General features: G+C 44.3%; 2 protein-coding genes and 2 long non-coding RNA genes across 9 annotated transcripts in view; 1 reads left to right on the top strand and 3 right to left on the bottom strand.

Annotated features, from left to right (window-relative positions):
* Positions 1-18,671: 18,671 nt before the first annotated feature.
* On the top strand, positions 18,672-19,833 carry LOC123154386 (uncharacterized). The gene is made up of 2 exons (XR_006476824.1): positions 18,672-18,965; positions 19,624-19,833. It is a non-coding gene; the product is annotated as an uncharacterized lncRNA (long non-coding RNA).
* LOC123154385 (putative receptor-like protein kinase At4g00960) lies at positions 19,018-33,546 on the bottom strand. Of its 3 annotated transcripts, XM_044573140.1 has the most exons (13): positions 33,321-33,546; positions 33,102-33,177; positions 32,935-33,027; positions 32,436-32,694; positions 32,105-32,333; positions 31,875-32,025; positions 31,442-31,732; positions 31,093-31,351; positions 30,740-30,971; positions 30,512-30,662; positions 30,225-30,410; positions 19,706-19,826; positions 19,018-19,617 (listed from the first exon to the last, which is right to left on the bottom strand). In XM_044573140.1, exons 3-13 carry the CDS (start codon positions 32,995-32,997, stop codon positions 19,583-19,585), a joined length of 1,977 nt encoding a protein of 658 aa, XP_044429075.1. In that variant the 5' UTR covers positions 32,998-33,027; positions 33,102-33,177; positions 33,321-33,546; the 3' UTR covers positions 19,018-19,582. The 3 variants fall into 3 exon arrangements, with proteins under 3 accessions (XP_044429075.1, XP_044429074.1, XP_044429073.1); XM_044573139.1 differs by lacking the exon at positions 30,740-30,971 and having other exon boundaries at positions 30,512-30,567; positions 32,851-33,027; XM_044573138.1 differs by lacking the exon at positions 30,740-30,971 and having other exon boundaries at positions 30,512-30,567.
* A 2,275-nt stretch (positions 33,547-35,821) lies between these two features.
* On the bottom strand, positions 35,822-46,210 carry LOC123150157 (non-receptor tyrosine-protein kinase TYK2). 4 transcript variants are annotated; one of them, XR_006474987.1, is made up of 16 exons: positions 46,039-46,210; positions 45,852-45,930; positions 45,446-45,756; positions 43,699-43,957; positions 43,370-43,598; positions 43,147-43,297; positions 42,753-43,043; positions 42,095-42,359; positions 41,490-41,721; positions 41,260-41,410; positions 40,956-41,141; positions 40,690-40,845; positions 40,501-40,563; positions 38,859-39,033; positions 36,199-36,347; positions 35,822-36,041 (listed from the first exon to the last, which is right to left on the bottom strand). XR_006474987.1 is itself a non-coding variant. In XM_044569969.1 (14 exons), exons 1-14 carry the CDS (start codon positions 46,042-46,044, stop codon positions 38,884-38,886), a joined length of 2,535 nt encoding a protein of 844 aa, XP_044425904.1. In that variant the 5' UTR covers positions 46,045-46,209; the 3' UTR covers positions 38,758-38,883. The 4 variants fall into 4 exon arrangements, 1 of the variants encoding a protein (XP_044425904.1); XR_006474985.1 differs by having other exon boundaries at positions 35,825-36,041; positions 40,690-40,851; positions 46,039-46,209; XR_006474986.1 differs by having other exon boundaries at positions 35,825-36,041; positions 36,199-36,342; positions 40,690-40,851; positions 46,039-46,209.
* Positions 46,211-68,550: 22,340 nt separating this feature from the next.
* The window catches only part of LOC123152369 (uncharacterized), a 5,592-nt gene continuing 2,053 nt past the window's right edge, over positions 68,551-72,089 (bottom strand). Inside the window, exons 3-4 of the long non-coding RNA XR_006476141.1 lie at positions 69,612-69,699; positions 68,551-68,643 (exon numbers count right to left, since the gene is read on the bottom strand). This is a non-coding gene — a long non-coding RNA (uncharacterized lncRNA). The remainder of the gene's footprint in view (positions 68,644-69,611; positions 69,700-72,089) is intronic.

The following is a 72,089-nucleotide window of genomic DNA, read 5'->3' as shown; positions in this document are numbered from 1 at the left end:
GATGACATTCCCCGAGCTTCGATCCAGCAAAGCGTCGGGGAAGAGTTCCGTCAGCACGACGGCGTGGTGACGATGATGATGTTCTACCAGCGCAGGGCTTCGCCTAAGCACTGCAACGATATGACCGAGGTGGAATATGGTGGAGGGATGCACCGCACACGGCTAAGGAACGATCACGAAGATCAACTTGTGTGTCTATGGGGTGCCCCCTGCCTCAGTATATAAAGGATGGAGGAGGAGGAGGCCAGCCAAGGCTTGGTGCGGCCAGGATGTGGAGTCCTACTAGGACTCCAAGTCCTAGTAGGAGTCCACCAAGATGGGGAGGAAGGGAGAAGGAAGTGGAGGAGAGGAAAGGCGGCCGACCCCCTTTTCCCTAGTCCAATTCGGACCAGAGGGGAGGGGGGGCGCAGCAGCCCCTTGACCCTTTCTCATCTTCCCACTAAAGCCCATCAAGGCCCATTGCTTCTCCCGTAACTACCCGGTACTCCGAAAAATACCCGAATCACTCGGAACCTTTCCGATGTCCGAATATAGTCGTCCAATATATCGATCTTTATGTCTCGACCATTTCGAGACTCCTCGTCATGTCCCCGATCTCATCCAGGACTCCAAACTCCTTCGGTACATCAAAACTCATAAACTCATAATATAACTGTCATCGAAACCTTAAGAGTGCGGACCCTACGGTTCGAGAACAATGTAGACATGACCGAGACACGTCTCCGGTCGATAACCAATAGCGGGACCTGGATGCCCATATTGGCTCCTACATATTCTACGAAGATCTTTATCGGTCAGACCGCATAACATCATACGTTGTTCCCTTTGTCATCGGTATGTTACTTGCCCGAGATTCGATCGTCGGTATCCAATACCTAGTTCAATCTCGTTACCGGCAAGTCTCTTTACTCGTTCCGTAATACATCATCTCACAACTAACATATTAGTTGTAATGCTTGCAAGGCTTATGTGATGTGCATTACCGAGAGGGCCCAGAGATACCTCTCCGACAATCGGAGTGACAAATCCTAATCTCGAAATACGCCAACCCAACATGTACCTTTGGAGACACTTGTAGAGCTCCTTTATAATCACCCAGTTACGTTGTGATGTTTGGTAGCACACAAAGTGTTCCTCCGGCAAACGGGAGTTGCATAATCTCATAGTCATAGTAACATGTATAAGTCATGAAGAAAGCAATAGCAACATACTAAACGATCGGATGCTAAGCTAATGGAATGGGTCATGTCAATCAGATCATTCAACTAATGATGTGACCTCGTTAATCAAATAACAACTCTTTTGTTTATGGTTAGGAAACATAACCATCTTCGATTAACGAGCTAGTCAAGTAGAGGCATACTAGTGACACTCTGTTTGTCTATGTATTCACACATGTATTATGTTTCCGGTTAATACAATTCTAGCATGAATTGTAAACATTTATCATGAAATAAGGAAATAAATAATAACTTTATTATTGCCTCTAGGGCATATTTCCTTCATTCTCCCACTTGCACTAGAGTCAATAATCCAGTTCACATTGCCATGTGATTTAACAGCAATAGTTCACATCACCATGTGATTATCAACCATAGTTCACATCGTCATGTGACCAACACTCAAAGGGTTTACTAGAGTCAGTAATCTAGTTCACATATCTATGTGATTAACACCCAAAGAGTACTAAGGTGTGATCATGTTTTGCTTGTGAGATAATTTTAGTCAACGGGTCTGTCACATACAGATCCGTAAGTATTTTGCGAATTCTATGTCTACAATGCTCTGCCCGGAGCTACTCTAGCTAATTGCTCCCACTTTCAATATGTATCTAGATCGAGACTTAGAGTCATCCAGATCTGAGGTTGACCTGGACTATCTGAGGTTGACCGCTGATGCCTGGATGATGTCATGCTGACATCACAGGCCACTGTTTTGGATAATTCGAATTTAGATAATTAAATTAATTCCAGAGTATTAGTAAAACTTCAAAAATTAATATAAAATAATCCGTAGCTCGGATGGAAAAACTTTGTACATGAAAGTTGCTCAGAACGACAAGACGAACCCGGACACGCAGCCCGTTCGTCCGCCACGCACCCCTAACATGTCAAACTCACAACTATCCCCCTCCAGCTCCTGTGTCCAAAAACGCGAAACACCGGGGATACTTTCTCGAATGTTATCCCCCTTCACCGGTATCACCTCATACCTCGTTAGGGCACCGCTAGCACCGATACTTATCATGTCATGCAACGCTATGCATCTGTTTGCTTAATATTTATTGTTTCATCCCCCTCTTCTCTCGCTAGACACCGAGACCGACGCCGCTGCTACCCAGTACGACTACGGAGTTGACGACCCCTCTCTCTTGCCAGAGCAACCAGGCAAGCCCCCCCCCCCTTGATCACCAGATATCGCCTACTCTACTCTCTATACTGCTTGCATTAGAGTAGTGTAGCATGTTATTGCTTTCCGTTAATCCTATCCTGATGCATAGCCTGTCATTGTTGCTACAACTGTTGATACCTTACCTGCAATCCTAAATGCTTAGTATAGGATGCTAGTTTATCATCAGTGGCCATACATTCTTGTCCGTCTGCCATGCTATACTATCGGGCCGTGATCACTCGGGAGTTGATCACGGGTATATACCTACACTTTATACATGATACATGTGATGACTAAAGTCGGGATGGCTCGAGGAGTACCCACGAGTGATTCACGGATTGGGGGCTGAAAGTACCTTTGTCCCGACGGCCCTCTGGGTGGATCTTTGTGGCGGAGCGACAGTGCAGGTTGAGACCACCTAGGAGAGAGGTGGGCCTGGCCCTAGTCGGCGTTCGCGGTTATTTCAAAACACGTTTAACGAGATCTTGGTATTTGATCTGAGTCTGGCTACTGGCCTATACGCACTAACCATCTACGCGGGGACAGTTATGGGCACTCGACGTCGTGGTATCAGCCGAAGCCTTCGTGACGTCAGCGACTGAGTGGCGCGCGCCGGATTGGACCGTAAGCCTGCTCTTGTATTAAGGGGGCTAGTTCTGCTTCCGGTCGCGTTCGCAACGTGCAGGTGTGCAAAGGGCGATGGGCCCAGACCCCTGCGCCATAGGATTTAGACCGGCGTGCTGACCTCTCTGTTGTGTCTAGGTAGGGCTGCGACGTGTTGATCTTCCGAGGCCGGGCATGACCAGAAAAGTGTGTCCGGCCAAATGGGATCGAGCGTGTTGGGTTATGTGGTGCACCCCTGCAGGGAAGTTAATCTATTCGAATAGCCGTGATCTTCGGTAACAGGACGACCTGGAGTTGTACCTTAACCTTATGACAACTAGAACCGGATACTTAATAAAACGCACCCTTCCAAGTGCCAGATACAACCGGTGGTCGCTCTCTCACAGGGCGATGAGGGGAGGATCATCGGTTAGGGTTATGCTATGCGATGCTACTTGGAGGACTTCAGTCTACTCTCTTCTACATGCTGCAAGACGGAGGCTGCCAGAAGCGTAGTCTTCGACATGATTAGCTATCCCCCTCTTATTCTGGCATTCTGCAGTTCAGTCCACCGATATGGCCTTTACACATATACCCATGCTTATGTAGTGTAGCTCCTTGCTTGCGAGTACTTTGGATGAGTACTCACGGTTTCTTCTCCTTCTTTTCCCTCTATCCCTTCTACCTGGTTGTTGCAACCAGATGTTGGAGCCCAGGATCCAGACGCCACCGTCGACGACGACTCCTACTACACCGGAGGTGCCTACTACTACGTGCTGCCCGCTGACGACGACCAGGAGTAGTTAGGAGGATCCCAGGCAGGAGGCCTGCGCCTCTTTCGATCTGTATCCCAGTTTGTGCTAGCCTTCTTAAGGCAAACTTGTTTAACTTATGTCTGTACTCAGATATTGTTGCTTCCGCTGACTCGTCTATGAGCAAGCTCTTGTATTTGAGCCCTCAAGGCCCCTGGCTTGTAATATGATGCTTGTATGACTTATTTTATTTGTAGAGTTGTGTTGTGATATCTTCCCGTGAGTCCCTGATCTTGATCGTACACATTTGCGTGTATGATTAGTGTACGATCAAATCGGGGGCGTCACAACGTTCCCCAACAGTGGCATCCGAGCCAGGTTTTATGCGTTGATGTTATATGCACGAGTAGAACACAAGTGAGTTGTGGGCGATATAAGTCATACTGCTTACCAGCATGTCATACTTTGATTCGGCGGTATTGTTGGATGAAGCGGCCCAGACCGACATTACGCGTACGCTTACGCGAGACTGGTTATACCGACGTGCTTTGCACACAAGTGGCTGGCGAGTGTCAGTTTCTCCAACTTTAGTTGAACCGAGTGTGGCTACGCCCGGTCCTTGCGAAGGTTAAAACAACACTAACTTGACAAACTATCGTTGTGGTTTTGATGCGTAGGTAAGAACGGTTCTTGCTCAGCCCGTAGCAACCACGTAAAACTTGCAACAACAAATTAGAGGACGTCTAACTTGTTTTTGCAGGGCATGTTGTTGTTGGGGAACGCAGTAATTTCAAAAAATTTCCTACGCACACGCAAGATCATGGTGATGCATAGCAATGAGAGGGGAGAGTGTTGTCTACGTACCCACGCAGACCGACTGCGGAAGCGTTGACACAACGTAGAGGACGTAGTCGTACGTCTTCCCGATCCGACCGATCCAAGCACCGTTACTCCGGCACCTCCGAGTTCTTAGCACACGTACAGCTCGATGACGCTCCCCGGGCTCCGATCCAGCAAAGCTTCGGGGATGAGTTCCGTCAACACAACGGCGTGGTGACGATGATGATGTTCTACCGACGCAGGGCTTCGCCTAAGCACTACAACGATATGATCGAGGTGGAATATGGTGGCAGGGGGCACCGCACACGGCTAAGGAACGATCACGTGGATCAACTTGTGTGTCCTCGGGTGCCCCCTGCCTCCGTATATAAAGGAGCCAGGGGGAGGGGTGCGGCCGGCCAAGGAGGGCGCGCCAAGGGAGTCCTACTCCCTCTGGGAGTAGGATTCCCCCCCCCCCCCAATCCTAGTTGGAATAGGATTCCTTGAGGGGGGAAAGAGAGAGAGGGGGCCGGCCACCTCTCCTTGTCCTAATAGGACTAGGGGAGGGGGGAGGCGCGCGGCCCACCTTGGGCTGCCCCTTTCTCCTTTCCACTAAAGCCCACTAAGGCCCATATAGCTCCCGGGGGGTTCCGGTAACCTCCCGGTACTCCGGTAAAATCCCGATTTCACCCGGAACACTTCCGATATCCAAACATAGGCTTCCAATATATCAATCTTTATGTCTCGACCATTTCGAGACTCCTCGTCATGTCCATGATCACATCCGGGACTCCGAACAATCTTCGGTACATCAAAATGCATAAACTCATAATAATTGTCATCGTAACGTTAAGCGTGCGGACCCTACGGTTCGAGTGTAGACATGACCGAGACACGTCTCCGGTCAATAACCAATAGCGGGACCTGGATGCCCATATTGGCTCCTACATATTCTACGAAGATCTTTATCGGTCAGACCGCATAACAACATACGTTGTTCCCTTTGTCATCGGTATGTTACTTGCCCGAGATTCGATCGTCGGTATCCAATACCTAGTTTAATCTCATTACCGGCAAGTCTCTTTACTCGTTCTGTAATACATCACCCGCAACTAACTCATCAGTTGCAATGCTTGCAAGGCTTATGTGATGTGCATTACCGAGAGGGCCCAGAGATACCTCTCCGACAATCGGAGTGACAAATCCTAATCTCGAAATACGCCAACCCAACATCTACCTTTGGAGACACCTGTAGAGCTCCTTTATAATCACCCAGTTATGTGACGTTTGGTAGCACACAAAGTGTTCCTCCGGTAAACGGGAGTTGCATAATCTCATAGTCATAGGAACATGTATAAGTCATGAAGAAAGCAATAGCAACATACTAAACGATCGGGTGCTAAGCTAATGGAATGGGTCATGTCAATCAGATCATTCAACTAATGATGTGACCTCGTTAATCAAATAACAACACTTTGTTCATGGTTAGGAAACATAACCATCTTTGATTAACGAGCTAGTCAAGTAGAGGCATACTAGTGACACTAAGTTTGTCTATGTATTCACACATGTATTATGTTTCCGGTTAATACAATTCTAGCATGAATAATAAACATTTATCATGATATAAGGAAATAAATAACAACTTTATTATTGCCTCTAGGGCATATTTCCTTCAGTCTCCCACTTGCACTAGAGTCAATAATCTAGATTACACAGTAATGATTCTAACACCCATGGAGTCTTGGTGCTGATCATGTTTTGCTCGTGGAAGAGGCTTAGTCAACGGGTCTGCAACATTCAGATCCGTATGTATCTTGCAAATCTCTATGTCTCCCACTTGGACTAGATCCCGGATGGAATTGAAGCGTCTCGTGATGTGCTTGGTCCTCTTGTGAAATCTGGATTCCTTTGCCAAGGAAATTGCACCAGTATTGTCACAAAAGATTTTCATTGGACCCGATGCACTAGGTATGACACCTAGATCGGATATGAACTCCTTCATCCAGACTCCTTCGTTCGCTGCTTCCGAAGCAGCTATGTACTCCGCTTCACATGTAGATCCCGCTACGACGCTTTGTTTAGAACTGCACCAACTGACAGCTCCACCGTTTAATGTAAACACGTATCCGGTTTGCGATTTAGAATCGTCCGGATCAGTGTTAAATCTTGCATCAATGTAACCTTTTACAGTGAGCTCTTTGTCACCTCCATATACGAGAAACATATCCTTAGTCCTTTTTAGGTATTTCAGGATGTTCTTGACCGCTGAACAGTGATCCACTCCTGGATTACTTTGGTACCTCCCTACTAAACTTATAGCAAGGCACACATCAGGTCTGGTACACAGCATTGCATACATGATAGAGCCTATGGCTGAAGCATAGGGAACATCTTTCATTTTCTCTCTATCTTCTGCAGTGGTCGGGCATTGAGTCTGACTCAACTTCACACCTTGTAACACAGGCAAGAACCCTTTCTTTGCTTGATCCATTTTGAACTTCTTCAAAATCTTGTCAAGGTATGTGCTTTGTGAAAGTCCAATTAAGCGTCTTGATCTATCTCTATAGATCTTTATGCCTAATATGTAAGCAGCTTCACCGAGGTCTTTCATTGAAAAACTCTTATTCAAGTATCCCTTTATGCTATCCAGAAATTCTATATCATTTCCAATCAGCAATATGTCATCCACATATAATATCAGAAATGCTACAGAGCTCCCACTCACTTTCTTGTAAATACAGGCTTCTCCGAAAGTCTGTATAAAACCAAATGCTTTGATCACACTATCAATGCATTTATTCCAACTCCGAGAGGCTTGCACCAGTCCATAAATGGATCGCTGGAGCTTGCACACTTTGTTAGCTCCCTTTGGATCGACAAAACCTTCCGGTTGCATCATATACAACTCTTCTTCCAGAAATCCATTCAGGAATGCAGTTTTGACATCCATCTGTCAAATTTCATAATCATAAAATGAGGCAATTGCTAACATGATTCGGACAGACTTAAGCATCGCTACGGGTGAGAAGGTTTCATCGTAGTCAACCCCTTGAACTTGTCGAAAACCTTTTGCGACAAGTCGAGCTTTGTAGACAGTAACATTACCATCAGCGTCAGTCTTCTTCTTGAAGATCCATTTATTCTCAATTGCTTGCCGATCATCGGGCAAGTCAACCAAAGTCCATACTTTGTTCTCATACATGGATCCCATCTCAGATTTCATGGCTTCAAGCCACTTTGCGGAATCTGGGCTCACCATCGCTTCTTCATAGTTCGTAGGTTCATCATGATCCAGCAGCATGATTTCCAGAACAGGATTACCGTACCACTCTGGTGCGGATCTTGCTCTGGTTGATCTACGAGGTTCAATAGTATCTTGTCCTGAAGTTTCATGATCATCATCATTAGCTTCCTCACTCATTGGTATAGGTGTCGCAGAAACAGTTTTCTGTGATGTACTACTTTCCAATAAGGGAGCAGGTACAGTTACGTCATCAAGTTCTACTTTCCTCCCACTCACTTCTTTCGAGAGAAACTCCTTCTCTAGAAATGATCCATTCTTAGCAACGAATGTCTTGCGTTCGGATCTGTGATAAAAGGTGTACCCAACAGTCTCCTTTGGGTATCCTATGAAGAGAAATTTCTCCGATTTGGGTTCGAGCTTATCAGGTTGAAGCTTTTTCACATAAGCATCGCAGCCCCAAACTTTAAGAAATGACAACTTTGGTTTCTTGCCAAACCATAGTTCATAAGGCGTCGTCTCAACGGATTTTGATGGTGCCCTATTTAACGTGAATGCGGCCGTCTCTAAAGCATAACCCCAAAACGATAGCGGTAAATCAGTAAGAGACATCATAGATCGCACCATATCTAGTAAAGTACGATTACGACGTTTGGACATACCATTACGCTGTGGTGTTCCGGGTGGCGTGAGTTGCGAAACTATTCCACAATTTTTCAAATGTACACCAAACTCGTAACTCAAATATTCTCCTCCATGATCAGATTGCAGAAACTTTATTTTATTGTTACGATGATTTTCAACTTTACTCTGAAATTCTTTGAACTTTTCAAATGTTTCAGACTTATGTTTCATTAAGTAGATATACCCATATCTGCTTAAGTCATCTGTGAAGGTGAGAAGATAATGATATCCGCCACGAGCCTCAATATTCATCGGACCACATACATCGGTATGTATGATTTCCAACAAATCTGTTGCTCTCTCCATAGTAGCGGAGAACGGCGTTTTAGTCATCTTGCCCATGAGGCACGGTTCGCAAGTACCAAGTGATTCATAATCAAGTGGTTCCGAAAGTCCATCAGTATGGAGTTTCTTCGTGCGCTTTATACCGATATGACCTAAACGGCAGTGCCACAAATAAGTTGCACTATCATTATCAACTCTGCATCTTTTGGCTTCAACATTATGAATATGTGTGTTACTACTATCGAGATTCATCAAAAATAGACCACTCTTCAAAGGTGCATGACCATAAAAGATATTACTCATATAAATAGAACAACCATTATTCTCTAATTTAAATGAATAACCGTCTCGCATCAAACAAGATCCAGATATAATGTTCATGCTTAACACTGGCACCAAATAACAATTATTTAGGTCTAATATTAATCCCGAAGGTAGATGTAGAGGTAGCGTGCCGACCGCGATCACATCGACTTTGGAACCGTTTCCCACGCGCATCGTCACCTCGTCCTTCGCCAATGTTCGCTTAATCCGTAGTCCCTGTTTCGAGTTGCAAATATTAGCAACAGAACCAGTATCAAATACCCAGGTGCTACCGCGAGCTCTAGTAAGTACACATCAATAACATGTATATCACATATACCTTTGTTCACCTTGCCATCCTTCATATCCGCCAAATACTTGGGGCAGTTCCGCTTCCAGTGACCAGTATGCTTGCAGTAGAAGCACTTAGTTTCAGGCTTAGGTCCAGACTTGGGTTTCTTCTCCTGAGCAGCAACTTGCTTGTCGTTCTTCTTGAAGTTCCCCTTCTTCTTCCCTTTGCCCTTTTTCTTGAAACTAGTGGTCTTGTTAACCATCAACACTTGATGCTCCTTCTTGATTTCTACCTCCGCAGCTTTCAGCATTGCGAAGAGCTCGGGAATAGTCTTGTTCATCCCTTGCATATTATAGTTCATCACGAAGCTCTTGTAGCTTGGTGGCAGTGATTGGAGAATTCTGTCAATGACGCAATCATCTGGAAGATTAACTCCCATCTGAATCAAGTGATTATTATACCCAGACATTTTGAGTATATGCTCACTGACAGAACTGTTCTCCTCCATCTTGCAGCTATAGAATTTATTGGAGACTTCATATCTCTCAATCCGGGCATTTGCTTGAAATATTAACTTCAACTCCTGGAACATCTCATAGGCTCCATGACGTTCAAAACGTCGTTCAAGTCCCGATTCTAAGCCATAAAGCATGGCACACTGAACTATCGAGTAGTCATCAGCTTTGCTCTGCCAGACGTTCATAACATCTGGTGTTGCTCCAGCAGCAGGCCTGGCACCCAGCGGTGCTTACAGGACGTAATTCTTCTGAACAGCAATGAGGATAATCCTCAAGTTACGGACCCAGTTCGTGTAATTGCTACCATCATCTTTCAACTTTGCTTTCTCAAGGAACGCATTAAAATTCAACGGAACAACAGCACGAGCCATCTATCTACAATCAAACATAAACAAGCAAGATACTATCAGGTACTAAGTTCATGATAAGTTTAAGTTCAATTAATCAAATTACTTAAGAACTCCCACTTAGATAGACATCCCTCTAATCCTCTAAGCGATCACGTGATCCAAATCAACTAAACCATAACCGATCATCACGTGAGATGGAGTAGTTTTCAATGGTTCGCTATGTTGATCATATCTACTATATGATTCACGCTCGACCTTTCGGTCTCCGTGTTCCGAGGCCATATCTGCATATGCTAGGCTCGTCAAGTTTAACCTGAGTATTCTGCGTGTGCAAAAACTGGCTTGCACCCGTTGTAGATGGACGTAGAGCTTATCACACCCGATCATCACGTGGTGTCTGGGCACGACGAACTTTGGCAACGGTGCATACTCAGGGAGAACACTTCTTGATAATTTAGTGAGAGATCATCTTATAATGCTACCGTCAATCAAAGCAAGATAAGATGCATAAAAAGATAAACATCACATGCAATCAATATAAGTGATATGATATGGCCATCATCATCTTGTGCTTGTGATCTCCATCTCCGAAGCACCGTCATGATCACCATCGTCACCGGCGCGACACCTTGATCTCCATCGTAGCATCGTTGTCGTCTCGCCAATCTTATGCTTCCACGACTATCGCTACCGCTTAGTGATAAAGTAAAGCATTACATCGCGATTGCATTGCATACAATAAAGCGACAACCATATGGCTCCTACCAGTTGCCGATAACTCGGTTACAAAACATGATCATCTCATACAATAAAATTCATCATCATGCCTTGACCATAGCACATCACAACATGCCCTGCAAAAACAAGTTAGACGTCCTCTACTTTGTTGTTGCAAGTTTTACGTGGCTACTACGGGCTTAAGCAAGAACCAATCTCACCTACGCATCAAAACCACAACGATAGTTTGTCAAATAGACTCTGTTTTAACCTTCGCAAGGACCGGGCGTAGCCACACTCGGTTCAACTAAAGTTGGAGAGACAGTCGCCCGCAAGCCACCTATGTGCAAAGCACGTCGGGGGAACCGGTCTCGCGTAAGCGTACGCGTAATGTTGGTCCGGGTCGTCTCGTCCAACAATACCGCCGAACCAAAGTATGACATGCTGGTAGGCAGTATGACTTATATCGCCCACAACTCACTTGTGTTCTACTCGTGCATATAACATCAAACCATAAAACCTAGGCTCGGATGCCACTGTTGGGGAACGCAGTAATTTCAAAAAAATTCCTATGCACACGCAAGATCATGGTGATGCATAGCAACGAGAGGGGAGAGTGTTGTCTACGTACCCACGCAGACCGACTGTGGAAGCGTTGACACAACGTAGAGGAAGTAGTCGTACGTCTTCCCGATCCGACCGATCCAAGCACCGTTACTCCGGCACCTCCGAGTTCTTAGCACACGTACAACTCGATGACGCTCCCCGGGCTCCGATCCAGCAAAGCTTCGGGGATGAGTTCCGTCAGCACAACGGCGTGGTGACGATGATGATGTTCTACCGACGCAGGGCTTCGCCTAAGCACTACAACGATATAATCGAGGTGGAATATGGTGGCAGGGGGCACCGCACACGGCTAAGGAACGATCACGTGGATCAACTTGTGTGTCCTCGGGTGCCCCCTGCGTCTGTATATAAAGGAGCCAAGGGGAGGGGTGCGGCCGGCCAAGGAGGGCGCGCCAAGGGAGTCCTACTCCCTTTGGGAGTAGGATTCCCCCCCCCCCAATCCTAGCTGGAATAGGATTCCTTGAGGGGGGAAAGAGAGAGAGGGGGACGGCCACCTCTCCTTGTCCTAATAGGACTAGGGGAGGGGGGAGGCGCGCGGCCCACCTTGGGCTGCCCCTTTCTCCTTTCCACTAAAGCCCACTAAGGTCCATATAGCTCCCGGGGGGTTCCGGTAACCTCCCGGTACTCCGGTAAAATCCCGATTTCACCCGGAACACTTCCGATATCCAAACATAGGCTTCCAATATATCAATCTTTATGTCTCGACCATTTCGAGACTCCTCGTCATGTCCATGATCACATCCGGGACTCTGAACAATCTTCGGTACATCAAAATGCATAAACTCATAATAACTGTCATCGTAACGTTAAGCGTGCGGACCCTACGGTTTGAGAACAATGTAGACATGACCGAGACACGTCTCCGGTCAATAACCAATAGTGGGACCTGGATGCCCATATTGGCTCCTACATATTCTACGAAGATCTTTATCGGTCAGACCGCATAACAACATACGTTGTTCCCTTTGTCATCGGTATGTTACTTGCCCGAGATTCGATCGTCGGTATCCAATACCTAGTTCAATCTCGTTACCAGCAAGTCTCTTTACTCGTTCTGTAATACATCATCCCGCAACTAACTCATTAGTTGCAATGCTTGCAAGGCTTATGTGATGTGCATTACCGAGAGGGCCCAGAGATACCTCTCCGACAATCGGAGTGACAAATCCTAATCTCGAAATACGCCAACCCAGCATCTACCTTTGGAGACACCTGTAGAGCTCCTTTATAATCGCCCAGTTATGTTGTGACGTTTGGTAGCACACAAAGTGTTCCTCCGGTAAACGGGAGTTGCATAATCTCATAGTCATAGGAACATGTATAAGTCATGAAGAAAGCAATAGCAACATACTAAACGATCGGGTGCTAAGCTAATGGAATGGGTCATGTCAATCAGATCATTCAACTAATGATGTGACCTCGTTAATCATATAACAACACTTTGTTCATGGTTAGGAAACATAACCATCTTTGATTAACGAGCTAGTCAAGTAGAGGCATACTAGTGACACTAAGTTTGTCTATGTGTTCACACATGTATTATGTTTCCGGTTAATACAATTCTAGCATGAATAATAAACATTTATCATGATATAAGGAAATAAATAATAACTTTATTATTGCCTCTAGGGCATATTTCCTTCAGTTGTGATGTGATATGGTCAAGACGTCATGAGATATAAGTTGTTGTATAAGATGATCATGTTTTGTTGAAGTTATCGACAACTGGCAGAAGCCTTATGATTATCTCTTTATTGCATAAGATGCAAGCGCCAAATAATTGCTTTACTTTATCACTATGCGATAGCAATAGTTGCAAGAGCAATTGTTGGCGAGACGACCATGTGACGAGACATTGATATAGATCAAGATGATGGAGATCATGGTGTCATGCCGGTGACGATGGAGATCATGACGATGCGCTGGAGATGGAGATCAAAGGCACAAGATGATGATGGCCATATCATGTCACATATTATGATTGCATGTGATGTTTATCTTTTATACATCTTATTTTGCTTAGTTCGGCGGTAGCTTTATAAGATAATCTCTCACTAAATTATCAATGTATAAGTGTTCTCCCTGAGTATGCACCGTTGCGACAGTTCTTCGTGCTGAGACACCACGTGATGATCGGGTGTGATAGACTCTACGTTCAAATACAACGGGTGCAAAACAGTTGCACACGCGGAATACTCAGGTTAAACTTGACGAGCCTACCATATAACAAATATGGCCTCGGAACACGGAGACCGAAAGGTCGAGCGTGAATCATATAGTAGATATGATCAACATAGTGATGTTCACCATTGAAACTACTCCATCTCACGTGATGATCGGACATGGCTTAGTTGATATGGATCACGTGATCACTTAGAAGATTAGAAGGATGTCTGTCTAAGTGGGAGTTCTTAAGTAATATGATTAATTGAACTTTAATTTATCATGAACTTAGTCCTGGTTGTATTAGCATATCTATGTTGTAGATCAATAGCTCGCGATATTGCTTCATGTTTAATTTTTATATGTTCCTAGAGAAAACTAAGTTGAAAAATGTTAGTAGCAATGATGCGGATTGGATCCGTGATCTGAGGATTATCCTCATTGCTGCACAGAAGAATTATGTCCTTGATGCACCGCTAGGTGACAGACCTATTGAAGGAGCAGAAGCAGACGTTCTGAACGTTTGGCTAGCTCAATATGATGACTACTTGATAGTTTAGTGCACCATGCTTAACGGCTTAGAATCGGGATTTCAAAGACGTTTTGAACGTCATGGAACATATGAGATGTTCCAGGAGTTGAAGTTAATATTTCAAGCAAATACCCGAGTTGAGAGATATGAAGTCTCCAACAAGTTCTATAGCTAAAGGATGGAGGAGAATAGCTCAAGGAGTGAGCATGTGCTCAAATTGTCTGGGTACTACAATCGCTTGAATCAAGTGGGAGTTAATCTTCCAGATAAAATAGTGATTGACAGAATTCTCTAGTCACCATCACCAAGTTAGTAGAACTTCGTGATGAACTATAATATGCAAGGGATAACGGAAACGATTCCCAAGCTCTTCGTGATGTTGAAATCGACGAAGGTAGAAATCAAGAAAAGCATCAAGTGTTGATGGTAAACAAAACCACTAGTTTCAAGTAAAGGGACAAAGGGAAGAAAGGGGAACTTCAAGAAGAACGGCAAGCAAGTTGCTGCTCAAGTAAAAAACCCAAGTCTGGACCTAAGCCTGAAACTGAGTGCTTCTACTGCAAAGGGACTGGTCACTGGAAGCGGAACTACCCCAAGTAATTGGCGAATAAGAAGGATGGCAAAGTGAACATAGGTATATTTGATATACATGTTATTAATGTGTACTTTATTAGTGTTTATAGCAACCCCTCAGTATTTGATACTAGTTCAGTTGCTAAGAATAGTAACTCGAAACGGGAGTTGCAGAATGAACAGAGACTAGTTAAGGGTGAAGTGACGATGTGTATTGGAACCGGTTCCAAGATTGATATGAGCATCATCGCACACTCCCTATACTTTCGGGATTAGTGTTGAACCTAAAATAAATGTTATTTAGTGTTTGCGTTGAGCATGAATATGATTGGATCATGTTTATTGCAATAATAAAGTTATTATTTATTTTCTTATATCATGATAAATGTTTATTATTCATACTAGAATTGTATTAACCGGAAACTTAGTACATGTGTGAATACATAGACAAACAGAGTGTCACTAGTATGCCTCTGCTTGACTAGCTCGTTAATTAAAGATGGTTAAGTTTCCTAGCCATAGACATGAGTTGTCATTTGATGAACGGGATCACATCATTAGAGAATTGTGTGATTGACTTGACCCATCCGTTAGCTTAGCACTATGATCGTTTAGTTCATTGCTATTGCTTTCTCCATAACTTATACATCACTGCTGCAGGTTCATGAATTGGGAGCATTTCAAGTTCATCAATTTGTATTTTTTTAATGATATGTGAATTTTTTATCAACTTGAATAAAATTTCAAGTTCATGAATTGGGAGCATTTCATGTTCATGAATTGAGAGCATTTCAAGTTCATCAATTTGTATTTTTTAACAATATGTGATTTTTTTATCAACTTGAATAAAATTTCATGAATTTGAAAAAAATCATGAATTTAAGAAAAAGTTCATAAATTTGAAAAATATTCATGAATTTTTTAAAAAAATCATGATTTGATTTTTTAATGTATTCAAGCAAATGGAAAAGAAAATACAAAAAGAAAAAAACAAATAAAACCGAAGATACCAGACATAGAAGACGGGCAAGAAGAACAAAAAATAAATTAACTAGGCACAACAAAGTTGCTTTTCCAGTTGGTTAGATGGTGTGGAAGTATATTAGGAGGTCCGGAGTTCGAACACCTTGCTTTCCCAGTTGGTTAGATCATGTGGAAGTACACTAGGAGGTCAGGAGTTCAAACCCCACTTTGACGCACCTATTTTTCGAAGGTTAAAAAAAGGTAAAAAAGAATAGCTAATGAGCACATACAGCGTGGCTATGATTTGCCAAAGATTCATATTGACTTTTATAAGTTTAGTTAGGGTGTTGTACCGAAGTGGGACTCTGAATCTAAAAAATAACACACAAATGACCATCCAAAGCAAAACAAAGGCCCCTAACTTTAGGCTGCTGCACTGTCAAGCAAGACCTTAACAACTTCTACAATGCCACAATAAGGTCACTCTCGTCAAACGCGCATTCATGGAATGTCGCGACAAGCAGCAACGTTAATCAACGGGCATGAGGAAGCTCCCAAACAGCCATAGTAGCATGGTGTGGTTCCCTCTTTCTCCTTAGAACATGAATACGATGATCAGAAGCTCCAGTAGGGTTGGAGACAAATAGTGGTGGAAAAAGGAAACTCAAACACACATAGGCAAAGATCACATATTCACATTCTGGAGGTGCCCAACACACCAAAACAAAAAGTGTCTTGTGGAACATACACAAATTACAAATTGAATGAAAGGTGGCTGGCACAAACAGTTACATTCAATTAAGGAGGGTGGAAACTATTAAGAACATCGGTCTCATTTGCAGCTAAATATGTACTGTAGCACACACACATCAGTTTGATTTTGTTTCATCTCTATATGAAGCCAAGCCTGGAGCCCCAGGATGAACGCAGGGGCCAACTTCACCGATGGGGGTGTTGTACCGAAGCGGGGCTCTGAATCTAAGAAATAACACACAAACGAAAAAATGTGGTCTGTCAAGAATTTGGAGACGGTGATGAGTGCGGCGAACGACATGTAGATGAACACGCGCCTACACCACTGGGCAGGCTCCGACGCCACCACCATGTTATGATCCTCGACGACGTCGGCCATGGATGCGTGCAGTGGCGATTCTATGTGTTGGCTGTGGGTCAGCTGACTTCACAACTTAAAAAAAACGAACTAAAGCACGGTACATTGTGAAGAGAAAAATTAAAACATTAGCAATTACCCCACACTGTAGATTCTTGGGGCAATCGTGTAAAAAGTACTAGCCAGTATGTACTTTCGTAGGATCTACAGCTGTAGAGATAAATTTAGGCGAAAAGTCATTTATTCCTTCAACTCGTGGTACGGTACCAAGCCAAATACTTCTTGTCGGGGATGGCTACGAAACCAACACGGACACAGGCACGCACGTCATGTTTGATTCCAACACCGACGAAATTGACTTAGGTATTGCCGTACGTATATTGGGATAAGTTGATCAGCCATCACAAGAGTCCCTAAGAATTAGCCACGCAGCCGTCGTCCAACTGTCAGATCCTAAAGGCTAGGACAAGGAGTAACGTGTACAAACAGTCAACATATACAGCATGCCTCAGCACCGACAGTCGAAATCACACGGGCCGGTCGGACACGACGAGACCGGAACATGGCCGACGTTCACCTGAATCTAGACGGCGGCGCCACGGCGGCACAGGCAGAGCCCGTCGAGTGCAGTAGGCGTGTGTTCATATGCTTGGTGGGTTGCCTCACCATCGCGCTCGGCATCATCCTAGCATGGATGTTCGTGTATGAGAAATCCCTTCGGCCATTGTCAACCGCGGCCAAGCTCTTCGTCGCGCTTCTGACCGGTGCCGTCTCCTTCTGCTTTGCCCGCTCTTTCGGCAAGTTTGCTCTTCTCCTCTTTGAGTGGTACCACGGCAATCCTGAGGGAGAGAGGCTTGTGGATAGCTTGATCCAATCCGATCGGCCCTTGATCCACATGTTGTAGACGCATAGTGTTTTGTTTTCTTTTTTGAGGTTTTGTAGATGCATAGCTTGATCATCTTTTCATCATTAATTTTCAAACACTGTGTTAATTAGCGTGTAGAATATATATACCTGTTATTAAAGTGTAATGATTTTTTATTTAATTCTTTGTATGTGCAATGAGACTGTTCCACATGTTGCACAAACGTATTTTTTGATGAACACCACGCTCATCTGCTCCACCTGTTGCCAACAATCACATCTCCTCCACCTGCTTCCTCGCCGCCTCCTACAATGCCTAGGGCGTCAGAATTTCACCATCACCTTTTTTTGCACCTACAAATCTGGATCTCGTACTAAATGGTAGTCCTCTCAGAGTCTCTCTCCATCACACGATATCTGGACGCAACAAGAGGACTCACTTCTCAGGTGGACACGACGGCAGGACAATTAAGCAAACACCTCTCAGGCAGCATAGCTAAGAACAGAACACACAAACACCAGTGATTTCCACCTCCCTTTTCAGTGGGGTTGCCGTCCTTGTTGCTATTTCCAGTAGCTAGCTACTCACCTTGTCAAGACAGTGGTGGGAGATCCACAAATGGGATCAGCCATTGCCGGCGCCAACCACCGTTTTCCCTCGACATCACCCATAAGCAATAGGGAAACGTTTATATACGGCGGGCCGGCTGAAACTTGCGCCGGTCGGCCCCCCACGTATACGCACTGTATATGGGACCCACGCACCGCTCAATCACCTCGAGCCTTATCCCTTCTCCTCGCATCGTCTTCCCACCACAAACATATCTCTCTCTCATCTTGCATGGCAATCCTCAATCGTCCCCTTGCCGCATCTCGATTCTTCCTCTCTACTCCTTCATCCAAACGCATCGCGCACCCCACTGGCTCGGCATGACGGCAAAACAATTAAGCAAACACCTCTCAGGCAGCATGCCTAAGAACAGAGCGCACATAAACACCAGCGATTTCCAGCTCCCCTTTCAGTGGGGTTGCCGTCCTATTTCCAGTAGCTAGCTACTCACCTCGTCAAGACACTGGTGGGAGTTCCACAAATGGGATCAGCCGCGCCATTGCCGGCGCCAACCGCTGTTTTCCCTCGACATCGCCCACAACCCCATGTCAGATCGCAGAACAGGTGAGCAAGTCGACCACAGGCACATTAGCCCTGGTCTATAACATCTGACCAGTGGCTCCGTTACACACTTTATTATAGATAAATGTTACAGCAAAGAAATAAGCAGAGAGCAGGCTTAGATTAACTAACACTTCCTTCTTTCCCTATCTTTCTTCGATCCCAGAACAGCCCCAAAGTGCACCAAAATCCTCAGGGCTTAACAGTTAACAACGTTCCCCTGTAAACTAGATTGCTAGTTTAGGCTTTTGTTTTTCTTTCTCGGTCGTTTAAGCCTTGTCTTGGCGGTCCTTCCTGCAATAGTCAATGCATGTTTTTCGCACATGTGACACTTTGTTTCCTCCTAGACATTTACAAAAAACACTTCTCTACACTCAAAGTTCATGCCAACCATCAGACTATATGCATGGCACATGAACTTCTAAAAAAATACAGATACCCTAGGACTCTACTGGTTTTGAAGATGGCCATTTCCTTTGTTTGACAGCTGAAACTTGACATGAGAATCACCAACACCATTCGTGTAACAAATATATTCTCTCTGTTGACATGAGAATCACCAACACCATTCGTGCATATCTACATGAGCGAATTGACTATGTACTTCAAGGGATGTTGTTTTATGTTCTCCGCGTAATGCTTCGGCACCATGAATCTGCAGAATTTCAAGATTCACGCACATTAATTGAAGCCAACAGACTCACGCGTTCAAGCAATCCTGCCCGGCTACAGTGCGTCAATACCTGGACAGAATTGGAGCCATGCGAAAAATATGGCGATCCCTGCTGCGACTAAGAGGACCAGCCAGTGTTTGAAGTGAGTGGATAATAACAAGGACTTCAATGCAGTCAGCTTATTTGCCCACTGCATCCAGAAAGCAACTGTTAGATCATGTAGGGAGTCACACACACACACACACGCACGCACGCACGCACGCATGCACACACACACCATATGTTTCTTAGGTATGTAATTATTAAATGACACAGTCTATGATCTTCATTCCGAAAAATTGAACGGTGTTATTTTCAAAACAGACACTCAAAAAAGCCTATGACAAGGTGAATTGATCTGTTCTCCAACAGTCTCTCGGAAGGACGGTCTAATTGCTGGTATTTTATATTTAGTATGCGGTAATAATTGGTGTGCATTTAGCGCCCCCTAATAGCGTAGGAAAACAATCAAATGATAAGTGACAATAAGCTTTGGTTATGCAGAAAAAATATTGCATATGACAATAAAAAATTTCTAAGTCAATGCAGATATTTTACATGGCCTTGCTACAGAGGAAATTCTCACCAGTAGAAAATAGGGCTTTGGTTGATGCCTGGGTAAGGCCATTAATTCTGGTTCACTCACGAACCGGGACCGAACGGGGCATCAGTCCCGGTTCGTGAGGCCATGGCGCCGGCCGGGCCACAGGGGCCATTGGTCCCGGTTCGTCTGACCCCTTTGGTCTCGGTTCCAGACACGAACCGGGACCAATGGGCCTCGCTTCCCCACAACCTTTAGTCCCGGTTGGTGTCTGAAACCGGGACCAAATGTGGTCCTTTAGTCCCGGCTTTAGCCACCAACAGGGAATAAAGAGTGGCCTATATATACCCCCACCCCTGCCTGCGAGCAGAGCCACTGCTCTGTTTTTTGGCCGGCCGTGAGAGAGCTTTATGGTGCTCTAGCTCACCTTCTATGCAGATGAGGTGTTCGATGAAATGCCCAACCTAGACTTAAGCTTTCTCCTCTTGAAGCTCCTTGCCCAAACTCCATTTCTCTCAAGATTTGTCTAGGTTTGGCGGTATGTCATGTCCCGTCCCCGTCCTCGGCCGTCGTCGATCGTCCGCGCCAATCTCGTCGCCGGCACCACCGTGGTGAGCCTCTTGTTTTTATATTCTTTCTAAAAGAAAAAAGTTCTTACTTATATGATTTATATAGATAATTGTATAATTTTCTTACTTTTATTATTGTTTGTTATTATATAGTGCGATGGTTTTGATATCCGCCTCCGTCGGCCCTCGTCCTGTCTATGATTCATATGTGGTATATATATTATCTTTTATAACTATTTGGTTTATTTAGTGTTTATGACAATTATGCCGACCAACGTGACATAGATGTTTTATCTAGGAGGTATGTGAAACGGAAATTCCAACCGACCCTATTGTCGAGAGGTTAAATTTAGTTGAAGAAGAAAACAATTACTTGAAGAAAAATTTGAAAAGAATTGAGGAGGAGAAGATGAGATTGGAGTTGCATGTTGCGGATGTCGTCGATGATCACAAGATCAAGATGGATGCAATGCGCTTGAAGATTAGAAAGATTAGAAAATATGCCATTCATACCGAGGCTTTGTATCATTACGTCGTTGGATCAATTGTTACCTTAGTTGCGATTATGATCGCATTTATTGTTGCATTGAAATGTTTTACATAGTTTCAATGTATTGTTTAATTAGATGTGTTAGAATAAATCCGAGGCATACCATTGATCATCCGAGGACCAAACAATCACACGAGCACAACACCGAGATTTGTTAACGAGGTTCACTGATATGGCTACATCCCCGGGGCCTGACTATGGGCGCTCCTCCCCATGACACCATCACAATACCGCACCCAGCCGCCCTGGACACCGGCACATGCCGCCGGCTCCCCCTGCGTTCCGGTGCTATTATGCTGGCATAGGTTACATCGTGTGTCTACCCCCACTATATATGAGAGGCCTAGAATACAAGTGTCCTACTTGGACACGACTCCATATCCTATCTAAACACAATACAACTACAAGTCCAACTGTAACCTACCTTGTACACTATATTCGACACACCTTCATCAAACTCCACCTTGGCGAATATACTCCACCACCCTGGATTTGTTCATGCGTCAAACTTTCATGTACATTGGACTTGAGCTTATCCCATGAGTACCGCTGCTACTCCAAAGACTCCATATGACTCCACCTGCAACTTGTAGTCCCTTCTTTTCTTGCCATGGTCAACACTTGAGCAAAATTAAGTTCTTTGTTACTCTAGTTTGTGCTCCAACTTCCAGAGTATTCATCCACGACATCACACACCGGTCACTGACCTGCGTGAAAGTGAACAACTCACATATTGGGTGTCACACATAAGAGTTACCTGAACTCAACATCACCGCTCTTTTCTTGACCGCCTGTCTGAAATTTGAAGGAATTTCACCATTGCTTGTAGTCATCCCGAGTCAAATTCGCAGTTGTCTCATCACATGTATGACCACCAGAGGCCTGGCCCGTCTCCATCCCCCGTGCATGCCGCACGCCTCGCCGCTATTACCGCGTTGAGCCTCCGCTGTCCCGGTCGAGTCTCAAGGGTCGCAAACCCACACCACTCAACACCCACTGCATAGTACCACCGATCATCGCCGACCGATGACGAGTTTCATGCTTCCATCAGACTACTAGGCTCCAGTCCAAACTGCATGTCACTCGCTTTTCCCAGCTGAATAGGCTTCGACTCTCTGTCGACTTACGCCGTAGCCCCTCAATCCAGCTCCACCTTCAACATGACTCCATGGTGGTTGTACGTGCCACCCCGCGCCCCGTTGACTCCAAGCTCCATGTGTACATCACCTTGAATCAACCCCGCGCCATAGTCCTGTCGAAGCCACACAAGCCTCGGGCCTACGCCACGTGTTTCCACGCCCAGAAGTCAGTCACCATCAGCATCACGCTCATATGTCATCGTCGCCGATCCCGCACCGTCTTCTGTACCAATCGACTCACGTCGATCCGTCAGACCGCCTAGTCCGACCCAGCCGAACTCATTCGACTGTACGACACACTCAAGGCTCTCAAACCGTCTTCCGTGAATTTTCATCCATCACATGACAATTCCACCTTAGCTGACACGACTTCCTGCAACTCCTTCAAGCATCTCTATCGCGCCAACTGAACTTTTCACGATGCAATAATACATGAAGCAAACCCGTTGTCACCTCCCAGTACTAATAGCAATTTAACCAAACAATTTTGGCCTTCACGTGGTGTAGCTCCAAGGCTCAATCTCCAATGCTGGTTGTTGCTTTCTCAATGTCCCTGCTAGCTTCAACGGATACGTATCCATGAATGTTTCTCCGCCGATTGGGTCTGCCATGTGTCATTTTTTTGTCAAACAAATCTCTTGGCTCGATCGGATCTGCACTGCAGTCGTTCCATGCAGCGTGCCAATTGCCTAGCTAGCTTTTTCGTGCGTGGCCGCGTGTACCTGCCAGCCCCGCCTGGGCCAGCCCGTACTGTGTGCGCGCCTACTTCGCACGCGCTGCCTAGGGTTGTCGCTACGTCAGCTGCCAACCAACCGATCGCGATCCTTCCGCCGCGACGCTTCCAATATTCGCCGACGACCGCGGTACAAGATAACTTTCATAGAAAAACTTGCTTCTGATCCGAGCAGTAGCTTCGGCCGAAGACTGATTCTTCCGCACTCGACGAACTCAACGGCAATCTTCCTCTGAATCAATAATTCACAGCCTCCAAACAATCTAGCTCTGATACCACTTGTTAGAATAAATTTGAGGCATACCGTTGATCATCCGAGGACCAAACAATCACACGAGCACAACACCGAGATTTGTTAACGAGGTTCACCGATATGGCTACATCCCCGGGGCCTGACTATGGGCGCTCCTTCCCATGACACCGTCACAATACCGCACCCGGTCGCTCTGGACACCGGCACATGCCGCCAGCTTACCCTGCATTCCCGTGCTATTATGTTGGCATAGGTTACATCGTGTGTCTACCCCCGCTATATATGAGAGGCCTAGGATACAAGTGTCCTACTTGGACACGACTCCATATCCTATCTAAACACAATACAACTACAAGTCCAAATGTAACCTACCTAGTACACTATATTCGACACAACTCCAACAAGATGCTCTAAAGAGTTATTGTTGTTCAATGAGAACTATATATGTATGAACTTTATGTATTTATTTTTTCAGTAATAACATTTGATCACTACTGTACTTTGGTTTTAATGTGATGATAAACTTTTATTAATTTGGTCACTTCTCTATTCATGATATTCTGTAATGGTTTTTGACACACTTAATTATATATAATGCACGCAGATGAACCGGCAATGGATGTACGGTGACAGACGCACCTCCGAGTACATTAAGGGCATTCATAATTTTCTCGAAGTGGCTGAGGCAAACAAGTAGAATGGTTTTATGTATTGTCCAGCCCTAGATGTGGGAATACGAAGTCTTACTCTAACTGGAAAATCCTTCACACCCACCTGCTTGAGAAGGGTTTCATGCCACACCATAATGTTTGGACCAATCACGGAGAAAGATGAGTTATGATGGAAGACAATGAAAAAGAAGAGGCTGATGACAACTATGTGCCCCCTGAATACGGTGATGCTGCAACGGGGGAAGCTGAAGATTAAGAGGAACCAGACGATGTGCTCGATGATGATTTTTGCCGGGTCATTGTTGATGCAAAGTGACAATGCGAAAGTGAAAAGGAGAGTTGAAGTTCGATCACATGTTAGAGGATCACAAAAAAGGGTTGTACCCAAATTACGAAGATGGCAACACAAAGCTCGGTACCATCCTAGAATTGCTGCAGTAGAAGGCAGACAATGGTGTATCTGACAATGGATTTGAGAAGCTACTGAAAATCTGCCGCCGACGTCGTCAGGCTGCTCCACCTCACCGTCGCCGCCACCGCCGCCCTCGACGCAATCTGCCCCGACGCCGGCGACGCTTCCCCGCGCCCCTGCCCGCCCCGACGTGCCCTAGCTGACGCGCCCGTGCCCTCGCCCTCGCCACGCGCGTGCGTACCCCCCTGAGCCCGCCGTCCTCGTCGCCGCGCTCCCCCCCTCCACAGTGAGCCCCCCTTCCCAATGTCCCCTGCTCCCCGTCGCCGCTGCTCCATGTTCGCCGGCGGGCAGCACCATGCTCTGTTTTTTCATGCATATGTGTATATGTTCATGTATATATGTTTTTCATGTATATGTGTATACGTTCATGTATATGTTCATGTATGAGATGAGATAGATAGATAGATAAATTTTCATGTGTATATGTTCATGTATGAGATGTATATGTTCACTTTTGTATACAAACTTCGTTGTTTTTCATATGTACGAAAATGTAGAGTGAAAACGAAAACAAACGTATAAGAAAAAACAAAGGAAAAAAATGAAGAAGGAAAAGAAAACCGCCCGGCCCGGCCACCACCGCATTTTCCACCGAGTCCATGTCGCACCAAGCACCCGCGGCGAAGCAAGTATTTTTTGAAGGTAGTTTTTTTGTTAAATGAAAATTTGGGCATCGACTCTATCATCAAGTTGGCATTGGCTCTATCTATCAACAAGGCCAAGGGAGCACCCCGGCCCCCTATCATCGTGTTGGCATCGGCTCCCCGAGAGCTTTCCAACGGATCCAAAATCGTCTCAATCGGAGCTCTTGTGCTCAAGTAACTTCGACATGAGGGGGGACATCGATCAACCCCCTCTCACCCGGCCAACTCTCCGGACCGGGACTGAAAATGTATTATCAAGGCCACCCCAAACCCTAGAAGAGTTGTCGAGGCCACCCAATTTCACCAAGTTAAAAGAGCATTGTCGAGGCCACCCCAAACCCTAGAAGCATTGTCGAGGCCACCCCAAACCCTAGAAGCGTTATCAAGGCCACCCCAAACCCTAGAAGCGTCGTTGATCTATTGTTGCCGGCATAGGTCAATGGGGGAGAATGTATGGATAGTTTGATCTCATGCATAGCGTTTATTTTTTGCAAAGTGTCCTCTCCTATGAGAAAGAGTGTTGTCGATCTCCTACCCCCTCCCGCCCCTACCCGATAAACTCTCAAGACCACCCAAACCCTAGAAGAGAAAGAGCGTTGTTGGGGGATATAATCCGCGATGGAGGTGATGCCTTGTCGTTTCTCAACGACACCGATGGTCAGGAAGGAGATGATGAAGGCTCCGGTAATCCAACAATGGAGGAGGAAGGAGATCATGACGGCTCCGGTGACCGAATGGCGGAGGAAGAAGGAGATCATGATGACAGCTCCGGTGATCGAACGGAGGAGGGAGCTGTTGCAAAGTCCGGCGAGGTATATATATTAATTAAGCTTGTGTTGATTAATTGATGCATTAATTGTTTTGGTATGTACATATATTAACGCTTCTTTCTTCTTTTATAGCCCTCCGGATCGACCCAAACTTCCGTAAAGATACGAGGCCCGAAGAAAAGGTTGCGCCAGGATGAAAGGTTCACGATCACAGAAATCGCGGACGATGGCCAACCCAATTGAACCCAAGCGGACCAAATTAAGATGCATTTGTTGGTCAATGCGGAGCGATTGTTAGGGACAGCTTCCCGATCAGCGTCCAGCAATGGAATAAGAGTAAGGACGACCCTGAAGTTTCTTATGTCTAGGATAGACAGAAATATGATCTTTGGACCTCGCTGAAGGCAAATTTCACCCTACAGTCAAGGCGTGTGCTCTTAAAAAGATGGAAGGTCTATTCAGGAACTGGAAGAAAGAGTTGAGCACAAAGTTTGTCAATAAAGGGAATACTCCAGAATTCACCGGCCATTATGAGAAGATAAGAGATCACTGGCCCGCATTTGTGGCCTACAAGAATTCGAAGAAGGGTAAGAAATGGTCAGAGACAAACAAGAAAAATGCTGCAAAGAAGAAGAATCACCATCACACGGGTCAGGTGGCTACTACAAAGCCCGGCCGTTGTGGGACAAAGCTGAGCAAGACCTGCTTGCTAAAGGGGTCCAACCAGCAACATTGAACTGGCCAGACCATTCAAGGACTTGGTTCTTCGGGGTTGGGGGGACTTTGGACCTAGAAACAGGGGAGTGTCGTTGGACGGACGAGAAACTTGCAATACCCATCAAGAAGCTTCAGGATTATATCACCGCAGCGCAGGAAGGGACGTTCATTCAAGACAGAGAGAAGGACGAGCTGACCGAGGCCCTCATGAATCCTGAGCACCCTAGACAAACACGAGGCACACCAGGCTTCGTTCCGTGGGTGGTTGGGTTTCCCGACGCAGGCGGTTACAGAAGCTGAGAGAGAAAGAGGAAAGCGGAGCTGAGCAAAATGCAGAAGCTCAATGCAAGAATAGCGAAGCTAGAGGAACTTGCAGTTGCCGGCCAACCATCTCAGCGGCACAAACCTACTCCACCATCTCAGCGGAGAAGCAGCGTGGCTTCCACGGAGCTCGTTCAACCTGATTTCACGGCTCCTCGCTACCCCGTGGAAACTATCACGGAGGCCTAACATTGCGAGCTTATGATGAAATGGCAGAACCTGACTTTGAAGGCGGGTGTCGGCTCTGTTGCACCTCCTCAAGCTGACGAAACTTTTCACTGCCATCCGATTCCACATGGCTATACTGTTGTGACGGTGGATGAAATAATGGAGGGATTTGAGGAGCTAGAGTTTGACCACCCTACAGGTGAAGGGGAGAATCAGTTGGTTTATGCCTTGAGAAGTACATGTCTATGGAGGAAGGAGCACATCAAGCTTCCAAACTGGACGCCTCCTCCTCCTCCTCCTCCTCCTCCGGCAAGTGATCACGGCACTCCGCCTCCTTCGGCGTGTGAGGGCACTCCACCTCCTCCAACGTGTCGTAGCACTCCGCCTCCTCCGAAGTGTCAGCGGACTCCGTCGCGTCAGCAAAGGCGGAAGAGAGAAGCCGCCGCTCCGGCGGCTAGCAATACAAGCAGAGTCGGGAAGCAATTCAAATATGGTCCAAGTCTCAAGGCTCTCGAGAAGTTACCATATGAGAAGACCGAGAAGGAAAAAGAGGAAATCTGTGCTGCCCAAGTGAGGGACTTTCTGCAAAGAAACCTCCACCTCCGAAGGAGATGCTAGACCCGGTGAAATTGAAGCGCATTATTGATGCCGTGAAGTGACCACCACCGCCTTCACCGGATTCCAACTATGTCCGCTGTCTTAAAAAGACATATGAAGATGCGCGGCGGTCGAGAAGTACTTCCAGTGATGCAAGGTTAGCAGAACGAAGAAGTGGGAAAAATTCCCTAGCTCGGTGAACAGGCGAACCAATCGTGCCCCCTGCTCAAGGCGTCTAGCGATATCGTCGCTAATCATCTCAGGATACTGCCCGGTACCAATCCTGCTGATTACCTGAGCAATGATGTAGAGTTTCAAATAATGGAGGTGGACGAATTCAGATACCAGTATAGGAAGCCTCTCGTCAAACCTGGTCGTCCTCCTCTAACAACGATGACGCGGAGATTGCATGAATTGTACATGAAAACCTGCAGCGAGTCTGGGAAGGATAGTTTGATGTTGAGAATTAAAGAGGAGCACGACCTCGTTGGAACTGAGCTGTTGCCTGTTGAATTTGTGGAGTTATTCCAGTTATACAATCAATTGGCCCTCGACAAACAACTCGTGACTTGCTACTATCTGTAAGTACTACTTCTGTAATTAAGTCTCTATATATAGCTCAGCTCTTTCATTGCATGTATACATAATTATCTTCACTATATTATGCAGATTATGACATCGGGTTCATTAACCCAAATACCATAAATGAATGGTCGGTTAAAAACAGAGTCACAAATACCGAGGACAACTTGCTACAATCGTTGCTTAAAAATTAAAACGAAGAGAAAATACTCTTTCCTTACAACTTCAAGTGAGTGTTACTGTCTTGTGCATATTCGGTTTCCCTTACTCGAGGTTATAGTAATGTAATTGATGAGTTATATGCATGCATGAGAAGCTTCCACTTTATTCTGCTAGAGATTAAGCTTGACCCGGAAGTACTAACTGTCTTAGACTCGAGACGAAAAGACCCCCATGACTATGCGGACATGACTGAAATGCTCCAGAAGTAAGTTCAATCGATCATTATCGCACCATATCGGAAACTTTGGTCATTTCCTAATATCAAGTAATTATTTTCTTTGTCCGGCAGGGTTTGGAAAGAGTTCACCGGAATTGTTCCGGGACTACCGAGGGAGCTGTGATTTACACACCCGAAAGTAAGTACTACTAGCTAGTTCCGCGCATCTCTTATTGATTCTAGTTTCATCAATACCATTTATCATGCTTGATTATCAGTTTGATTGAACTCTATTTCTCATAAAGTGCTTGTGGCAGGAAGCCGGGAATGATTTTTGTGGATACTACGTTTGCGAGTTCATCTACAACGCGACCTCTCAGCGGGGCCACTCTGACAAACAATATCAAGTACGTAAACAATACTATTCACAATTTTATTTTATTAGCATCATTTATGTTGAGTTTCATTCATATATATGTATTGACCCCCTTCTTTAAATTATATCTGGCAGATGCAGGATGAACTCCTACCGCATGATCGCATACGAGCAATTCAAGAGGAATTGGCGGGATTCTTTCTTGACCACGTCATACATAAAGCCGGAGAATACCATGTGAAAATTGATATAGACTTTAGATGTTAGGGATTGTAAGAGATCTTATATTGTTGTTCGACCAATCTCTTGCAGAAAGAGAGGCCACTTCTCTCTGTATATGTTCATGACGATCTTGTGTACTTAATGGTTCCTTCACTTGCTTACTAGCTAGCGTGTTGAGTTCTCTCTATACGTATAGTAGCTAGTGTCGACCAAGCACAGAGATAAAGAGAGGTCACTTCTCTCTATTAGCTAGCTAACACAATATGATACCCCTAAATTAACCCTCCAAAACCCCTAACCCACCCCCTTTAAAAAAACCCAGCTCCTGCCAGCTACTGACGTGTGGATGCCTTTTGGTCACCAACCGGGACTAAAGGTCCTCCTGCCTGGGCGGCCCGAAGCGGCCACGTGGATCCCCTTCTGTCCCGGTTTGTAAGCGAACCGACACTAAAGGTTTTGGGCTTTAGTCCCGACTCTTTAGTCCCGGTTCTGGAACCGGGGCTAAAGGGCCTCTGGAACCGAGATAAATGGGCCGTTTTCTACTTTTGTCTACAGGGACCTGCTACGCGCTGGAAAATGTAGCTCGGGAGATCCTCAATAACACAGTCATGAAGAATATTGTATTTTGGCAAAACAAATACCAACAAAATCCTACATCTTTTTTTTCTAGAAAATTTGATATTATTAGGTTACTACTAGTTTCATTTAAAATTCCTACCAGCGCAAAGCGCATGTTTACTATTACATGTTATGGCAGGGAACATACGAATTAAAGTAGGATGATGAAAGTCATAAGGCCAGTCATGATGAAAAAGTGATGGTCCGTGGGTTTAGAGAATACGTACCTGACCTACTGGTGAACTTCTAGCAATACCAATGTTACTTAGTTCATTAACAATTGTCGCTATTGCAGGTCTTCGCTTTCGGTCGTCCTCCACACATTTTAACGCTATTTCGATGCATGTCCTCACTTCTTCAGTTACATGGGACGACATTGTTGCCTGAAGCCTCACTCTCCATTTTTCACGTACCTGCATAATTGAAACATAATACGAGAAGAGGCAACAGGGGTAAGGGGCAATAAAATATTTGTGGAATAATGTTTTCCATGATATCGTTTCCCTTTCCTTACATGTTTAATAAATTCTCTTGGAGGGGTGTGTGGGCAATTGAAGTAGCCCTCCTTTCCTGCCATTATTTGAATGATTATGACCCCGAGACTATATATGTCAAACTTCGGACTGATTTTTTGTTTGTCGATGTATTCCGGTGGCATGTATCCACTGCATTTCATCAAACAATTATTTTTCTAGAAGCTCGAGAAAGAAGTTCATTGATCATTTCTGGGTTATTAGTTTACCGTGTTCCTTTAATATCTCTGGATTCTGTCATATAGGTTTGTGTTGAATCAAAAAGTCTTGACAAACCAAAATCACCAATTTTTGCCTCCATGTCCTTATCCAACAAAATATTAGCAGGTTTTATGTCCAAATGGTAAATTGGATTATCAGCACTATGAAGGTAATGTAGACCCTCACAAATTCCTTTTATTATTTTATAACATTTGTTCCAATCAAGTATGCAAGGTTCAGCTGTGAATCATGTGTACGCATACAAGGGTGAGTAAATAAACCATGTCCCTCACCCTGTAGTACATTATGTACTAGAAATTTTAAATTCAATTTAATTAATGCAGGTGGAGCAGAATCATACCAGAAAGTTGATTGTCAAGGCTTCCACCCTGCTTGTGTTCAAAACAAATCGCTCTTTCTACTACACTAGCAGAAACATGTTTTCCTTCGTGCTCAACAAATATTTGTGATGTATGGTGGCAGTAGCCAACTAACCGTACAATATTTTTGTGTTGCACCCTCATTAGATTATTAACCTCATTCTTAAATTGCTCATCTTCAATCCATAACATTTGATGAAGTTTCTTAACAGCAATCTCTTCTCCATTGTCCAACAATCCCTGTTAAAAATCTCAATTTTTATGGCATGTCATTCTTGTAGTTAACGGCAAGGCTCATATGAAAGTTAGAGGATGAAGTAATAACCATACCTTGTAAACAATTCCATATCCACCATGACCAATTATATTCTTCTTGGAAAAACCATTTGTAATATGTTTTAAGAAATCAAATGCAAACTCCTCTGTCTTGTATAGCTCACCTATAGATGAGCACTCAACAATATCAATCTTATTCAGTCTTTGTATGATCTCATTTATAGTAGGCCTCTTCACTCGATTGAACTCCACACAGCTTAGAGCTATTTCGATGCATGTTCTAACTTCGTGTGAAGTATGCTTGGATATTGTGCCTTGCATCCTATCTACCCAGAATTCATAGACCTGCAGAATTGAAACACAATTCCTTGGCAATGCATGACTAGATGTATAGCATAACCTTTTTTTTTTTGCGGGGAATGTATAGCACAACCTAATTAATATTAGTGAAAATGGTTATATTTCATTATATAGTTATTTTCCTTACAGGCTCAATAAACTCTTCAGGAGGAATATCTGCACATTTCGGATAGCTTTCCTTCCCTGCCATTATTTGCAAGATTATAACGCCCAGACTGAATACATCAAACTTTGGTGTGATTTGCCGTTTACTGATGTATTCTGGTGGCATGTATAAACTGCGTAGTACAACAAGAATTCATTTTCTCAAAAAGTTCATCAAAGAATTTAATTATTTCCCATATGTGTTAAACATACCTTGTTCGCATAACTTCTGATGTGTTGAAGGTTTCCGTTGTATCCAAGAATCCAGAGAAACCAAAACCTCCAATTTTGGGCATCATTTCGTTATCCAGCAAAATCTTTGTAGGTTTTAATTCCAGATGGTAAATAGGATACTCGAATCCTTTGTGAAGGTAATGTAAACCCTCGCAGATACCCTTAATTATTTTGTAACATGTGTGCCAAACAAGCGCACATGGTTCATCTATAGAAGTAAACAAAATGTGCATTACGAGGATGTAAAGTTTAGGGATCATTAATTGTTCATGCCTGCAAAAATGATAATGTAAGTAGAGCATAATCATACTAGAAAGATGCTTGTCAAGGGTTCCTCCCTCCAAGTATTCCGAGCATAAATATATTTCTTCTACTCTGGCAGAAACATGCTTTCCATTGTGCTCAAGAAGCACCTGTGCTGTATGATGGCAGTAACCAACCAACGGTATGGTATTTTGATGTTTGACCCTCAAAAGATTACTAAACTCGCTTTTGAATTCCTCGTCATCAAGAACCGGCATGGGATGAAGCTTCTTCACAGCAATGCATTCACCATTGTCCTGTACTCCCTGTTAAAAAATATCTATTAAGTCACTTTATGCTAACCAATAGTGTTGTTAATTTGTTAAGCATTTAATATTATGGATGATAGAAACTAATGGATCAAGACTGTTCTTCTCCTCTGCCACCTCTAGATCTCAGGTAAGCTAATTGTAAGAAATTACATGCATGCATCAGTACTGCTCTGGATTGCAACCAGTATGACGAGAAAATACTGGCAATTGGACAGAACTGTTGTTGCGAGTTACAGCTGAAATTTTAACAGGCGGCAAAGATGGGCTCATCTCCGCCGATGACCGTGATCCTTCCATCCTTCATGTCCGCACCGATCATTTCGATACCTGAGGCCCGTTGTTGTTCACGTCAGAAACGAATTCAGGAACAAAACTGGAAAGAAGAGAAGTAGTAATAGTACCATAGAGAACGGAGACTGCTTTTATCGCCTTCTGCTTCTGTCGGTCGTCCTTCATCTCGACCATCAACACGATCTTCTGCAATCGTCATACAACAAAAACGAGATGAGCAAAATCTGTAATCCTCAGAGAACAAACGAGGAAGCAACGGGGGCCTGCAAATCAGCATCTATCGGGCATGCAACATCTACAGATCAGCAAGAGTTCTCAGCTATAATCACCTTCATCGCGGGATTCGCGGCCATCAAACCAACGCCAATGGAGGTAGATAGATTTGAGAGAGAGGAAAGTGGAAGCCAAAACAGATCTGAGCCGACTGGAAGAGGACTACGAGGAGTCAATTATTGGCGTCGAAAATATCTTGCTGCCGGGCCTGCGAGGAGACTAGTGTTTCCGTGGCCTGTGCTGTGCTACGTGATCTTTTCCGAGGTGGACGCTAGGCGCCGGTCGACCTGCGTAGCGAGCCCACCAGTCATATATGGGGCTATTAGTAAGCGCCGCTATAGCTTTTTAAGCAGGGTACCGTTAAATGATAATATTCATGTATAATAGTTAGCTAATAGCCAAAAAATGCCAACGATGACCGATCACCATGGTGGACCGTTTCAAAATACAATTTTCCACAAAGCAAAAAAATTCGAATTTTTTTGGTGAACAAACATACGCATATTATGCTATTGGGCCTGGATTTTATTTTTTTGTACAGCCTACAAATCACAACATTTTCAAACGAATTTTGCACACGTTCATGCGGAACACATATATGTTTCCACAGATTTTTTTATTTTTTTTAAACTTTTAAATAGGCTTTTTGATTTTTTTTAAAAATATCATCCAGCATGATGGCCGAGCACCAAAAGTCCGCACTCGCTAATAGCTGGCTATACAGACCCGGACCCACGTGTATAGTCAGTGGCGGAACTAGCCCACTAGGGCAGGGTGGGCCAACAGTGCATTTGTGCATATAATTTTCATTTTCCTTTTAATTTTTAGTTTTTTCCCTATAGTATAAAGCCCATTTTCCAATGTTAGGGTGGGTCGTGGTCCACCCTGTCCACCCTCTACCTCCGCCACTATGTATAGTGGTGCACCAGCAACCTGGATGTGCGTGGGTTGCTTGATGTGCTGATCCAGTCTGACAAGTGGCCGTATCGTGATTCACAGGACATCGATCCGTTCTACTCCCTCCGTTCCTAAATATAAGTCTTTCAAGAGATTCCAATAAGTGACTATATACAAATCAAAATGAGTGAATCTACACTTTAAAATATGTCTACATACATCCGTATGTTGTAGTCCATTTGAAATGTCTAAAAAGACTTATATTTAGAAACGGAGGGACTACACTGCATTTTTTTATGAACACGACGCTCATCTCCTCCACCTGTTGCCAACAGCCATGTCTCACCACTTCGTCGCTTCCTCCGCCATCTCCTCTGACGTCAGCAAGTCCGCCGCCACTGGTTCCTCCACAAACGTATTTTTATGAACAATTTTGCTAAGTCGACTTCGTTATGTCCCAGTCGATGCTATGCGCCTTTGATGTTGCATGGAGATTTGTATAAAAAATTTATTTTCAGTTTTTTTCATTTTCTTCTTGTATAGTATATCATTTGACTAAGACTTGGTAGTTTTTTTTTTGCGAATAAGACGTGTATTAATCAAGGATCCAGCGAATTACAATTCACTTTACACAAGTCCACAACCTGTGAGGGACCAGAGCCCAACCAAACTACTGTTCTACCTTCAATTCTTGCAAATTTAGCTAAATAATCGCTAACCACATTTTGATTACGATTTATATGAAATAAACTAGTTGCATGAAGGGACATCAAGTGTTTAATCCCATTCACCAAGGAGGCAAATATAGACCTGTCCGTGTCTTTGTCCTTAACCATATTCACCGCCACTACGGAATCCATTTCCACACAAATTGGCAGCTCCAATCGCTGGATAGCAAGAGAAATACCCTCCATGCAAGCACATAGTTCGGCCTCAAGTGTATCTCGGCAGGAGAAGAGCACCCTGCGAGAAGAGAAATATTTTTTCCAAGACAATCACGCAGAACCATGCTAAGTCTTAGTCGACTAAGACTTAGCCACAACCTTTTATGAACACAACGCTCTTCTCCTCCACCCATTGCAGCGACTTAGTCGAGTCGCGTGGGGACATGCAGAACACGGAAGAAGAGCCAGTGGACGACGCAGTGGTCGACCATGACCCACTCGGGATCGCGACGGCGAGGAGCGGTTGGGGCGACGAGGTGGTCGCCAATGCCAAACATGCCGACGATGGTGAAGAAGAAGCGCCGCCACTGGCCGTAGTTGCCGGCGTGCAGGTCCAGGGTGATGGGGACGTGATGACGAATATCGATCGTCTGCAGCACCGAGGATGGAAATGCGCCAGGGGCCAGCGAAGGCGGGGCAACGACCGGAGCCGCGGCCGCAGCGTCAGCGAGGGCAGTGTGGAGAACGCCGGCGGTGTGCGGCGCATCATCGTCAGAGGAGTGGGGAGAGGTGAGGGGATTGGTGTCCATGGCAGCGGAAGAGGGAGGGTGGTTGGGCGCGAAGGGATTGGCTTCTTCGGCGTCTGATACCATGTTGACGAGAGAGAGAAGGAAGAGGATCGAACACAGCGATCGCATTGCATCAGTAGGACACTTATACAGAGGGGAACAGCGGGCGTGGGCGCACGATGGTGATCGTGGCCAGGCCGCGTTCGAGAGGAGGCGATCGTGTGCGCTTTGACTAACAAAACTGCACCCACGTCTGCTACTACTACCCTACGGTACAAGTGCGTATAATACATGAGGTTCAACATTTTCCACCTGCTTCCTCGCCCCTGAGCGTCACCAAGTCCACCATCACCTTTTCCTGCACCTCCAAATCCAGATCTGGTACTAAATGATAGTCCTCTGGGAGTCTCTCTTGATCTTACGATATCTGGACACAACAAGAGGACTCAATTCTCAAGTGGACACGACAGCAAGACAATTAAGCAAACACCTCTCAGGCAGCATGGCTAAGAACAGAGCATACAAACACCAGTGATTTCGAGCTCCCCTTTCAGTGGGGTTTGCCATGTCCAGTAGCTACTCACCTCGTCAAGACTCTGGGTATCCAAAGAAGGGATTAGCCATTGCCGGCGCAGCACCGTCATTTTCCCACGATATCGCCCATAACCCGCTGTCTAGAACACAGATCGCAGAACATTGTGCGCACATCGACCACAGGCACATTGGCCCTGCTCTATAAAATCAGATCAGCAGCCCCGTTACACACTTTATATTACAGATAAGCATTACAGGAAAGAAATAAGCAGACAACGGGAATCATTCCTCCATCACAAAAAATCCCCAAAGTGTGCCAAATTCCCATGAATCTCTTCCCCTAATCCACAGGGCTTAACAGTTAACAATGTTCCCCTGTATAGATTACTAGCTTAGGATTTTATTTTTCTTTGTCGGTCATTTAAGCCTTTGGTTTGACGGTCCTTCCTGCAATAGTCTTTTTTTTTGCAGGCAGCTTCCTGCAATAGTCAATCCACATTTTTTGCACAGGTGGTACTTTGTTTTCTCCTATAACTTTGCAGAAAAATACTTCTCTACACTCAAAGTTAGAGCATCTCCAACAGCTGCGCTAAACAAGCGTCGCGCCGTAAATTTGGCCATTTTAGCGCACGCGCAACTGGTAGAGTGGCTTCAGCGGGCGCCCAATAACCGCGCACGCGGCATATGGAGTTGGGCGCGCGGTCCGAATCGCCAACTCGCACTGTGTATTTGGGACGCCCGCTTCCGCGCGCGGCACACACGAGCGCTCACGCCGCACTCTCTCCTCCTCGCCACCTTCGCCCCGCGCGCGCCGGCGCCGGCGAACTGGACCCGATGAACGCACGCGCCGGCACCCCGCTCACCCCATCCTACAGCCGCGCCCCCTCCACCGGCGCCGCCGCCGCCGCAAACCCTAGCGCAGGGAGCGTTGGCCTCGCCTCCGCCAGAGCTCCTCCGAGCATCGGCCTCACGCGGGGAGCGTTGGCCCCGCCTCCGCCGAAGCTCCGCCGAAAAGAAGAAGAGGAAAGTGGATGATGAGCTCAAAAATGCTATGGAAGCTATTGTGAAGGCAAGAAAAGAAGCCAACGAGGTGAGGAAAATGGCCAGGAACCAAGATGCCGCGGCCGAGGAGAGGAGGTTGGCGGCCGAGGAGAGGAGGTTGGCGGCCGAGGAGAGGAGGGTGGCGGCCGAGGAGAGGAAGGTGAGCAATGAGGAGTGAACTAGATTGTTGGAATGGGAGAAGCACTTGTTCTTCTTGGACACATCTATCCCTAATGAGGCGCAAAAGGAGTATGTCAATCTTGCCCGTGAAGAAGTCTTGATCCAAAAAAGAGCCATGATTCGAGCAATGGGTGGCGGTGGCCTTGGCGCAATGGGTGGCGGTGGCCTTGGTGCCATGGGAGGCATGGGTGGCTTCGGAGGTACCGTGGGCGGCTTAGGTGCCATGGGTGGCTTTGGAGCTACCATGGAAACCATGGGAGGCATGGGTGGCTTTGGAGCACCCCCCGGCGCCATGGCCGCCATGGGAGGCATGAGTTTTGCTTCTCTCATGGGAGGCATGGGTGCACCTCCGGCCACCATGGGTGGAATCTCTTCCGGTGTGCCTCACACACCTTCCCATGAAGATGCCGTTGAAGATCTTGCCAACACCGTCCGAGCTTCACGTGATGCGGTGCGCGACAATGATGATGAGGAGGAGGAAGAATCATCTTCGGAGGAGGAAGAATCGTCTTCCGAAGATGAGGACGAGGACGAGGACGAGGCTTGATGTGTCTTTCGTTTGTGTCATGAACTTGGTTTGCATTTTGAACTTGGTTGGATGAACTTGTGGGCATGATTTTGAACTTGTGGGCATGAACTTTTATTCATCAACTTGTTTCTGTGAAATTTATATGCCATGTTCATTGCATTTTGATTGTTTGGAATCCATTTTGTGTCCAAAATGCAATATATGGCAATGCCCCAGCGAGTCACGTGCGCTGCTGGAGCGGCGCGCGCGCCTGCATTTTAGCGCGGCTATTGGAGCCAGCGCTGCCGGCCGCGCAAAACCAGGTGAAGGACGCGCGGCAAAGTAGTTTTTAGCGCGCGGCGCGTTGGGTGGCTGTTGGAGATGCTCTTAATGCCAACCAGCATACTATGTATGGCACATGAACTTGTCAAAACATATGGATTGCCCTAGCACTCTACTGGTTCTTAAGATGGCCATGTCCTTGCTTTGACAGCTGAAACTAACATGAGAATCACCAACACCGCTTGTGCAGAAAAATATTATCTCTGCTGTCCCCTTTTGGGAGTGCCTTAGATGAAGGCATTGAGTACGTACTTCAAGGGCTGATGTGCATGTTCTCCTTGTAATACCTAGGCACCATGAATCTACAGAATTTGAATATTTGTGCACATTAATTGAAGCCAACAAACTCGTGTGTTGATGCAAGCAATCCCGTTTGGCTACGATGCGTCGATACGTGGGCAATATTGAGGCCGTGTGAAAAATATGGCGGTCACCGCGGCTAAGAGGAACAACCAGTGTTTGGAGTGAGTGGACAATGAAAATGTCCTCAAAGCAACCTGTTACGATCCTACAAGCCTGATGAGCCGAACACCACAAATACTCAGCAATACTAGCTTTGATTCAAACGATCCACCCGGATGCCTATACAGAAGAGGGAAAAGCTATACATAGTTGCATACCGGACATGAACACACTTACAGTTGTGTTGAGTATTTGTGCCAATTCAGCTTTCGTTCCTCTTCAGCTTCAGTTTTACTTTCCTCTTCAGATTCAGTTTTACGTTCCACTTCCACAAATTAAGCTTTCTGCACGCTTGGCCAGGGCCTGATCTTGACGTTTCTCCCAATGGCGTTCTAGTCAGCTTGTTTGCCTCCTACATCCAGAATGGAACTGTTAAATCAGGTACACACACACACATACACACCTTATGTTTCTTAGGTATGTTTACTAAATGAGACAGTCCACGAGCTTCATTCTAAAACATTGAACGGTGTTATTTTTAAAACAGACACTCAAAAGTTTATGACAAGGTGAATTGGTCTTGGTCGGAAAAAAAAGTCTATGACAAGGTGAATTGGTCTTTTCTCCAACAGTCCCTCAGAATGAAGGTTCAATTCCTGGTGTTTGTTATTTAGTATGTGAAAAATAATCGGTGTGCATTTAGCGGTCCCTACTAGTATTGATGATATGATCGGCAACTGGCTTTTATGGTAGGAAAGCAATCGCGGGATAAATTCTTAGTGGGTGCAACTCCAATATACGGTCTCTATTATCATTCAGAAATTATATTATACTAGCAAAAGGGCCCGTGCGTTGCAACGGGAGAAAAAATAAGTCATAATCTTCAATAACTATGACAACATTTTGTTCACATCTCATCGCATGATTTTGAAAATTTATTCACAAATGCAAGAAAATGTACCATTTTTAAACTTATTTACAGATTGAAGCAATGTTCACATTTTTGAAAAAAAAATTATGGTTGTAAAAAAACTTGGTAATTCAAAGAATTATTCTAAATTTGAAGAATTTTTTTAAATCATACTATAATATTCCGATCTATCCCGGCAGTTAATTATTGAAAATTCACACAGGTATATAGTCATAAAGACTCAGAAACATTACTGTTTAACTACGTACCTTCGATCATTGGTGAACATTTTTACAAATTTGGGAACATTTCCTTTTGAATTGGAGAACAATTTTAGAATAGACGAACTTTCTTTTCTAAATTGGTGGATATTTTTTAAAATTCACAAACATTTTTTGAAATGCATGAACATTTTATGAATCAAGAAACTCTTTAGCAATTCATGAACTGTTTTTAATTTTTAGGACATTTTTAAAATTCATGCACATTTTTGAATTAGCAAACATTTTGCTCAATTTTATTAAAAAACTTTAATACACAGACTTTTCAAAATCATTGGTTTTTTTATTTTCCGAACATTTTTTTTCAAAATTGCGATTTTTTTAATATGCTAACATTTTTAAAAAAATTCTGAGCATTTTTTTAATTCACTAATATTTCATGCTTTCTTGAAAATTTTATTTCAAAGTTCTCAGTTTTTAAAAATTTCAGAAGTTTTTAAAGTCCAAAATTATTTAAATTAGAAAAAAATCGGAAAAGAAAACAAAATTTAAAAAACAGGCCACCTGCACACAAGTCGTATTTGCAACTTACGGGTGGCATTGGTGGGTAATTCTTATCAACTTCGAGGGTAATTTGATGACGGACGACCAGAAGCAATGCGTGCTTTATATTGCAAAATTAATTATATAGGTAGAGAGGTAGAGATTTGCTAATAAAAATGTTTCTAATTCAGTGCAAGTAATTTACATGGCTTCCTCCTTGTTCCGGCTGTGCCACCTGCTGTGGGCTGGAAAATGTAGCTTGGGAAATCTGGGAGAGAACGTGTTTAGAATTTCAGGTTAGGGCAGGGAACATATGAATTAAAGTAGGACGATGAAAGGCATTAGGCCAGTCATGAGGAAAAAGAGATGATCCACGGGAGCAGAGAATATGTACCTGGCTGATGGGTGAACCTTTAGCAATACCAATCTTACTTAGTTCATTAACAATCTGTGCTATTGTAGGCCTTCGCATTCTGTCATCCTCCACACATTTTAACACTATTTCGATGCATGTCCTCACTTCTTCAGATACATGGGGCGATATTGTTGTCTGCACCTTCATTCACCAGTTTTCACATACCCGGTTAATTGAAACATAATGCCAAAAAAGGCTAGTTATGATGAAAACCAGATTGATCCACAGGAGAAAAGGATATATACCTGACCTACTGGTGAACTCTTAGCAATACCAATGTTACTTAATTCATTAACAATCTGGGCTATCTTAGGCCTTTGATTTCTGTCATGCTCCACACATTTTAATGCTATTTCAATGCATGTCCTCACTTCTTCAGATACATGGGACGACATTGTTGCCTGCTGCCTCACTCGCCATTTTTCAAGCACCTACATAATTGAAACATAATGCCAAAAAAGCATGCAGGAACAACGGGGGGAGGGGGTTAAGGCACAATAAAATACTTGTGAAAAAATGTTTTCTGTAATACTGGATCCTTGTCCTTACATGATCAATAAAATCTTTCGGATGGGTGTCTTGACAATTGAAGTAGCCCTCCTTTCCTGCCATTACTTGTATGATTATGACCCCGAGACTAAATACATCAAACTTCGGACTGATTATTTGTCCGTTGATGTATTCTGGCGGCATGTATCCACTGCATTTCATCGAATACAATTATTTTTCTGAAAGTTTGAGAAAAGATGTCAATTAATTATTCTGGATTATTAACTTACAATGTTCCTTTAAGATCTCGGGATGCTGTGATATAGGTTTGCGCTGAATCAAAGAGTCTTGACAAGCCAAAATCACCAATTTTTGCCACCATATCCTTATCCAACAAAATATTTGCTGGTTTTAAGTCCAGATGGTAAATGGGATTAACGGAATTATGAAGGTAATGTAAACCCTCACATATTCCTTTTATTATTTTGTAACATTTGTCCCAATCAAGTTTGCAGGATTCAGCTGTATAAGTAAATAAAAAAGTATGTTAGTATTTATAAAGTATATTTTCTCTACACAATAGTCGACCGTACCGCCCGATTTCCCTCCTAGATGCTGCAAAAAGAAAAGTTCCATTATCTCCCCCAACCCTAACATCTATCTCCTTTCTTGGTTTTTTTTCGCGGGAACTATCTCCTTTCTTGTTGGTTGCTATTCAACACCTAGCCGAAGCATGAATCATGTGTATGGATCCAAGGGTGAGTAAATAGACCATGTTTCCCCCCTTATGTAGTTGATCATGCTGTAGGAAATTCAAATATTCCCTCTGTAAACAAATGTAAGAGAGGCTTCCACCTTGCATGTATAATTTAGTGCAAGTAGAGCAGAATCATACCTGAAAGTTGATCGTCAAGGCTTCCACCTTGCATGTATTCGAAACAAATTGCTCTTTCTAGCACACTAGCAGATACATGTTTTCCTTCGTACTCAACAAATATTTGTGATGTATGGTGGCAGTAGCCAACTAACCGTACGATATTTTCATGTTCGACCCTCATTAGATTAATAACCTCATTCTTAAATTGCTTGTCAGTAATGAACAACATTTGACGATGATGAAGTTTCTTAACAGCAATCTCTTCTCCATTGTCTAGCACCCCCTGTTGAAATTTTCTGTTTTTATCACACATTGTTCTTGTAGTTAACAGTAGTTTCATGTGAAATTCAGAAGATGAAGTACTTACTCCATTTTTATATACAAGGCCACAAACTCATATTACAGGTACCAAGGTAAAAGTTAATGCCTTGCTTTGTAAACCAACTTTTCTTTTCATTTATTGGGATCATTAATACATCGCATGCATGCAAGGACGGGATAGCAAGCAGAGTGGAATGTCATTATGACTGCAAGCATGCAATTATTAAACAGGTTACTAGTACAAGGAGATATCATGAACTATTGTCTCGATTATTGTTGGTGGCCTTATATAGATGCAAAGTGTATTTTCCATAGTGGCCTTGTATAAGTAAAAATGGAGGGAGTAATACCATACCTTATAAATATCTCCATATCCACCACTGCCAACTTTGTTCTGGTCAGAAAAGTCATTTGTAATACGTTCTAAGAACTCAAATGCAAACTCCCTTGTCCTATATAGTTCACCTATAGATGAGCACTCAACAATATCAATCTTGTTCAGTCTTTGTATGATCTGCTTTATAGTAGGCCTCTTCACTTGACTGGACTCCACACATTTTAGAGCTATTTCGATGCATGTTCTAACTTCACATGAAGTATCCTTCGATATTGTGCCCTGCATCCTATTTACCCATAATCCATATACCTGCAGAATTGAAACAATTCCTTAGCATGCATGCCTAGATGTAATGCACAACCTAATATTTGTAAAAGAATGTTACGTTTCATAAAATAGAGTATTTTCATACATGTTCAATAAATTCTTTGGGAGGAATATCTGCATATTTGGTGTAGCTCTCCTTTCCTGCCATTATTTGCAAGATTATAATGCCCAGACTGAATACATCAAATTTTGGTGTGATTTGCCGTTTGCTGATGTATTCTGGTGGCATGTATACACTGAATAGTACAAAAAGATTTTATTTTAGCTTCATACAAGAATCCGATTACTTCTCATGTTTATTAACGTACCTTGTTCGCGCAACTTCTGATGTATTGAAGGTTTCCGTTGTATCAAAGAGTCTAGAGAAGCCAAAACCTCCAATTTTGGGCATCATGTAGTTATCCAGAAAAATCTTTGTAGGTTTTAATTCCAGATGGTAAATAGGATACTCAACTCCTTTGTGAAGGTAATGTAAACCCTCACATATCCCTCTAATTATTTTGTAACATGTGTGCCAAGCAAGTGCACATGGTTCATCTATAGAAGTAAAAAACATTTATTACCAAAAAGTAAAGTTTAGGGATCATTGTTCTTCCATGCAAAAATAATAGTGCAAGTAAGTAGAACATAATCATACTAGAAAGATGGTTGTCAAGGCTTCCTCCTTGCAAGTATTCAGAGCATAAAGATCTTTCTTCCACTATAGCTGAAACATGTTTTCCATTGTGCTCAACAAGAACTTGTGCTGTATGATGGCAGTAACCAAGTAATAGTATGGTATTTTGATGTCGGGCCCTCACAACATTATGAAACTCATTTATGAATTCCTCGTTGTCAATTCCCGGCATGAGATGAAGCTTCTTCACAGCAATGCATACCCCATTGTCCTGCACTCCCTGTTAAAATATACTATGTATTAAGTCACCATTGCTAACTGTTCCGGAGCTGTTGCAGCCTTTATAAGCTTTTCTATGTGTGGGACACAGTAGTAGTAAGTGGCGAAGCCAGCCAGAAGAATCTGTGGGGTCAGTGTTACTTTTAAGGATTATTTTCTTCATAGTGTACAGTAATCGTGGAGTAAATTTATAGAAATGTTAACGCCCACAAGTGTGGGCGTTGACCATCTCGATCACACGCATCCATCACCGTCCAGTACTATATGCACGAATTTTGACACAATCTGGCTGATTTTCTGTGCCACGTAGGACAAGGCGTGTGTGTGGTGTGTGACATAGTTCGCCCGCACATCCGTTTTACCACACGAAGGGGCCGGTGTGTGGGCGTTTAGCAGTTCACCCACATACCAGTTTTCAGTCACGCACAAGGGCTGGTGTGTGGGCATTTGCCATCTCGTCCACACGCCCGTCTCCTCTCCCACACGTAAGCTGCTAGTTGCCATGTGTTTTTGCAGCGCACATGGCAACTGCCTCTAGTGTGCTTTATAAGCAGGTGACAACTCTCTTTTTTTACCCGAGTTGCCATGTGTTTTTGCAGGGTACACGGCAACTGCCTAGTGTGCACGTAAGCAGATGGCAACTGTCTTTTACCGAGTTGCCATGTGTTTTTGCATGGTACATGGCAACTGCCCCAACGTGCACGTACATGGCAACTGCCCTAATGTGCACGTAAGCAGATGGCAACTCTTCCTTTTACGTGGCAACTGCCCTAGCATGCTTGTGAGCACATGGCAACTCTCTCAACTGCCTAGTGTTAGTATGTGGCAACTCCTAAAGTTATGAAATCATGGCAACTACATTAGATCAGACCATACATGGCAACTGCAGTTGAGCAACCATGGCAACTGCAGTTGTCCGACATGGCAACCGTAGTTCAGCGACATGGCAACTGCAGATAAACGAACATGGACGAGGGTCTGGACCATGGCAACTGCGGGCGCGCGGTAGGCGTCACGCGTCACGTGCGGGACCAGAAGGGTACGAGGCCTGACATACGAGCGTGTGGGCGTTATCAACTTCGCCCACACGCACGCGTGTGAGAGGGTTCAAGAGGGGAAAAAAATATGTGTGGGCATTAGTTGTTTTGCCCACACGTAGGTGTGTGGGCTGGTTGCTGTCCATGCCACACGAGGCGTGTGGCACAACTACCCGATACACCACACATGTGGCAGTTATCGGGACCCTAAATTTAGGCTGTTTTGACCAAAAGCTGTGGGGTCAGTTGACCACACAGCTTGTACATGGAATCCCCACCAACAGAGCATATGGGTGTCTCTGCTGAGAACTTTAATCACAAAGATGGTATTGCAGAAATTGGATCTTGTGTTATCAGCTACTCCCACTGGTCATTTATTTTGGAATGAAGGGAGTACATACTAATGAAATTTGGAGCGATTATGCACTTCCGGGATAAATCATACTTGGTACCTTGTAGACTACTCCATGCCGACCACGGCGAATGATGCGCTCCTCGGAGAAATTGTCTGTGATGCTGTTCAAGAACCCGACTGGCCACTCATACCGAGGAGCCTCCACCTCCTTCTTCTTCTTCTCCTCCGCCTCCTTCTTCTTCTCGTCCTCATCCTTCTTCTTCTTCTCCTCATACTCGGCGGGCCCGACCAAGATGATCTCAGCAATCCCAAACAACCTTCGCAGCTCACCCACGACGTGCACGGGGTCGACGACGCCGATGACGGTGATCGTCCCGAGCCGCAAGTCCACAGTAATCGCGTCGATACCTGAGGCTCATCGTCGACGTTCGCGTCACAAACGAACTCGCGAGCAAGACTCGAAATTGAGAGAGAAAACTGAAGGGAAGTGGTAGTACTAGTACCATAGAGAGTGGAAACGGCTTTGATCACCTTCCGCTGCTGCCTGAGGTCGGTCAGCACCGTCTTGATCACCATCCTCCGCTGCGATCCACATAGAAAGAACAAAACGAGATGAGCAACAAATTAACCGATCGATAGTCTGCAAACCAGTGTTGCTACGGATCAGCAAGATTGCTCAGCTAAACTCACCCTCATGGCGGCAAATCAAGCTAAGCCCACGGCCAATCAAGCTACTGAAAAATCGACGTTGGCCGAATCGACGGACACCCAAATCCAAATGGTGCTCGAGTGGACAGAGTAGAGTACTGCAAGTAGTCGATTATTGGCGACGGAAATATGTTGCCGTCCCCTCACCAGGAAGAATAATGGTGCAGCAATGGGGAGCAGGGAGGAGAGATGCCATGTTTGTCTTCGCTCCCACCTACCGCACTCCCACACCGCGACCACCACCGTAATTGTTAAAATAAACTTAGCCGCAGCTCATAGCTAATTGGTTAGTTAGCTAGTATTTTTCAGTTTGCTCGACCTGCTCTCAACAGTAGCTGCACTCCACATGGACTGTGCTGGCGTCTTGTTCCGTGCCCCCACCACGCAGCCCACTTCCTGGCCGCTAGCCAAGGGCGGGTGGATCCACATGTCTCGTTCTTCGCATGCTACCCCAACCCCAAAGGAAACTTCCATTTAATTTTGTTGTATTTTCCAATCTTTTTTTTGCGGGAAAGGAAAATTCATTCATCAAGTAATGTAGTTACAATCAGCGGCAATGATGCTCGCAATCTCATCAGGGGGGTTTCGCATCCAACAAGCAGTTCGCTGTTAATATTCATCCCATTTGCGCGAGAGTGTGGCTAGTAGCAGAGTTCATGTTACGCTTGATCTTAACTAGTTGAATCCTCCTTTCTTGAGACAGCAACAATCTAATCTCCATTATTCTGTGGCTATGCGCTGAGCGATCATGTTCTGTAGAAGAAATCAAATGCATAGCCTCTGCACAGTCGGTCTCCACTATGAGGTCTACCTCAGTCCAGCTAAGGGCCAATATAATACCTTCATGGATTGCCGCCACTTTTGCTTCCAGCGCATCAGCGCAGTTCACAAGTCCTCTAATAGCAGCGAGCATCACAGCCCCATTATGATCCCGAAGAAGCATGCCTGCCCCTGCTGTACCGTCAGTGGCCATGAACGACCCATCCACATTGAGCTTTGCCCAGCCGACTACCGGTGCCTGCCACCGTTCCACAGGCAACGTAGGCTTCATCTTGCAGGCAGGTTCACCAAGATAATCGACAACAAATTTTTACCTTTGATGTCATCAGCCTCGGGGTGCTGTTGCAGCATCAGAAGCGAGGTTAAATCGCTTGCAACAAACCTATGTGAGACCTCAATCGGGATTGCCTGCTTGTGGTGAGTTATTTCATCATGCACATGCCACGCCCTCCACATGGTCATCAGAACCATTGTACGTTGAATTTCAGTTAACTTCTTCAAGAGGCGAAAAATCCACTGCGGCTCCCTGTCCTAAAGGTCATCACTGTTTGGGATGTCCCAAACCTCCCTCATGGCGTTCCATAGGCCTGCAGCATGTGAGCAGCTAATTAGCTCATGATGAGCATCCTCCACATCACTCCCACATATAGTACAGGCCTTGAGCATCCTCCACATCACTCCCACATATAGTACAGGCCTGAACCTTCTGCATGTGCTTGGACTTCATTGTTGCTTCAGTGGCCAGAGCTTTGTATGCAGCTTTCCACGCAAAGATGCGCACTTTGGGTGGCACTGGGCTCTTCCATATGAGATCCCAGGCTGGTCGTCGGCCATCCGGACGAGAGCTAGTCGCTCCTGGATCATTAGGCTGGTTGTAATGGGGAGTATCATATACTAGTATCATGCATATGATACTAGTGTATGATACTACCTCCCTAATGCATAATATCATATATTAGTATTATGTAGTACTCTATTTATTGCCATGCATGACACAAAGTAGCATAGCATTTAATATGATACAGTATCATGATATGATACTACACCCTCTCTTTCTTCATTTAATGCTATGACACCTCATCAAAATTGCCTAGTTGGCATGCATGATACTAGCTATGATACTACCATTACGACCAGCCTTAGCAGTCATTTTTTCCTGTAAACTAAGAAAGTAAGCAGTTTTGACCGAGAACAGCCCCCGTTTATCTGGAAACCAAGCCATGACGTCAGATTCCAGCCGCCGAGAAGGCTTAATTTTCAATACTCATCAATGTCGGCTTGATAAAAATGTTGTTGTAACAACCCCATATTCCAAGAGCCATCTGTGTTCAGTAGATCTGTAACCCACTTGAGGCGGCACCGACGTTTAGGGGTAATGGGTCGGCACGAGGGGCCTCGAGGGATCCAGGGGTCTCTCCAGATCCGAACCGTTGCGCCATCACCTATGCGCCAAATGATCCCCTTCTTCAGCAGTTCAAGGCCAAACTCAATTGCCTTCCAACTTGAGGACGCATTTCCAGTAAAGACCGTGTCCACCAGCAGACCATTTGGAAAATATTTTGCTCTGAGGACTTGGGCTCATAAACTTTCAGGATTCTCTATTAACCTCCATGCTTGCTTTGATAACAGAGCTTGATTAAAAAGTTGTAAATCTCGAAAACCCATACCACCACAAGCTTTTGGCCGGATCATACAGTCCCATGAGATCCAGTGTTTACGCCTCTGATTTTTGCTAGCACTCCACCAGAATTCTCTGATCATTTTCATGAGTTCTTCACATAGCCCTGCAGGGAGTTTAAATACTCCCATCACATAGGTCGGTAGTGCTTGAGCGACCGCCTTGATGAGTATTTCTTTTCCACCATTGGAAAATTCTCCCCACTGCACCATTATTTTTAGGAGCTTAGCCTGGATGGTTTGGAACTTCCCTCGTGACATTCGGCCCTCGGGGGTTGGGAGACCCAAATATTTAGTCTCAAACTCTACTTGTGTAACCTGCAGCACAGCTTTGACCTCCTCTTGGATAGCACTAGGGTAGGTCTTCCCAAACATCAACAAACATTTATCAACATTTACCAATTGGCCTGTACCTTGAGCATAGGTATTGATCACATGCTGAATCCGCAAAGCTTGCTCAGACTCGGCCTTGAAGAAGAGTAACATATCATCGGCGAATAACATGTGAGAGATACCCGGGGCTCGACGACAAATTTTCAAGGGCACAATCTGGCTACCATTAATATCTTTTCTGTAGGAAAGCTGAGAAGCCATCTGCGACAAACAAGAATAGGAATGGCGACAAAGGGTCGCCCTGGCGGAGACCACGGGAAGGGGTAAACGAATCCAGCAAAGTTCCATTGAATTTTACAGACTAGCTCACCGTGGTCACACATGACATGATCCAACCGATCCATCAGTGAGAGAAACCTAAGCCTTTCATCGCCTTCTCAAGGAACCCCCAGTCCACTCGATCATATGCCTTTGACAGATCAATTTTTTAAGCGCAAAAAACCTTCCCCGGGTTTGTGTTTTGCTCAACGAAATGAAAGCACTCAAAGGCCACACGTGCATTATCGGTGATAAGCCTTCAGGGGACAAACGCACTCTGGTTCACTGAGATAATATCACCGAGTATAGGCCTCAATCTGTTAGCTAGACATTTTGCAATAACCTTGTACAGCACCATACACAGACTAATAGGCCGGAACTCCCTCAAATTCGATGGATGATCCACCTTTGGAATAAGAACAATAGCAGTATGGTTTATGTTAGCGGGCATGTTACCCGTTTCAAAGAACATTTTGACCGCTGCAATAGTTTCGTACTTTAGGATCCCCCAGTTTCTTTGGTAAAATCTGGCCGGGAACCCATCAGTACCAGGGACCTTTAGGGGGCCAATCTCAAAGAGAGTGTCTAATATTTCCTTGTCAGAAAACTCCTTACACAATGCAACATTCATGTCCTTGGAAACCTTCTTTTCAAACAAATTCACAATGTCGTCCGAATTTAGGTTTGGATCCTGAGAAAACAACACCTGAAAAAACTGGGTGGCCATATCCTCCATCTCGGCTTGTGAAGATGCCCAGCTTCCATCGGACCTTAGCAACTTCACAATCTTATTCTTCTTCGCGCGCCACACTGCTTTCCTGTGAAAGAATCGTATTTCGGTCCCCTTCTTTTAGCCAGTTAACTCTAGAATGCTGCAACCATAGCATCTCCTCTTTATATAGGAGTTCATTCATTTTATCTAAAGCTTTGTGTTGGAATAAGCCACGGCGTGTGTGGTCGGGCTCGTCAGGCGTGTCGGGTGCGCGCGGGATGGGCGGGACACACTGGTGCCGTCGGGCTCGTCGGGTTCGTCGGATGTGTCAGTGACGCGTGGGACGGACAGGGCGTGTGGGACGCAGCAGCGTGGCGTGCATGTGTAGTGTGTGTGCGTGCTCATGGCAGTAGCATGAGTGTGTACTGGTGGTAGTAGTCAGTCTGTTAGGTGTGGCCGATGGAGTGGAGCTGTCCGCGTCGTGCGTCAGTGCATGCGTCGGATGGATAAGCTAGCTACTTGCATGGGCCGGTCAAGTCAGTTTGGTAGTGCAGGGATTAGTGGCCACGGCCGGGTCATGTGCGTTGTGGGCATGCAGATTATGTCCGTGCATGCAGCGCGACGGATGCGTGGGCACTGCGTTTGTTGCCAAGGCTACAAAGCCGTCTTTGTAATCCATTGAGTCGTGGCTATGGGAAAAGTAAGGGTGCTGTGAAGCCGGGTGAAAACTCCAGTGTACTGTGTCTTAGAGAAAAAGTTTCAGAATCTAAAGTCTCATGACTGCCACGTGATTATGACGCAACTGCTTCCGGTTCCATTGAGGGGGCTTCTACCGGAAAACGTCCGATTAGCCATTGTGAAGCTATGTGCATTCCTCAATGTAATCTCTCAGAAGATGATCGATCCAGAAATCGTATCAAGGCTAAGGAGTGATGTGGCGCAATGTCTTTTCAGTTTGGAGCTGGTGTTCCCACCATCCTTCTTCAATATCATGACGCACGTCCTAGTTCATCTAGTCGACGAGATTGTCATTCTGGGGCCCGTATTTCTTGACAATATGTTCCGCTTTGAGAGGTTCATGGGAGTCCTAAAGAAATATGTCCGTAACCGTGCTAGGCCAGAAGGAAGCATCTCCATGGGCCATCAAACAGAGGATGTCATCGGGTTTTGTGTTGACTTCATTCCTGGCCTTAAGAAGATAGGTCTTCCTAAATCGCGGTATGAGGGGAGACTGACTGGAAAAGGCACTTTTGGAAGTGACTCAATAATATGCGGGGATGGATATTCTTGGTCTCAAGCACACTGCACAGTTCTACAGAACTCTACCTTGGTGACCCCGTATGTCGATGAACACAAGAACAGTCTGCGCTCTAAACACCCGGAGCAGTGCGACGACTGGATTACATGTGAACACATCAGGACTTTCAGCAGTTGGTTGGAACCACGTCTAAGAGGTGACAACACTGTTTGTGATGAGTTGTACTTGTTGCCCAGGGGACCATCTTTGACTGTATTGATTTACAAAGGATACGAGATAAATGAGAATACATTTTACACGATTGACCAAGATCAAAAGAGTACCAACCAAAACAGCGGTGTCCGCTTTGATGCAACAACCGAGAAGAGAAAGGACACATATTATGATTACATAGTGGACATATGGGAACTTGACTACGGACAAGATTTTAAGGTCCCTTTGTTTAAGTGCAAATAGGTCAATGTGTCAGGAGGCGGGGTACAGGTAGACCCACAGTACGGAATGACAACAGTGGATCTGAAAAATCTTGGCTACACTGACGAACCGTTCGTCCTAGCCAATGATGTGGCACAGGTTATCTATGTGAAGGACATGTCTACCAGACCGAGAAAAAGAAAAGATAAGGAAGCGAATACATCATACGATGAGCCAAAGCGCCACGTAGTTCTTTCAGGAAAAAGGGACATCCTGGGAGTGGAGGGCAAGACAGACATGTCTGAAGATTATGAAAAGTTTCATGAAATTCCTCCCTTCAATGTCAAGGCTGACGCAAGCATCCTGATAAACGATGAAGATTATCCATGGTTACGGCGCAATAAGCAAATGCACAAGCGAAGAAAAAGTGAAGACTTTCTCCCGCAACTATTTTGATGATACCATGCCAACTTTGTAACAGACGAGTATGCTATGCCAACCTTTTCAGAGTTCATTTGAAAACTGTGAATTTAGGTCGAATTTTCGCTATAGGTGCATCTATGTTCATTTTTTTAGTTATAATAAATAATACAGAAAAATAAATAATACAGAAAACAAAACAAAAAACTAGGAAAAAAATAAAAATAACAACAATAAGTATTTTGTTGTAAGTAGAAACAAAATAAAATAAATAAAGCAACAAAGAAAACAAAAAAAACTAAAAAAAGTGTTTTCAAATTTGAAAACTAATGGCACTAACAGAAAGTTTATAATATTTCTCAAACTAAAAGCAAAAAGAAATAAAAAAAATAAAGCAAAAAACAAAAGAAAATAAATAATGCAGAAAACAAAGCAAAAAAACTGGAAAAAAAATAGGGCTCGCCCCTGGCCCATGACCATTAGTCCCGGTTTGTGCCACAAACCGGGACTAAAGGGTTGGTCCTCTTTGCACCCAGAGTTTAGTCCCACCTCGCCAACCGAAGGGCGCCCACACCGGTTTATAAGCCCGTCCCTCTCTGCCTTGTTGAGCTCTTCTCAAAGTGAAAATAGATGCCCCTATACAGGGAATTTAACCTAAATTCATAATGAATTTCTCTGAAATTCATAGAAATTGATTATGAATTTAGGTTGAATTTTCTCTATAGGTGCATCTATGTTCATTTTTTTAGTAAAGTTAATCACAAACTTGTGATTCACACAAATTTTAAAAAATTCAAATTTAAATTATTCAAATTTTAAAACTAATGGCACTAACAGAAAGTTTATAATTTTTCTAAAACTAATGGCACTAACAGAAAGTTTATAATTTTGCTGACCTAAAAGCAAAAAGAATTAAAAAATAAAGCAAAAAACAAAAGAAAATAAATAATGCAGAAAACAAAACAAAAAAACTGAAGAAAAAAACAAAAATAGCAACAATAAGTATTTTGTTGTAAGTAGAAACAAAATAAAATAAATAAAGCAACAAAGAAAACAAAAAACGAAAAAAGTGTTTTCAAATTTAAAAACTAATGGCACTAACAGAAAGTTTATAATTTTTCTAAAACTAAAAACAAAAAGAATTAAAAAATAAAGCAAAAAAACAAAAGAAAATAAATAATGCAGAAAACAAAACAAAAAACTGAAAAAAAAACTAAAAATAGCAACAATAAGAATTTTGTTGTAAGTAGAAACAAAATAAAATAAATAAAGCAACAAAGAAAAGAAAAAAAGAAAAAAGTGCCGCCTACTCGGCCCACACGGCCTGAATACGACTAGAAACTCTACCATGGGCCAGGATTCAGGCCCGCAGGATGCCCAGTAGGCCCACAGGCATATAGTGAAAGATTAGGCCCGAAAGCCTGCAGTTGAGAGGAGCTCGCGAGGGTGGGCGCAGCAGCGCTTATAAACCACCCTCGAGCCCTCTCAACTAGCGAGGTGGGACTAAACTTTTAGGCGCGGGGCAGCACAAGGCCTTTGGTCCCGATCGGTGGGACGAACCGGGACCAAAGGGGGGCATTGGTCCCGGTTCGTGGCACCAACCGGGACCAATGCCCCCTTTAGTCCCGGTTGGTGCCACCAACCGGGACCAAAGGCCGTCGCTTCCCGCCCTTTGGGCTGCTAAAAAGAGGCCTTTGGTCCCGGTTGGTGGCACAAACCGGGACTAAAGGGGCATTGGTCCCGGTTCGTGCCATGAACCGAGACCAATGCTCTGTCTATATATGCAAGACTTGTGAAAATTTCCATTCAGTTCTTCGATCCAGCCCCGACGACGCCGTTAGGCTGCCCCTCTGCGCCTCGCCGTCGCCGTCGTCGCCCCTGCCTCCGACGCCGTCCCGCGCCGCCCAGACGCCATCGCCACCCCGTGCCGCCCCGACGCCGTCGCTGCACGCCACCCCGCGCCGTCGCGGTCACCTCCCCGCGCCGCCCCGACGCCGTCGCCGCCCCGCGCCGCCGTCGCCTCTGCCTCGCTTTGGTCAGGGCCGGGACTGCCCCCCTCTTCCCCCTGTTTTTTTGCAAATATATATATATGTATGTTTTTTCCTGATTATATGTATATGTATGAGTATATGTATGTGTTTATATGTATGCAAAAGATAGATTTTTAGAAAAAATAGTATTTTTTCTGTTCATAGATTTTTTTTTGGTGATATTGATTATTGTAAATATGCAAATGTTTGTATATTCATATGAACAATGAATTAGGCAAAACCTTTACTTTTTTCTAAAATTTCTATTTGAACATTATTTAAAAAAACAAGCAATAATACTTCATGTATTTTTAAGAAGGAAGAAGAAGAAAAAGAATGAGAGGAAAAGGAAATATGAAGAGGAAGAAAGGAGAAGAAGAGGGGAGAGGAAGACGAGGAGAAATAAATAAGAAGAAGACAATTCTATTTTTTTTCTTCTTCTCCTCTATTCCTTTCTTCTTCTCCTCTTTTTTTCTTCTTTTTTTCTTCGACACGTGGGGGGGGGGGGGTCGATATACCCCCTCCCGATAACTTCAACACGAGGGGGAGGGGTCGATATACCCCCTCCCCGATAATATTATTTTCCCATGTACGTATGTCGTGTCGATATAAACTCCCGATAACTTCAACACATGGGGGGGGGGTCGATATACCCCCTCCCGATAACTTCAACACGAGGGGGGGTCGATATATACCCCCTCCCCGATAATATTATTTTTCCCATGTACGTATGTCGTGTCGATATAAACTCCCGATAACTTCAACACGTGGGGGGGGTCGATATACCCCCTCCCGATAACTTCAACACGAGGGGGCGGGTCATTATACCCCCTCCCCGATAATATTATTTTCCCATGTACGTATGTCGTGTCGATATAAACTCCCGATAACTTCAACACGTGGGGGGGTCGATATACCCCCTCCCGATAACTTCAACACGAGGGGGGGTCGATATACCCCCTCCCCGATAATATTATTTTCCCATGTATGTATGTCGTGTCGATATAAACTCCCGATAACTTCAACACGTGGGGGGGGGGGTCGATATACCCCCTCCCGATAACTTCAACACGAGGGGGGGTCGATATACCCCCTCCCGATAACTTCAACACGAGGGTGGGTCGATATACCCCCTCCCGATAACTTCAACACGTGGGGGGGTCGATATACCCCCTCCCCGATAATATTGTTTTCCCATGTACGTCGTCGTTGTCGATATACCCCAAACCCTTGAAGCGTTGTCGAGGCCACCCCAAACCCTAGACAAGCAGCGTCGAGGCCACTAATTAATATGATTCCTTACTGTGATTAGCTAGCTAGTTCTACGTTTGCCACTAATATATCCATCTGTCATGTTTGAATAATAATTGCCATGTTGTACATATTTGTAGAAACTATGGACACCGCCCGAGACGAAGCAAAAGAAGCATTGTTGAGGGGCATAATCGCACAAGGAAGTGATGTCGTCTGCTCGTTGTTTCTCAACGACACCGATGGTCTGGAAGGAGAGGGTGAAGAAGCAACTGGCTATGATTATGATGGCTTCGGTGACCCAATGCAGGTGCAAGAAGGAGACCGTGAGGATGGCTCCGGTGACCCAATGTCGGTGCAAGAAGGAGACCGTGATGACGGCTCTGGTGACCGAACCGAGTCCGGCCAGGTATATATATTAGTTAAGCGTGTGCTGACTAGCTAATTGATGCATTCATTGTTTTGGTATGTACACATATTAATTAAGTCTTTGTTCTTTTTTCTAGCCCTCCGGATTGAGCACAACTTCGGTAAAGAGACGAGGCCCGAAGAAATAGTTGAGCTCGGATGAAAGGTTTGAGATCATAGCAAGCGCGCCCGACGGCCAACCGATTGAACCCATCCGGACAAAGAACACATTTGTTGCTCAGTGCGGGGTTCTGGTTAGGGACAAGATCCCGATCAGCATCCAGCAATGGTTAAACCGGCTACAGAAGGCCCTGAGGTGTCTTATGTCAATGATATGCAGAAAAATGATCTTTGGACTGAGCTGAAGTCAAATTTCACCCTACCACCAGAGGATGATCCGGAGAAGCCAGTTAAAGAGGAATTAATCAAGTCTTTTGCTCTTAAGAGGATGGCAGACCTATCCAAGAGGTGGAAGAAAGAGCTGAATAGGTTTGTCGATAAAAAAGAGACACCAGAATTCAAGGGCAGATATGAGAAGATCAGAGATCACTGGCCCGCATTTGTGGCCCACAAGACATCGGAAAAGAGTAAGAAGATGTCGGTGACAAACAAGAAAAATGCTGCGAAGAAGAAGCTTCACCATCGCACGGGGTCAGGTGGCTACCTCGCAACCCGGCCTAAGTGGGCCAAGGCTGAGAATGATCTGGTTGATAAAGGGATCGAACCAGAGACAATGAACTGGCCAGACCGTTGCCGGACTTGGTTCTTCAGGGCTGGCGGAACCTTGGACCCTGTAACAGGGAAGTGCATTTGGACGGATGAGCAATTGAAAATACCAGTCACGAGGCTTCAGCACTATATCGAAGCAGCGCAGTGCTACATCTCGAGCTAGCGTTGGTTTTCCCCGAAGAGGAGGGGGTGATGCAGCACAGTAGCGTAAGTATTTCCCTCAGTTTTTGAGAACCAAGGTATCAATCCAGTAGGAGGTCACGCGCAAGTCCCTCGTACCTGCACAAAACGGAAGCAACTCGCAACCAACGCTTAGGGGTTGTCAATCCCTTCACGGTCACTTACGAGAGTGAGATCTGATAGAGATAATATTTTTGGTATAAAGATGCGAAGTGAAAAGTAAAAGCAAAACAAGTAAAATAAAGCAATGGAGATTGATATGATGAGAATAGACCCGGGGGCCATAGGTTTCACTAGTGGCTTCTCTCAAGAGCATAGATATTCTACGGTGGGTGAACAAATTACTGTTGAGCAATTGATAGAATTGAGCATAGTTATGAGGTTATCTAGGTATGATCATGTATATAGGCATCACGTCCGTGACAAGTAGACCGACTCCTGCCTGCATCTACTACTATCACTCCACTCATCGACCGCTATCCAGCATGCATCTAGAGTATTAAGTTAAAAACAGAGTAACACCTTAAGCAAGATGACATGATGTAGAGGAATAAATTCATGCAATATGATAAATACCCCATCTTGTTATCCTCGATGGCAACAATACAATACGTGCCTTGCAACTCTTTCTGTCACTGAGAAAGGACACCGCAAGATTGAACCCAAAGCTAAGCACTTCTCCCATTGCAAGAACTACCAATCTAGTTGGCCAAACCAAACGGATAATTCGAAGAGACTTGCAAAGATAACTCAATCATACATAAAAGAATTCAGAGAAGATTCAAATATTATTCATAGATAAGTTGGATCATAAACCCACAATTCATCGGTCTCAACAAACACACCGCAAAAAGAAGATTACATCGAATAGATCTCCACGAGAGAGGGGGAGAAGATTGTATTGAGATCCAAAAAGAGAGAAGAAGCCATCTAGCTACTAGCTATGGACCCGAAGGTCTGAAGTAAACTACTCACACTTCATCAGAAGGGCTATGGTGTTGATGTAGAAGCCCTCCGTGATGGATGCCCTCTCCGGCGGAGCTCCGGAACAGGCCCCAAGATGGGATCTCGTGGATACAGGAAGTTGCGGCGGTGGAATTAGGTTTTTGGCTCCGTCTCTGGTCTAATGGGGGTACGTAGGTATATATAGGAGGAAGGAGCACGTCGGTGGAGCTCCGAGGGGCCCACGAGGCAGGGAGGCGCGCCCAGGGGGGCGCCCTCCACCCTCGTGACCTGCCCGGAAACTTCTTGGAGTAGGGTCCAAGTCTCCTGGATCACGTTCGGTGAGAAGATCACGTTCCCGAAGGTTTCATTCCGTTTGGACTCCGTTTGATATTTTGTTTCCTCGAAATACTGAAATAGGCAAAAAACAGCAATTCTGGGCTGGGCCTCCGGTTAATAGGTTAGTCCCAAAAATAATATAAAAGTGGAAAATAAAGCCCAATATAGTCCAAAACAGTAGATAAAGTAGCATGGAGCAATCAAAAATTATAGATACGTTGGAGACGTATCAGGCATCCCCAAGCTTAATTCCTGCTCGTCCTCGAGTAGGTAAATGATAAAAAGAGAATTTTTGATGCGGAGTGATACTTTGGCATAATTTCAATGTAAATCTTCTTAATCATGGTATGAATATTCAGATCCGAAAGGTTCAAGACAAAAGTTCATATTGACATAAAAATGATAATACTTCAAGCATACTAATCAAACAATTATGTCATCTCAAAATAACATGGCCAAAGGAAGTTCATCCCTACAAAATCATATAGTTAGGCTATGCTTCATTTTCGTCACACAAAGATGTTCCCAACTTCTATACCCCCGATGACAAGCCAAGCAATTGTTTCATACTCAAATAATCTCAAAAAAATTCAACCTTCACGCAATACATGAGCGCGAGCCATGGACATAGCACTATTGGTGGTATAGAATATGATGATGGGGATTGTGTGGAGAAGACAAAAAAGGAGAAAGTCTCACATCAACGAGGCTAATCAATGAGCTATGGAGATGCCCATCAATTGATGTTAATGCAAGGAGTAGGGATTGCCATGCAACGGATGCACTAGAGCTAAGAATGCTCAACAAAAGAAAACTAGTGGGTGTGCATCCAACTTGCTTGCTCATGAAGACCTAGGGCATTTTGAGGAAGCCCATCGTTGGAATATACAAGCCAAGTTCTATAATGAAAAATTCCCACTAGTATGAACAAGACAACTTATGAGACTCACTATATGAAAATCATGGTGCTACTTTGAAGCACAATATATGAGACTCACTACATGAAGAACAAGGTGCTACTTTGAAGCACAAGTGTGGAAAAAGAGATAGTAGCATTGCCCTTTTTATTTTCTCTTTTTTTTGGGCCTTTCTTTTTTTTCTTTCTGGCCTTTCTCTTCTTTTTTTTGATTGGGCAATGCTCTAATAATGATGATCATCACACTTCTATTGATTACAACATAATGATTACAACTCGATACTAGAACAAGATATGACTCTATATGAATGCCTCCGGTGGTGTACCGGGATGGTGCAATGAATCAAGAGTGACATGTATGAAAAATAATGCATGGTGGCTTTGCCACAAATACGATGTCAACTACAAGATCATGCAATGGCAATATAACAAAAGTAAAGCATGTCATGATGATGATGATGATGATGGTGGAAGTTGCATGGCAATATATCTCGGAATGGCTATGGAAATGCCATGATAGGTAGGTATGGTGGCTGTTTTGAGGAAGATATAGAGAGGTTTATGTGTGAAAGAGCGTATCATATCACGGGGTTTGGATGCACCGGCGAAGTTTGCACCAACTCTCAATGTGAGAAAGGGCAATGCACGGTACCGAAGAGGCTAGCAAATGGCGGAAAGGTAAAAGTGCGTATAATCCATGGACTCAACATTAGTCAAAAGAACTCATATACTTATTGCAAAAATTTAGAAGTCATCAAAAATCAAGTACTACGCGCATGCTCCTAGGGGGATAGATTGGTAGGAAAAGACCATCGCTTGTCCCCGACCGCCACTCATAAGGATGCACAAGCCAGGTACACTTCATGCTTCAAATTTGTTACACAACTTTAACCATACGTGCATGCTACGGGACTTGCTAACTTCAACACAAGTATTTCTCAAATTCACAACTACTCAACTAGCATGACTATGATATTATCACCTCCATATCTCAAAACAATTATCAAGCATCAAACTTATCTTAGTATTCAACCCACTAAAAAGAAAGTTTCACATATCTTGAATACCAAGTATATTAACATTAAGAAAATTACCATGCTATTAACGACTCTCAAAATAATCTAAGTGAAGCATGAGAGATCAAGTTTCTTTAAAACAAACCACCACCGTGCTCTAAAAGATCTAAGTGAGTCACTAGAGCAAAAATTATCACGCTCAAAAAGATATAAGTGAAGCACATAGAGTAAACTATCAAGCTCAAAAGATATAAGTGAAGCACATAGAGTATTCTAACAAATTTCAATTCATACATGGCTCTCTCAAAAGGTGTGTACAGCAAGGATGATTGTGGTAGACTAACAAGCAAAGACACAAATAATACAAGACTCTCCAAGAAAAACACATATCATGTGGTGAATAAAAATATAGCTCCAAGTAAATTACCGATGGAAGTGGACGAAAGAGGGGATGCCTTCCGGGGCATCCCCAAGCTTTGACTTTTTGGTGTCCTTGGATTATCTTGGGGGTGCCATGGGCATCCCCAAGCTTAGGCTCTTGCCACTCCTTGTTCCATAATCCATCAAAAGAATTCACCCAAAACTTGAAAACTTCACAACACAAAACTCAATAGAAATCTCGTGAGCTCCGTTAGAGAAAGAAAACAAAAGACTACTTTAAGGTACTGTAGTGAAATTGTTATTTATTTGTATTGGTGTTAAACCTACTGTATTCCAACTTCTCTATGGTTTATAAACTATTTTACTAGCCATAGATTCATCAAAATAAGCAAACAACACACGCAAAACAGAATCTGTCAAAAACAGAACAGTCTGTAGTAATCTGTTACTAACGCAAACTTCTGGAACCCAAAAAATTCTACCAAAATTAGACGACCTGGGCAATTTGTTTATTGATCAGCAGCAATTGGAATCACTATTTTATCACGTTCTGGAGATTTTTGACAATTCGGGCACTGAGCGCAAAGATTCTGGAAATTATAGCAAGATCAAATAACTATCTTCCAAGAAGATCTAATAGGTTTAACTTGGCACAAACACTAATTAAAAGATAAAACCACATCTAAACAGAATCTAGATGGATTATTTATTCCTAAACAGAACCAAAAACAAAAAACATAAAATAAAATTGGGTTGCCTCCCAACAAGCGCTATCGTTTAACGCCCCTAGCTAGGCATAAAAGCAAGGATAGATCTAGGTATTGCCATCTTTGGTAGGCAATCCATAAGTGGCTCTCATGATAGATTCATATGGTAATTTTATATTCTTTCTAGGAAAGTGTTCCATGCCCTTCTTTAAGGGAAATTGGAATTTAATATTCCCTTCCTTCATATCAATAATTGCACCAATCGTTCTAAGGAAAGGTCTACCAAGAATAATAGGACATGAAGGATTGCAATCTATATCAAGAACGATAAAATCTACGGGCACATAATTCCTATTTGCAACAATAAGAACAGCATTAATTCTTCCCATAGGCTTTTTAATAGTGGAATCCGCAAGATGCAAGTTTAGAGAGCAATCATCAAAGTCATGGAAATCTAGCAAATCACACAAAGCTTTGGGGATAGTAGAGACACTAGCACCCAAATCACACAAGGCATGAAACTCGTAATTTTTAATTTTAATCTTAATTGTAGGTTCCCACTCATCATGGAGTTTTCTAGGGATAGAAACTTTCAACTCAAGCTTTTCTTCATAAGATTGCATTAAGGCGTCAACAATGTGTTCGGTAAAGGCCTTATTTCGACTATAAGCATGAGGAGAATTTAACACGGATTGCAACAAGGAAATACAATCAATTAAAGAGCAATTTTCATAGTTAAATTCCTTGAGATCCAAAATAGTGGGTTTAGCAATATCTAGATTTTTATTTCTTTCAATCCCTTTTTTATCAATTTCATCATCAGGATCTAAAAACTCAGAATTCTTAGAACGCCTTCTAGGTAAGGGAAGATCATAATCAGATTCATCAAGATTCATATTGCAAAACAAAGATTTAATAGGGGACACATCAATAACTTTTAGATCTTCATCTTGATTTTCATAGTTATTCGGTTTAGCGGCCATCTTATTGACTAAGGTGGCTTGCATGTCCGAAATTTCAGCGGTCATTTTTTCAAGATGAGCAATTTGGGCTCTTACACCATCAAATTCTTTGGACATATCATCGAGCTCTTTATTCATATAACTCATAAAACTCTTTTGTTCCTTAAGCTCGTTTCTAAAGAAATTATTATGCTCAAATTGCAAGACCATAAACTTCCTGACATCGTTTTCGATATCTTCTAGCCTTTTAAGGTGAAGATCACCAAAATTAGGTAAGGCCATCGTGACGAACAAGCAAGCAAACTAACACACGAGCAAACAAAAAGGCAAAGGGAAAGAGAGGGCGAATAAAACGGCAAGGGTGAAGTGGGGGAGAGGAAAACGAGAGGCAAATGGCAAATAATGTAATGCGAGAGATAGAGATTGTGATGGGTACTTGGTATGTTGACTTTTACGTAGGCCTCCCCGGCAACGGCGCCAGAAATGGCTCGCTGACGGGAGAGTAAATCTTGACTTGACTTGGCGTAGGCCTCCCCGGCAACGGCGCCAGAAATGGCTCGTTGACGGGAGACTAAATCTTGACTTGACTTGGCGTAGGCCTCCCCGGCAATGGCGCCATAAATCCTTCTTGCTACGTCTCGAGCTAGCGTTGGTTTTCCCCGAAGAGGAGGGGGTGATGCAGCACAGTAGCGTAAGTATTTCCCTCAGTTTTTGAGAACCAAGGTATCAATCCAGTAGGAGGTCACGCGCAAGTCCCTCGTACCTGCACAAAACGGTAGCAACTCACAACCAACGCTTAGGGGTTGTCAATCCCTTCACGGTCACTTACGAGAGTGAGATCTGATAGAGATAATATTTTTGGTATTTTTGGTATAAAGATGCAAAGTGAAAAGTAAAAGCAAAACAAGTAAAATAAAGTAATGGAGATTGATATGATGAGAATAGACCCGGGGGCCATAGGTTTCACTAGTGGCTTCTCTCAAGAGCATAGATATTCTACGGTGGGTGAACAAATTACTGTTGAGCAATTGATAGAATTGAGCATAGTTATGAGGTTATCTAGGTATGATCATGTATATAGGCATCACGTCCGTGACAAGTAGACCGACTCCTGCCTGCATCTACTACTATTACTCCACTCATCGACCGCTATCCAGCATGCATCTAGAGTATTAAGTTAAAAACAGAGTAACTCCTTAAGCAAGATGACATGATGTAGAGGAATAAATTCATGCAATATGATAAATACCCCATCTTGTTATCCTCGATGGCAACAATACAATACGTGCCTTGCAACTCTTTCTGTCACTGAGAAAGGACACCGCAAGATTGAACCCAAAGCTAAGCACTTCTCCCATTGCAAGAACTACCAATCTAGTTGGCCAAACCAAACGGATAATTCGAAGAGACTTGCAAAGATAACTCAATCATACATAAAAGAATTCAGAGAAGATTCAAATATTATTCATAGATAAGTTGGATCATAAACCCACAATTCATCGATCTCAACAAACACACCGCAAAAAGAAGATTACATCGAATAGATCTCCACGAGAGAGGGGGAGAACATTGTATTGAGATCCAAAAGAGAGAAGAAGCCATCTAGCTACTAGCTATGGACCCGAAGGTCTGAAGTAAACTACTCACACTTCATCGGAAGGGCTATGGTGTTGATGTAGAAGCCCTCCGTGATGGATGCCCTCTCCGTCGGAGCTCCGGAACAGGCCCCAAGATGGGATCTCGTGGATACAGGAAGTTGCGGCGGTGGAATTAGGTTTTTGGCTCCGTCTCTGGTCTAATGGGGGTACGTAGGTATATATAGGAGGAAGGAGCACGTCGGTGGAGCTCCGAGGGGCCCACGAGGCAGGGGGCGCGCCCTCCACCCTCGTGACCTCCCCGGAAACTTCTTGGAGTAGGGTCCAAGTCTCCTGGATCACGTTCGGTGAGAAGATCACGTTCCCGAAGGTTTCATTCCGTTTGGACTCCGTTTGATATTCTGTTTCCTCGAAATACTGAAATAGGCAAAAAAGCAATTCTGGGCTAGGCCTCCGGTTAATAGGTTAGTCCCAAAAATAATATAAAAGTGGAAAATAAAGCTCAATATAGTCCAAAACAGTAGATAAAGTAGCATGGAGCAATCAAAAATTATAGATACGTTGGAGACGTATCACGCAGCAAGGGACGTTCGTTCCAGACAGAGAGAACGACGAGCTCACAATGGCCCTTGGGAATCCTAAGCACCCTGGACGGACACGAGGCACGCCAGGCTCCATTCCGTGGAAGGCTGGGTTTCCGGACGCAGGCGGTTACAAATGCCATGAGAGGAGGAAGAAAGTGGAGCAGACCCAACTGCAGGCGCTGCATGCTAGGGTACAAGCGATAGAGAAACGAGAAGCAAATCGCAGCAAACGAACTGCCGAAGCTTCCCCCGAAGCTACCCCGCCATCTCAGCGGAGAAGCAGCGTGGCTTCCACCGAGCTGCTTCAGCCGGAGCATGTCTTGACGGCTCCTGCCAGCTATCCCGTGGATGCTATCACGGAGTCTCAAAATTGCCACCTTATGACGCAATGGATTAATATGAAGGTCAAGGCGGCTGTTGGCTCTGTTTTTTCTACTGAACCCGGCGCAACTTTTCACTGCCGGCCGATTCCAGAAGGATATGGTAGGGTGATGGTGGATGAAATAACAGAGGGATTTGAGGACCTCCAGCTTGACCATCCTACCGGTGAAGGGGAGACTCGGCTGGGTTCTGCTCTGAAGACTCCATGCCTATGGCGGAAGGAGCTCATCAACCTTCCGAACTGAACGCCTCCACCTCCTCCTCCTCCTCCTCCGGTGAGTCAGGGCACTCCGCCTCCTCCACCGCCTACTCCTCCAGCGAGTGACGATTAGGGCACTCGGCCGGCTCCTTCTCCGGCGTGTGGCGGCACTCTGCCTCCTTCTCCGCCTGCGCCGGCGCGCCCGAGCAGCCAGCCTCCTCCTTCTCTGCCTCGTCAGCAAGGGCGGAAGAGACCCGCCGCTGCTCCGGCTGCTCCGGCGCGTCGTAGTCCTTCTCCTCCGCCTCGTAAGCAAGTAAAGAAGACAGCCGCTCCGTCTACTCTGCCGGCATCTAGCAGTACAGCCAGAGGCGGGAGGACATACAGATTCGGTCCTTCTCTAAAGACTCCAGAGAAGTTACCATATGAGATGACCCCGAAGGAGAACGCGAAGATCGCGCGAACCGAAGTGAAGGACTGGTTTCAAGGGTTGAAAGCACAGAGACATCCACCTTCGGAGGTGAAGGTAGATCCGGTGAAAACGAAGCGCACTCTGGCTGCCCTGGCAAAACCACCGAAGTCTCCACCGAAAGGCAACTATGAGCGCATTATTGGAAAGGCATTTGTCGAAGCGGAGCGGTCGGGAAGTACAGTCAGTGATCAAAGGATGAAAGAACGACGAGCTGGGAAACAAATTGCCCAGCTCGGCAAACAAGGGAATCAATCGTGCCCCCCGCTCAAGGTGCCTAGCGACATCGTCGATCCGAGGATGGTGCCCGGTTATAGCAATCTTGGAGATTACCTGCCCGACGATGTACATTATGATTTCATGGAGGTGCAGATACACAGATACGAGTACGGGAAGCCTCTCGTCAAAGATGAAAGATCTCTATCAACGATGATGCGAAGATTGCATGATTGGTACTTGAAAATCTGCAGAGAGTCTGGGGGGAGGAATACTTTGTATGTGAAAGTTAAAAAGGAGCATGACCTCGTTGGAATTGAACTGTTGCCTATTCCATTTGAGGAGTTCTATCAGTTTTTCAATCAATTGGCCCTCGATAAAGCAACGGTCACCTGCTACTGTCTGTAAGTAGTACTACTTCTGTCATTAAGTCTCTCTATATAGCTCAGCTCTTTCATTGCATGTATTTACAATTATCCTCACTATATTATGCAGATTGAAGATCGTCGAATTGAAGAAAAGACAAGTCGGTGATATTGGGTTCATTAACACATATCTCATAGATGCAACTGAGGTTAAATTTCATGCCGCAGATACCGAGGCCAACTTGCTATGATCGTTGGTAATAAATGAAAACAAAGATATAATACTCTTTCCTTACAACTTCAAGTGAGTGTTACTGTCTTGTGCATATTCGGTTTCCCTTATATATTAGTCAAGGTTATAGTAATGTAATTGATGAGTTATGCATGCGTGCGCAGGTACCACTATGTTCTCCTAGAGATTAAGCTTGAGCAGGGAGTAGTAATTGTCTGGACTCTAAACGAAAAGATCCCCAGGAGTATGCAGACATGACTCAAATGCTCAAGAAGTAAGTTAAATCGATCATTATCCACCATATCAGCAACTTTGTTCATTTATGATATCAAGTAATTGTTTTCTTTGTCTGGCAGGGTTTGGAGAAAATTCACCAGAAAAGCTCCGGGACTGCCGAAGAAGCTGGAATTTAGACACCCGAAAGTAAGTACTATAGTAGCATGTTCCGCGCATCTCCTAGTGATTCAAGCGCTAGTTTCATCAATACCATTTGGCATTCTTGCTTATCAGTTTGATTGACCTCTATTTCTTGTAAAGTGGTTGTGGCAGGAACAAGGGAATGATTTCTATGGATACTACGTTTGCGAGTCCATCCGCCACATGACCTGTGAGCGGGGCTACTCTGACGAACAATATGAAGAGCGTAAATAACAATATTCACAATTTTATTTTATTACCATCATTTGTGTTAAGTTTCATTCATTCATATATATATGTATTAACCCCCTTCTTCAAATTAGATGTTTCGGATGCGGGATGAACTCCTAGCACCAGATCGCATGCGAGCAATTCAAGAGGAATTGGCAGCATTCTTTCTTGACCACGTGATTGCTGAAGACGGAGAATACTATGTGGACCATGCGTCCGTAGTTTAGAAGATTATATTTGTAAGAGATAATTATTGTATATATGTAGCCGGTAGTGTCGGATAGATATACGAGAACTTGTTGTTCGACCAATCTCTCGGATAAGGAGAGGTGGTCGATATCACTTCTCTCTGTATGCATATATGTTCATGACGATCTTCTGTTTCCTTCGTTAGCTTACTAGCTAGCTAGCGTGTCTAGTCCTCTCTATACGTATGTATAGTACGTAGCGTCAACCAAGCACGGACATAAGAGAGGACACTTCTCTTTATTAATTAGCTATCTAACACAACATATGAAATACCTAAATTAACCCCCCAAACCCCCAACCCCCCCCCCCCCCCCCCCCTCTTCAAAAAAACAAAAACTCCAGCCATAAAAATGCTGACGCGTGGATGCCTATTGGTCCCGGTTGGTGCCACCAACCGGGACCAAAGGCCCTCCTGCCTGGGCTCGGCGCACAGGCCACGTGGAGGCCCATCTGTCCCGGTTCTGGTTTGAACCGGGACTAAAGGGTCAGGACATTAATAACGACCCTTTAGTCCCGGTTCAAGAATCGGGACAAAAGGCCTTTACAAACCGGGACAATAGACCTGTTTTCTACTAGTGGACGTTGCCCGTGGATGCATGCACGTACGATCGATCTGTAGTACGGTCAACTTCTCCCCGACTCTCCCGACCCTACGTACGTGTACATGTTTCCTTCTCTATTCTCGAGTCCGATCCCAACTCTGCAACCTAGGACACCATAAATCAAGCACATATATACTCACCTGGACACGGTAGTCATCAACACGCACCGCACGAGGTGATCGATTACGTCGAGAGCTAGCTACAGATCGAGACGTACGTGGCACCGCAGCAGCCATAGGCCCATAGCTCGGCCGATGGCGGACCTCGTTCCGCTGAATAATAATCCGTATAACGGCGACGAGGCCGAGGAAGCCGTGGCGGCCGAGCCCGAGGAGCGGAGCAGGCTTATGGTCATCTGCGCAGTGTGTCTCTACTACGTCGCCTTCCGCGCCTTCTCCGACCTGCTGCGCACCGGCGGTTTCCACCGTAATGGCATAATGTCTAATGACCTCACGCTATGGGCCGCGCTGCTAGACCTCGCCGGCAGCCTGCTGTACCTCGCCGCCAGCCTGCTAGCGCTTGTGTCCCTCGTCCCTGCGCTCTGGCTCGCCCTTGTCTTGGTGGCTCTCGTGGCTCCACGGCAGCCCGGAGGGGCGCAGGCTGGTGGACGACCTGCTCCAGTCGGACCGCTGGCTGTTCCACGAGCCCTTCTATCGACTCCTGTGGCGTCTTTTCCAATACTAGCTTAGTACTGTTAAGCTGTTGTCATCTTCCTTCGATCCATATTACTTCTCTTAGATGATGGGTCTAGATATAGAAGAAATACATTGTTGTGTATGTACGTCGAAATTTTATTTCTATATTAATAATTGGACGCGACTAGCCGGCAACCGTTGGCTGGCTAGCGGTCCAGGGCACACACCCCAAATTAGGTAGTGGGCCTCTCCCCTGATCCAATTGGCAAACGAAAAAGGAAAGAAACGGTCCCCTCGTGCACATGGCCCGCAGGGAAGAATCTGTCATGATCGTAAGTGCTGCTCCCCCTACCGACATTAGCGTGAGGCTCCCGCCGACGCACCAAACCCACCTCGCCTCCTTCTCCTAATCGCAGCCCCCAAAACCTGCCCTTCTTCATTTGTCCTCTCCATTGCCACAACTGCTGCCGGTTTTTTGGTGGTCATGGATCTGATTCAGGGATTCTTGAATTCCCCAACCCACAAACCCCCACCCCCACCACCCCCACGCCCCCTACTCGCCCTGCTGCAACGAATCTAACACCTAAAAAGTGAGTTTCCATCTTGATGTGCCCTCTGAGACGCCTCCTCTTTTACAAAACCCTGTGGGAACCAACGGTGTATCAGTGAGGGAATATACAACAACATGGCAGTTAATGTTTCTGGAACTACAAAAAAGAAGTGAGATGTTATGCATGCAAAAAATGTGTTTGCCCGGGCAAGTTGGTATGATGTGCAGGCAAGTCTGAAATGATTTCGAGGCAACTCGTGCTGAAAACACAGGGATAGCGCCCTCTTGAAAGTACTGTACTAGTTTATGCTTGGATTTTTTGCAAATGTCTGTAGAGTGTTGTGGGTTGCGCGAGGCTCCTGTTTTTTGGTTGATCTTCAAGCTTGTCAAAGCTTTTGGGCACGTTGTGTATATGTGCAGGCAATCATGGGGAAAAAAATGCAGTCAACTAATGTTTCTTGTGTGGTAGAAAAATAAATTAAGGAAAAAAGAGGTCTTGAAAGTTATAGGTTTGGCTGTTACTAGGGAATTTTTGGGGCAAATATCTCCTTGAACCACAGGTTGCGCAATTGTAGCAGTAGTTGTTGTATTTCGTTTTTAATTATGCTACTGGATTTTGCGCAATGTATCTTTCTGGGGCTTTGCTGTAACTGTAGTTGTTGTGTTGGTTGTACTTCTAGCTATTCACATATCTAGGCAAGTTTCTATAATGTTTGGGCAAGTAGGGAATGGTTTCGAGGCAAGTCATATACTCATGTTTATTTGGTTGAGTGAAAAAAAGAAACATAGCCCTCTTGAAGTTCTTGTTTTAGCATTTGCTTTGGATTTTGGACAAATATCTCCTGGGGCTTATGTTTTGTATGCGGGTGAAAAAAGAGACTGATTTATTGGCCACCCATGCTCAAAACTCCGAGATGCAAAAAACAGATAAAGTTTGGTTGCACCTTTATATGGGTTTTTTCTAAGTAAAAACTTGCATATAAAAATTCAGGAAAAATTGACCCATATTTTTTCTCGCGCTACATTTAACTAACCCCGAGAAGGTTTGATTTTTCCTCACCTTGTTCATCCTGATTGCAACTCTTTTTTCAAGTGTTCTCCCCTTGTTTCTTTCAGCATGAGCAGGTAAGTATTGATTTGTACTGCACCTGTTGCAAGAAAACGACAAAAAGGAATTAGGGAGCAACTATAGCGGGTTTTTAAGCAAATCAAGTACTGACAAAAAGCTAGCCCTGATAGTACATGAAAACTGTTTCGTTTTCCTTTCTCCAACTACTGGTTGTTGTAGATCCGTTGAAACACCCTGATGCTTTTCTTAGGCTGCTTTTTGTACTAGGAATTGAGAAAACAAAAAAGAGCAGACAAGTTCTAGGGTTTGTTTAAGCAAAATCAGTGTTGGCAGTAAACAATATTCGTGCATGCTAGAACTTGATGCGTAGGAGAAAAAGGTGTGAACAACTATAGTGGTTTTTTTAAGCAAATCAAATATTGACAATAGGCAAGTCATGTCAGTACATGAAAACTTTTTCAGATTTCTTTGTCCAACTACCGGTTGTTGTACATCCAGAGAAACCCCTTGATGTTTTTCTTAGGTTGCTTTCTGTACTGCAAGTGTGTTGAAAAACAAAAAAGAGCAATAATTTTCAAGGTTTGTTTAAGCAAAATCAGTGTTGCCAGTAAGCAATTCCTGTGTGCTCGTGCGTGCTAGAACTTGATGTGTATCGGTCTTCGGCCATTTTTCCTTATTAACTAGTCAATTCTCTTCTTAATGAGAGGCAGAGCTCCTGCTGGTTCCTAAAAAAGAGACTTAATGTGTGAAAATAAAAGGTTGTGAGCAACTTGTAGCAAAATGTAGGCTTTGTTTGAGCAAAAACAATGTTACTAGTGAGCAACTCCTCTGTTCTCCAGGGTGCTAGAGACTTAGACCCTGTTTGGTACCGCTCCGCTCCACAACTCCGGGAGCAGAGTTGGCGGAGCTGCAGCTTAAAACAGAGGAGTAGCTGTTTCCCCGCTCCGTGGACTCCGGGAGTGGGTGATTACCGAACAGGGCCTTAATGTGCAAAAAAAGGTGTGAACAACTACTTGAGCACTTGCAAGCAAAAAAAGTGGATTGAAGTGAGCAAATCATGTATCCCCTGAAATACTATAGGAATGTCATGAGATTGTTTAAGCAAATTCAGGCTACCAATAAGCAAAATTTTGTTGATTTCTTGTCATGTTTTGACCTGACCACTCTTTTTTTCCTTAGATTTGTTGTGGAACCAGAAGTGTGTTAGAAAATGCAGCAACTTATAGGGATTGTTTAGGCAAAACAAGTGTTACCAACGAGCAACTCCTTGTGTGCTCATGGGTGCTAGATTATCTAGATAGTAAAACGATTAAGTCTCTGGAGCAGGGAGTGAGAAATTACATGGAGAGTAGCTGGTGGTAGCTGGTAGAGGTTTCCGGTGGTAGCTGGTAGAGGTTTCCTTACTTGGGCATTAGTTTGATAGCTAGAAAAGGTTTTTTTTGTGGTCTGCGAAAAATACAAAACGAAAATGAAAACACAAAACTTAGTTGTTACGCTACACCCAAATGGAAGAATAAGTGCAGTTATTATGGTTCTGTTGATCACAATCCTACACTATGCAAGACAAGGTTTGTGTGGGAGTGGGTGGATAACCAAGTCCACAAGAGATGAGATTTTAAAAGAAAAGAAAGATGTTCTTTTATGAATGATCCATCCTGTGGAGTTTCATTTGTCTTGCATGTTTTCAGATTGTGTGTGACGATTTCTATTGGATCAATCCCATTAAACTAAGGTGTCATGGTTTTAATATCTAGATAATCACTAGTAGATACATGGATGTTGTGGTTAGTAAGGTGTCGGAAAGAAGCAAAAAAATATGGTTTAACTAAGTGGGCGTATATATGGGATGCAGAAGCAACTTGTCGGTGTCTTTTAGGCAACTTACTACACTTGTGTAAGCAAATTTGGTCCTTTTTAAATGGATGTGTTACGTGGGTTACTACTCAGGTTGATAGGTATCTTTTAGGCAACTTATTGCAACTGTGTAAACAAAAAAGTTCTGTGAATTTTTGTGGTGCAGACAAAGAAATTAAAAAGATAAAGTTCTGGAAAAGCAACTTGAATATGGATGACAAAGAGAAATTTGATGGGTATCTTTTAGGCAACTTACCGTCACCGTGTAAGCAAGTTGTGTCCTTTTTGTGACGTGGGAGAAATAAAAACTAAGGAACCTTGCATATGCATCTAAAACAACTTGTTTGGAATCTTTTAGGCAAGTTACTGCCACTATGTAAGCAAGTCGTGTCATTTTGTGATGTGGGAAAAAATTAAACTAAGGAACCTTGTATATGGATCTGAAACAATTTGATGGTTATCTTTTAAGCAACTTACTGCCATTGTGTAAGCAAGTTATGTCCTTTTTGTGATGTGAGAGAAATAAAAACTAAGGAACCTTGGATATGGATCAAAAAACTTGTTTGAATCTTTTAGGCAACTTACTAGCACTGTGTAAGCAAGTCGTGTCATTTT

This window comes from Triticum aestivum, chromosome 7A, assembly GCF_018294505.1.
Source record: "Triticum aestivum cultivar Chinese Spring chromosome 7A, IWGSC CS RefSeq v2.1, whole genome shotgun sequence".
NCBI lineage: Eukaryota > Viridiplantae > Streptophyta > Magnoliopsida > Poales > Poaceae > Triticum > Triticum aestivum.
Note: the sequence above shows the minus strand (reverse complement) of the source record. Positions and strands in the feature narration are given on the sequence as shown.

Bases quoted from the DNA above. Each gene is read 5' to 3' on its own strand.
- LOC123154385 (XM_044573140.1), bottom strand. From the start codon at position 32,997: ATGGAAGGATCACGGTCATCGGCGGAGATGAGCCCATCTTTGCCGCCT. The intron at 19,827-30,224 runs GTACGTATTCTC...TTCTGGATGCAG, and splicing joins GAAGTTCACCAGTAGGTCAG to TGGGCAAATAAGCTGACTGC. The intron at 19,618-19,705 runs GTATTGACGCAC...GAAATTCTGCAG, and splicing joins ATGGCTCCAATTCTGTCCAG to ATTCATGGTGCCGAAGCATT.
- LOC123150157 (XM_044569969.1), bottom strand. The intron at 43,958-45,445 runs GTACCAAGTATG...ATATTTTAACAG, and splicing joins GGCATGGAGTAGTCTACAAG to GGAGTGCAGGACAATGGGGT. The intron at 39,034-40,500 runs GTAAATTACTTG...TTCTGGATGTAG, and splicing joins CGGAACAAGGAGGAAGCCAT to GAGGCAAACAAGCTGACTAG.